Source organism: Carassius carassius, chromosome 18 (genome assembly GCF_963082965.1).
Source record: "Carassius carassius chromosome 18, fCarCar2.1, whole genome shotgun sequence".
NCBI classification, from domain to species: domain Eukaryota; kingdom Metazoa; phylum Chordata; class Actinopteri; order Cypriniformes; family Cyprinidae; genus Carassius; species Carassius carassius.
This window is the reverse complement of record NC_081772.1, coordinates 2,775,584-2,836,993: the sequence shown is the minus strand read 5'-3', so window position 1 is coordinate 2,836,993 and position 61,410 is coordinate 2,775,584. Positions and strand designations below refer to the sequence as shown.

The window sequence follows — 61,410 nt, the reverse complement described above, 5'->3', positions numbered from 1 at the left end:
TAAAGTCAACTAAACTACAATCATTAATGACTAAATTTGGTAAAGTTGGTAAGGGTCTTACTATTGTATATAACAATGTGTTTTGTATTAACTGTAATAATGGTACTGGTATTGCTTTACAGATCTTGCTGTATTCTCTATTAGTACAGTTTAAATTATATTTGTCTAAGAAAGCTTTATATTCATAGAAGTTACCATTATCATCTATAATATCATTCACAAACACAACGCCATTTTCATACCAGTCATACCTGAACAATGATTTCCTATTGATTAGAATGACCCTATTGTTCCATAAGGTGGATCCATGTGGAGAAAAGTTATGGGTGAATATCATTTTCCAATATTGGAGAATTTGTTTGTGGAAGTTTGATAATTTAACTGGAATTTTGGTCACCTCAAAATCACATTGCAGAAGAAAATCAAGCCCTCTTAATTTTTTAAGTAGATGTCTAGGAATGTGAAACCACATTGAATCTGGTTGTGATAGATATGTTTTCAACCACTTAATCTTAAAGGTCCCAAACATTGATTCAAAGTCCAAGGCTTTGATACCACCCATATCATACTCTTTAACAAGCTGAGATTTCCTTATATAATGGGTTTTATTTTTCCACAGGAATTGGAAAATAATTGAGTTGACTTTCTTAATATTACTGGAAGAAACATACAGGGAGTGACATGGATAAATTACTTTGGAAATACCTTCTGCTTTAGATAGAGTAACTCTACCAAAGATAGTGAGGTCTCTGGTAAGCCATCGACTCAAAGATTTCTTCATATCTATTAATCGGTTAGAAAAATTAACATCCATTGACGAGTGAATGGGAAGTAGCTCACATTTTTTAACATTGAGGGTTAATCCTGAGGCTTTGGAGAAAATTGATACTGAATCAAGGGCAACGTCAACCATGAATTTATTCCTTAAAAGGATTACTGTGTCATCTGCAAATTGACTAATTTTGAATTCCTTGTCAAATATTGAGATCCCATGCAAATCGGGGTTGTGATTAATGAGCATGATAAGTGATTGGGTGGCTAGAATAAACAGTTTGGGAGAAATCGGGCACCCTTGTCTAATACCGCGGAGCACCTCAAACCTAGGAGTCATACCAGGATTCAGGGACACAGAACTATATATGTCAGTATAAAACATCTTAATTATTTTACAAAAATTGTTCCCAAAACCTAAAAAATCTAGGACTTCAAATAAAAAGGCATGTTCAACAGTGTCAAATGCCTTGTAAAAATCGAGAAATAAAATAAAGGCATCAGTGTCAATGAGATCTCGATAATCAAGCATGTCTAGAAGCAATCTGGTATGATTATGTATATTTCTACCCCTCATGAAAGCTGATTGACACTCATCAATAATATGTGATAATCCCTCATTCAGACGATTAGCATAGACAAGTGCCAATAATTTATAATCATTACATAACAAGGTAATTGGTCTCCAATTATCCAATAACAGATTATCTTTGTTAGGTTTGGGAATTAGAGTGATGAGACCATGTTTCATAGTGGGAGAAAGATGACCTTTTGAGATACAATCTAAATAGGCATTATAGAGCATTTCTCTGATATCACTCCAAAAGAAAAAGAAAAACTCCACGGTTATCCCATCTATTCCAGGTGACTTCCCCTTAGACATCTGTCGAACTGCCAAGTCTAACTCCTCAATTCTTAGTTCATCTTCCATAGATTGTTTAAATTTATCATCAAATGTCTTTTTAAACCCCTGAATCCTATTTAGGAAAAAGCAGCAATCTTCTTTAGAAAAAAGGGATTTATACAAATTACTATAGAAAGCTTTGATTTTTTCATTTACTTGTTCTTGATTTTCAATAATAACATCATTAATATTTAACTTCCGAATTTTTTTCTTCGTCTGTCTTTGTTTTTCCAGACTAAAAAAATAGGAAGAGTTTTTTTCCCCCTCTTCGATCCAACGAGCCCTTGAACGAATAAATGCTCCCTTGGCCTTTTCCAAATATATATTATCAAGATGGGACTGTAAATTGTTTAAGTCAGTCTGCTCTTCCAGTGTTAAATCATCTTTACAGCACAACGTATTAATGCGACTAATGATGTCCCTTTGTCTTATCTTTTTACGTGTTGATAATTGCTTACTTTTCTTAATAGCTATCTGTTTAACTTTGAATTTGAACCATTCCCATTTACTCAGAAAACACATTTCCAATTCACCTACTTCTTTAACTAGTTGTTTAACTGCATTGCAAAACTCAGTATCTTCCAAGAGGGTATTATTAAATTTCCATATGGGGTTTGAGTTATTCTCTCTTCCACCCGGAGAAAGTGTCAAAAATATTACACAATGATCAGTTAGGGGTGATGCTGAAATTTCACATCTATTTACCTCATTAATTAGATTGTCTGAGATTAGCCAATAATCCAATCTTGAGCATTGGCCATTATTAGATGAGTTAAACCAGGTAAATTGTTTTCTGGTTGGGTTTTTCATTCTCCAATAATCTATTAGATTGGCCTTTGTGATTAATTCAACTATTGTTTCATCAAATGAGTGGCAGTGTCTTTTTGATGGTAGGCGGTCTAACCAAAGATCAGGGGCCAGGTTAAAATCTCCCCCAATTATTACTCTATCCGTTAAAAAAAGCAATTTCCATTCTTCTAAGTACTTAATTAAGGATGAGAAGAGAGTTTTGTTCTGTGCTCTTTTGTTATAACCATACACACATAATAAAATGTAGTTTATACCATTAATTTCAGTTGCAACCATTATCCAATAGCCGGTAGGGTCACTTTTATGGTCAATAATTTTCCCAGGAAATCTATTTAACAAAATCATAACTCCTGCCGAGCGTGACGTTCCATGACTGAAAAAGATAGAGTCTCCCCATTGCGATTTCCAAAAAATGTTGTCAGCCTCAACTGAGTGGGTTTCTTGCAAAAAAACACAATTAGCCCTTTGCTCCTTACAGAAAAGAAAAATAGCCTTACGTTTAACATTATCTTTCAACCCCCTAGTATTTAAAGAAATAAAGGAAAACATTTAGGTGATAAGTAGATAACCTATAAACGGTGCACAAAAGAGTGTTAATGATGCGCAGGAATGAGTCATTAGTCCTAAATCTACATGTTTAGTGTAACTAATCCTCTATACACTATAGAGGAAGTAAAGGAAAACTACAAACCGAACAGCTATTTTAACAACGGTCTATTTAAATATGGAATCAACTTCGTCTACTTTGTGTTTTTCTTAATTTTGACAGCCATAAAGCTATTGTTAGTAGACTACCATAGCAACAAAAAACAAACAAATTATGACCAGCTTTAAAAAAACATTTAACAGGTAACCAAAGTAAACAATCTGTATCTGCCATATGCTGGCGTGCAAAAAAAAAAAGTTTTGTAGTCCTCAACGTATTGACCATGCTCCAATCATAACATCGGCTTATTTAACCCCGAATGCTCAGTGATGCATTAACAAACAAAGTGCGGGTATTGTTGATACTTACATATCGGAACGTTTATGTCAATCAACAATAAAAAATAAATTTCTCAGTCAACCGTTAGTGCAGGCTGAATTTCTACCAGCCATTCAAATGATAGCAAAAACAAGTGATCAATTGGGGTCCACTCTCCGGTTGTCGATCAGAGCGTATCCTTCCTTTAAGAATGCCCTTTTACCCGTCTTTCTGGCTTCTTGGACCAGTGGCCACAGCTTTGCACGTGCCTCCCGGTCTTCTTTCGAGAAGTCTTCTTTGAAACGTATGTGCATGTCTCTACACACTCTCGCATCTTTCGACTTTTTCCAAACATCATCCCGCACCGTTCTCATCCCGAACTGAATGATGATCGCTCTCGGTGTATTATTCGAGGTAGCGGCGTCGCCTTTCCTTCCCAGCCGGTGAACGGTGTCTACGGTGTCTCGCAGCCGATCAACAGACATTGGAACAACTCTTGTCAGTATCCCGATGACAACTTCTCTCGTGTCCTCTCCATCCTTTTCAGGGAGACCAATCATTCTCAGATTCCACCTTCTTTTATATCGGGTTTGCTCTGCACATGCTTCTTTTAACAAGCTGTTTTCTCTCTGAAGGCCTCCTATTTTTTTTTGAAGCGCGCAAATTTCTTCTCTGTTTTCTTTAGTTGCGGTTGTGTTAGCTTCGATACGTCTGTCGAAACTTTTCAAAAGTTCCGTCTGCTCGTCCATTTTTCTGGTCAGAGCTTGTACTGCATGAAGAATTGCAGCACCAGTATTCACGTCCTCAATTTCACTTTGGTGTCTCTGTTTCTTTGGATTTGGCTGTTTAATCGGCGTATGTTCTTTGTTAATTTTGTCTTCTTTGGATGAATGTTGCTCTGCTTCCATTTCTCCCTCAATGTCAAAATCATCGCATGCCTCGTGGAGAGCAGACAAATCGTACTTGTGGTCGGACATGATTCCAAAAAACTTAAGAAAATGCTGACACTACGTTACATATCTATTTCACAGAGGGGATGTTACACTAGTTTATCACATTACAAGGACTAAAAATAAACTGTTTACCGGAGCCTGCAAAAGTGCTACCACTCACTCCGCCATCTTGAAACCCCCCTTCCAATAAAGCCAAGTATGGTGACCCATACTTAGAATTCGTGCTCTGCATTTACACCATCCAAAGTGCACACACACAGCAGTACACACACACACACACACACACACACATGAACAACCATTTATGCTTTGGCACTCAGGGAGCAGTTAGGGGTTCAGTGCCTTGCTCAAGAGCACCTAAGTCATCGTATTGTCAGCCCAAGACTCAAACCCACAACCTGGGAAAGTGGGGATTATGCAGATATGTTACCCTGTGACATATATAGGTAACAGGCAGAAGATTCGAAAAAATATGATGATGACATTGAGGCGGTTCAGATTCGACTCTTTCTTTTGAGAGATAATATATTTATTTATCATGCACTTTTTTGATTAACAACTGCAGACTGTTTACAGTGAAGGATAGCTACATTACAACTGCAAAAAATATATTTTTTCGAAAACCCATATGACCTTCTCTTTAAATAGTGAAGTTGCGACATCTGCTAGCCTGTAGACAAAACTTAATTTTCCTCCTTTGATATTAAAAATATATACTCCATCAGCCTCTAGTGATGATGTAAGAGCCTTTATTACAGAGTTAGCAAGCCAAATTGGCCAGTCTATTGCAGACCAGCTGCAACGTAATAGGGATGTAACAGCACACGACACCTCTGTAAAAAAGGGGGGTTCACAGCCTGAACAGCAACCGACGGAGTTTAATTTGTCCGGTGTTAGGCTAGTAATGCAATCTGATGCTAAGGAGCCTCCTATTTATAGGGGTGATAGCAGTGATAAGTGTTCTGTCCGGGAGTGGGTGGAAATGGTAGGGGCATATTTTCGTAAGAGTAATGTTCCAGTACAACAGCAGCTACAGGAGATACTAGCTAAGCTAAGGGGGAAGGCTAGAGATGTAGTACGGGTTACCCTACGACATAACTCCACTGATGCGACTCCCGACTTTGTCTTTGACATACTGAAACAACATTTTAGTGAGTTGACCTACTCATCCATGCCAATGGCTGACTTTTACAACACCAGGCCACTGCGAGACGAAGGGGTGATGGACTACTGGATCAGGTTGAATAATGCCATTGATATCGCTGACGAGTGCCTAAAGAGACAGAGACGAAGCGTTGAAGATCCGGGACGGGAGGTATGCATGATGTTCATCAAGTTTTGCCCAGACCCCATACTCTCTAACAGACTCAGCTTCAAGGCGGCCGAGGAATGGACCACGAGCGAGGTCCAGGAACGCATTGACGCCTACCAGAGGGAACTCAGGATGCGCACGCTGACCAGTTCTCATACTCCACAGAGACACATAGTCACTGACACCCAGTCAGCCATGTCACGAGAGCCAGAGCTGTCTCAACCAGCACCAGCAGAGCCCCAGTTTCAGCTGCCTTTTTCCCAGGGGCTCGTTCTGCCTCAAGCCATGCTTGCTAACGCATCAGTTCAGACGCCAACATCACAGCTTTCACCTTTAGCAGAACAGTTTGTGCCCAATTCCCCAGCTGTTCACTTGCCTCAACCATCACATGCACAGTCTGTTCCACAACATGCACAGTCACCAGCATTCTTTCAAGCTCCCCAGTCCAGTCACTCCACTACAGCAACTGCCGCAGCTGTTGGTGTGAATGGCATGAATGCACTGATCAGTCTTCTAGATCACTTGGTGGTGCGTCAGAACGTCCAAGCTCCTGCACAAGAGCCATCATATGCTCCAATGCCCTTTCAGAGAAGGAGTTGTAGAGTCTGTGACGATGTCAGACATTCCATGCTCGCACATTGCAGGAGAGAAAACCTGTGTCTCGCGTGTTTTGCTCCTGGTCACTGGGAGAAGGACTGTGATAAGTATGGACGGAACCGGGTGGGCCAGGCTGGGTGAGCCGAGGGCCGCCGGCGGGAAACTAGAGAGCCCATACTTGGAGAGGGGCAGTGTGGGGGATCAACACAAAACCCTCATTGGAGACGAGGACTTGGAGCTACTTTGCATTAATGCCTGTTCAGCCGTACCAGAAGGTCTTCAGGTGGTGGTTCAAGGGTCTGCAGAGGTGCCAGCTTTCAGTGAATTATTCTACGTCCAGGTTGTGGTTAATGACAAGGTGGAGCTGAAGGGCATGATTGACTCAGGATCCATGGCTTGTACGATGAGTGAGGGGGCTGAAGCATTACTCAAGGCTGCGGGAGTCCTTCTTAAAGAGCCTGAATCAGCAGAAAGAATTGTGCTTGTCGGTTGTGACGGAAAGCAGACACGTCCCAAAGGTGTTTATGACTTGACGCTGTCTGTGTATGGAGTGAAGTGCGCTGTTCCTGTTCTGCTTGTGCCGGGCCAGCATGAGGAGCTCATCATTGGTTCGAATGTCCTCAAGCACCTCGCACGTACCATGAAGAGCGATGAAAACTACTGGAGACTCATATCAGCTGGAGGCAAGAAAGTACTGTCAGACTGTGACCAGTTCCTTGATATGCTGTCCTGCACCACAAGATGGAAGAGTGAGGATGTCCCAGAAAAGATCGGCCCTTTGAAGCTGCCTCATGCTGTCACATTGGAACAGCAGCACGAACACCTGGTGTGGGGTAGGCTATCCAGCAAGGTGCCAATGTCTCCAGGCAGCACAGTCATTGTGGAGCCATGTGGTTCCAGGTCAAGTCCACGGGATGTCCTTGTGGGTCGTGTCATCACTGCGATGTGGGCTGACAGGTGGGTGCCCTTGAAGATGACGAACCTTTCGCCAAAGCCAATCACATACGTGACACAGACGTAATGCCATCATCGCTGATGTGTTCCCGTGTCTTGCTGTGGAGGACTTCAACGTTCAGCAAGGTCTGTGTGAGATGGAGGGCTTGGAGCCAGAGAGTGTTATAGTTTCAGCTGCCACGGATGCTGACCTCAAAGAACGCCTGTCCAACCTGGGGTTGAGCGATTTGGACATTGACTCATGCCAGGCTAGCTTTTGGGCGAAGAAACGTCTTGTCGAACTGGTTGGAGAGTATGAAGACATCTTCTCCAGACACTCACTTGATTGTGGCGAGGCGAGAGAGTTTGTGCACAGCATTCGCCTGACAGATGATCGCCCATTTCGCATGCCATATAGGAGAGTCCCTCCTGCACATTACCAACAGCTACGACGCGTGCTCTCAGACATGGAGGAGAGGGGGATCATCCGCAAGTCCATCAGCGATTATGCATCCCCTCTCGTCATGGTGTGGAAGAAAGATGGTGGGCTCAGAATCTGCACAGACTTCAGGTGGCTGAATGCACGGACTTTAAAAGATGCTCACCCACTGCCTCATCAGGCCGACTGTTTAGCAGCACTGGGAGGTAATGCTGTTTTCAGTACAATGGATCTGACCTCGGGCTTCTATAATGTTCCGATGTGTGAAGACCACAAGAAGTATACAGCCTTCACGACACCTGTTGGTTTATACGAGTACAATAGGATGCCGCAGGGGCTTTGTAACAGCCCAGAATCATTCATGCGTATGATGCTGAGCATCTTTGGCAGCCTTAACTTCACAAGCCTGCTCTGCTACTTAGACGACCTACTTGTCTTTGCGCCCACTGAAGAGGAAGCACTAAACAGGCTCCAAGTGGTCTTCAGTAAGCTCAGAGACAACAACCTCAAGCTGAGCCCCAAGAAATGCCACCTTCTGATGAGGTCAGTGAGGTTCCTTGGTCACGTCATCGACCAAAGTGGGGTTGCGGTGGATCCCACCAAGGTTGATGTCATCTGCAAGATGCCAAAGGAGGCTCTGATGGAGGAGGATGGTCATACTCCATCTGTAAAGAGGCTGAAGTCATTTCTTGGCATGGTGTTCTTCTACCAGTCTTTCATCCCTGGCTGCTCAGCCATTGCCAAGCCCCTGTTTGCCCTGACGGCAGGCCAGAAGAGGAGAGGCCGGACTGGTAGGAGTGGAGGAGGTGCGGGTATGTACAGGAAGCTGACTGCGGCAGATTGGACTCCTGAATGCGAGAAAGCTTTCCAGAAGCTCAAGACAGATCTGCTCAACTGTGCTGTATTGGCCCATCCTGATATCTCCAGACCATTCATCCTGTCCGTTGATGCATCCCTGGACGGGCTTGGGGCTGTGTTGTCACAATTGCCAGTAGGGGAGGACAAGGCTCGCCCCATTGCTTTTGCCAGTAAGACCCTCAGCAAGTCACAGCAAAGATATCCTGTTCATCGTCTTGAGTTTATGGCACTGAAATGGAGCGTCTCTGAGAAGTTCAGTCACTGGCTGAAGGGACATGACTTTACCGTGTGGACAGACAACAACCCGCTGACCCACATCATGACCAAGCCCAAGCTCGATGCATACGAACAGAGATGGGTAGCCAAACTGTCTTCATACAACTTCGACCTGAAATACATCCCAGGCCCAAAAAATGTTGTAGCAGACGCACTCAGTCGAGATCCCTTTACCACTTCAGTTAGCAGGCGTCTGATCCAAGAGCCATATGGTAGCCTAGTGCAGGAGGCTGGATGCGGAGGCTGAGGAGGTGCAACAGACATTCAGACTGGGCGTCCAACACCACCAAGCGGTTCAACAGCATGAGCCACCACATGACACCGCAGGCTCCTACAGTGCAGCTGAAGTTAAAGCTGCTCTAGCCTCTCACAGTTCCTGGAGGAGTGGTGTGGATAACAGGGCTCTTTGTCTTGGCCAACATGTCCAACAGCTGCAACCTGCAGGCCAGTGTACCCTGCCCTCACTCACTCTGCGCGAATTGGAAGATAAGCAGCTTCAGGATCCCACTATATCTTCGGTTCTCCCGTTTGTGGTCCGCAGACATCGGCCATCCAGACGAGAAAGGCACAGTATGGGCCCCAGTGCGTTACTGAAACACTGGGAGAAGCTAGTCATTCGGAATGGTGTCTTGTACCGAGAGACGAGGGACCCTGTGAGTAGGATGAAAAGATTCCAGTTGCTACTGCCAGCCAGTTTGAGGGGTGATGCCTTGAAGGGAGTTCATGACTTGGCAGGGCATCAAGGACAGGCGAGGACGCTCCATCTGGCGAGACAGCGCTTCTTCTGGCCCAGTATGGAGAGAGATACGAGAGAGCATGTGCGATGCTGTGAGAGGTGTGTACTTGCAAAATCCCCGGAGCCCTCAGCACGAGCCCCCTTGGAAAGTATTAAAACTTCCGCTGCCATGGAACTGATCTGCATTGATTTTTGGTCAGCAGAGGATAAGAACAAGAACTCTGTTGATGTGCTGGTGGCGACTGACCACTTTACGAAAATGGCTTTTGCCTTTCCTTGCAGGAACCAGACTGCCAAGCAAGTGGCCAGAAAGTTATGGGATAGTGTCTTTTGTGTCTACGGGTTCCCTGAGCACATCCACTCTGATCAGGGCCCTAGTTTTGAGAGTGAGCTGGTGTCTGAGTTGCTGCAGCTGTCGGGGGTGGCAAAGTCTCATACAACGGCATATCACCCAATGGGCAACGGGGGCACAGAGCGCTTTAACCGCACACTGGGCAACATGATACGGAGTCTTCCTCTGAGAGCCAAGCAAGAATGGCCACAGCAGATCCACACGCTGACATTTGCATACAATGCGACTGCTCACGAAACAACCGGCTATGCACCTTTCCACTTAATGTTTGGCCGCGTTCCGAGGCTCCCAGTTGATGTTGTCTTTCAGTCTGTTCTGCATGACCTCAATGTGACAGACTTTAGCAGCTACTCGAGGACCCTGCTATCTTACCTGTCTGAGGCAGCCAACATCGCCCAGCAGCATGCCACTAAAGAGCAGGAACAGCAGGCTCGTCAGTACAATAAAAAGGTCAGAGGGGTTTCCTTACATGTTGGAGCCCGAGTGCTGCTCGCGAACAAGGGAGAGAAAGGAAAAAAGAAGTTGGCTGATAAGTGGGAACCTGCAGTGTATACGGTAGTGGAGCGGAACCCCAAGACTCACATCTACAAGATCAGTGATGCCTCTGGCCAGAGCAAGGTTGTGCACAGGAACCTTTTGCTTGACGTAAGCTTCCTTCCTGTCCAAGACACCCTGGAGAATCAGTCTTTTGTCAGCTCATCAGAAGTTGAAGGCACAAGTGTCTGCAGAGATGTGGATAGCCTGAGCAATCTGGAGCGAGAGTCTTCCTTGGCACGGACGTCCTCATGGGTTCTGTCAGACCCAGATCGAGCTGCTGAGGCTTCAGCAGATGAAGAAGTTTCTATTCCTGAACTTGAGGATGAGTCTCACGCTCATGAAGACATGGCCAGTTCACCTAAAGCGACTCTGTCTGACCCAGACCTTGTTCAGTCAAATGCACCTACTGACGTTGATACGACTCCGACTGACTCAACCCCCACTCAAGCCTGCTCACCTGCTGACTCTACTGTGATTCGGACTGCTGTAGTTGATAACAGAATTCAAGGCAGGGTCGTAACTAGAACTGGGAGGGTGGTTAGGTCTGTCAATAGGCTTATTGAGAGTATGGTTCAGAGACCTGTTATATGGGGCCTCTCTTTGCCTCAGAAAGTTTGATTTAGAGTGCACACCGTTAAGTTTTTCTCTTTTCAAATGGGTTTTTTTTTTTTTTTTTCCCTTCCTTGAATGTGAAACCGTACTGTGGGGTTTTTCAAGCCAGGGGACCAGATGTTTAGGGGTGTAGGCTGCACCTTTATGTTCCTGAGAGGATGAGGGCCTGATCAACCTTCTTTTTTTCTCTTGATCTGTTTTACGGATAGTTACAGATTTCATTGTTATTTGGTCCAGGTACGAGTGTGTTTACATTAATGCATTTTTGGTGCTATTATAGAATTCAGGGGTGTCGTTATTTTGGTGGAATTCAGGGGGGGTGAATGTAGCAGGTTTATTTGTATACTTATGAATTCCACCAAAAATATTTCTTTTTGTATTACTGGAGTTTCGTTTTGGGTTCATTCTGCCTGCGCGTCGGGTTAGTGCAGTGCGTGCGTGTGACGTCATCAGACTGGAAACTTGCGCCGCGCAAGGTTGACCTCAGTCAAAGCAATGCTGGATTTGACTGAGGTGAGTTCACGTCAGGTCTCTCTGATAATAAAATAGATATATAAGTTGCTATTATCACTTATTTGTTGACTTATCACTGTGTAAGAGTGTCTATGATGATGAGTGAATCTTGCAGTAGTCTTAATGAACTACGAGCCGCGGAATTTGTGTCTTTTATATGTTAAATGCAGTTCGGTAGCTGCTGCAGCACATGGTGAGCTAGCTGTTCGGCAGGCCATTAACATTGTATTGACGTGATGCTATTTTTTTTTAGATGCTAATTTGATGTCACGCAACACTCATTGCCATATTGTTTATGACCGCAGGTATGTTTTTTTGTGTGTGTTTGTGCATATTTGTTCTAGATGAATGCATATATGTGTAGTTTATCTAATGGAATTAATGAATGACTAAGGGGAATTTACAATGTGTTTTTCTATTGGGAATATCTGTGATATTTTTTCTTTGTATTTGTTTTTGATTACAAATGTATGTAGTTTTTATTTATGAAAAGAGGTTAAATGTGATTAATGTGAATACAGTCAAAGCAATGCTGGATTTGACTGAGATGCTAATTTGATGTCACGCAACACTCATTGCCATATTGTTTATGACCGCAGATAATAAACTACATTGTGACAGCCAGTGCCCCTGTGTCTACTTGAGAACAACCCAGAACACAACGCAGACAGACAAGACGGGTTACATATATATATATATATATATATATATATATATATAATTATCTATCCATCCATCTCTCTCTCTCTCTCTCTCTCTCTCTCTCTCTCTCTATATATATATATATATATATATATATATAAAATACTGTAAACAACAGATATTAATATTTGATTGTGTAATAGTATATGTTTTTACTGGCAGCTCGATTAAAAGAATAAAACTGACTTGTATTCTTCATTTTCTACTATGACTTACACACCTCAGGATAGTCATACTGAATGGTTCGGGAGTGTGTGTGTGTGTGTGTGTGTGTGTGTGTGTCTTTTTAGTTACATCAGCCAGTGTCACAATGTCATTATCTGGAACTACAGAGTGATTAGTCACATGACATTTACAGTTTAGGTGACATTGAATATCTCTCTGGCTCAAGATGAATGTTGTGAGCCATGTTCCTCCTGACATGATAAATGTCAAAGACTCACAATCTAGTGATCTTTACTTAGTAACTTAATTAATTGCTAAAGCAAATGGAAACAGAAATACATTACATTCACTGTAGTACTATTATTCTGCTGACCTATCGTCTGTTTTTATCTCAGAGAGCTAAACCCATATGCATCAAAACATTCCTGTTTACATCCACAACCAGCCAAAAGTCACACACACACACGTGTATATATTGCACAAGACACCATTTGAAGAAAACTGAACAGAGCGGGACGATGATGTCACTGAATCAGCAATGAACTGACTTTATGACTTTAACTATATAAAAAAAATACTTTTTACTATTGTCTTCCTGCTGCTTTGACACAATCTTCTGTATTGTATAAAGCACTATAAATGTGATTTGACATCTTGATATATAAATATGTACATTGAGCATTTGAACCTTATGTAATAACTGCATACGAGTCCCTCAGCTGTCCTCATTGTGAAAAGATTTATCTCAAAATCAAATAGTCGTTGTTGGAAAGGGTTCTAATATGTAAAAGATGCTGGAAAACCGAAGAATTTGTGGGAGCTGAAGGATTTTACTGAAGAACAGCAGCCAGTTTAACTGTTCAGGACAACAAAAAGCCGCTGTGGATCATCCACATCACAACACAGGATTAGGAATCAAGTGTATGAAAACTTTTGAACAGGGTTATGTTATCTATCTATCTGTCTGTCCGTCCGTCCGTCCGTCCGTCCGTCCGTCCGTCCGTCTATCTATCTATCTATCTATCTATCTATCTATCTATCTATCTATCTATCTATCTATCTATCTATCTATCTATCTATCTATCTATCTATTTATAATTTTGTCTTATATAGTGAATAATTCAGGAAGTACTATTAAGGATTTCCCCTCATTTACCGAGTGAATTCATCATTGCTACTTCCCATTCTGCTTGTAGGACTAAATGTTAACTGATTTCACATTACATACAATTTTTATTTTTGCTCATAGGTTTCCAGAGTTTAGGAAGCATTACTCCACAGAGTCAGAGTGTGGGAGCGATGAAAGAGCAGTGGACACTTCCTCCCTGGCTGCACACAGGAAATGATTCAATAGCCTGCATGTCCTTTTAATTTAGACAATGCTAACACACATAGTCAGCCTGTCCAGAGTTAATGCGATTGGATTTAAACTTCCACCAGGAGGCAGGCATGGATAAGCAATGTTTGACAGGGTTAACTTGGTGCGTCTTGAAGAAGCCTCCTCCTAAATCATGTGCTAATAAGAGAAGGGTGAGTGCTTTCCAAAGTGCTCATAAAGCTGTTAGCATCACAATGGCACAAAAAACAACAACAACAAAAAAACATGCATGAATGAAAATCACAGTTGAAGCCGAATCAATCCTCAAGACCCGTTCACACACAGAACGTAAGTGTTCTCACCAATGCATGATAGCATTCTGTTTATCAAAAGCACGCTGCAGTTTGCAGCTTTAAATTCTCGAGCTCTTTAAAATCAAATGGATTCTGTTTGGCTGTCAATGTTTTTAATCGTTCATACCTAAAAAAAAAAAAAAAAAAAAAGTTCTGAAAGTGATTTCAATGATATTGTTTGTCTGTGTCTTTAATGCTAGCCTAGTTGCGGTGTGAATCTCCCTTACGAAAATTAGCCATGGTTTTACTACAAAAACAACAACAAAAACATGTTTGCTATAATGTGTGTGTGTGTGTGTGTGTTTTACATTTTATATGTAATTGTGTGTTATTGGTTTCATTTTTCATTTTGTAATAAGAATAGATAAGCTGAAGGTAATCAAAATATGTACGCTTTGCCTGAACCACATTTTTGAGGATATTAATGTTTAAATGAAAACAAAAAGATGCAGTGGCATTTGATATCATATTTTATTTAATTGTAATTATACAAACAGTGAGGATAACTGGAGTAGCCAAGGCTAGCTGTGTGATGTTATCAGGTATGCTGCTGTTGCAATTGCAGAATTTCTGGATTTGTGTCCTCCTGTCCTCGGGAATTCACACTCCCGAGAGGAACTTGCCAAGTCCAAGCTACCAAGGATGCATGTCTGAATGTTGCATCCTTGGCATTGAGAAACAGCTTTTGTTTCCTTCCAAAAGTAACCTGCTCTTTTTGTCTGTCAATGTGTTGCTTCGCTATGTATTTTTCACTGTGTGAGGATGGCGTGAGAATCCAATCGCCTCAGTTCAAGCAACACGTGAACTTCTCTTACTCTTTACTACTAGTTATAGCATGGAAAAAAACACGAATGATCATCACAGTTATGTCGTCTCAGAAGGTTGTCAATACACTATAGTCCACTGACATTAAACTAACTTTATTGTTTGATTCGTTTGTCGGACAAAATGGTGGATTCAGTATTAAAAACGCCCGTCAATCAAACTCACGGCAACAGGTGAATTCCAGATCCATCCTATATATTTTTTCTCATTCCAGAAGCCATTGCACTCAACTATGTCAAAATAGGGAAAAAAGGAATATCACAATTTCTGTTAAATTCGACTTATATGCATGAGCTAGTTAAAGCAAGAGGAATTCGGATTGGCTGTCAGTGTTATTATCGATCTTGAGCTGGAAAAAAAAGTTCTGAAAGTGATTCCAGCAATTACGTTCCCATGTGTCGTTATCATTAGAGATGTGGTGTTGAGTTCGTTATTTTCATAGAATAAAAATGTTTATTTAAACTTAAATCATTGTTATCATTATAGTTATTGTCTTTGTTGTGAACGGGCCTTAATTGTTTTTTCAGAGTTAAAATTTCTTCATCCTGTTGCTTCCATCATGCAGATTTCTTTTTACACTTCTCAATAAAAAGTAAAATAATATAATTAAACTAGATTTTTCTAAGTGTTTTAGAACATTGTTATGTGGTTGCTAGGGCATTGTGGGTGTGATATTCGAGTCTCTATTACCTGCTGTTCTCTAAATATGTCTTGGATTCATAGTCATTGCAAGTCTATGAGATTTTTCAAACTTTATGGACCAGTATTTATCTTTCTTCAACAAGCCACATCATTTATAACAGTGGTTTGTTCAAAGCTCTCTTAAGTGTAAGTTTTAAATATAAGCTACAAAACATATGAGATGTAGACATGACCTGTATGGGCAAAATAGCCACTGTAGAATTCATTTTTGCTGAGTAACGTCATATAAAATTAACATGCGTACACACACACTTTTTGAAAGTGTGTGTTAAAGTTGTAGACTTTGTGCCTGAAACGGACACAGTAAGCAGATCTGTAATGACATCAGCAGCACACAGCATGTTTAGTTCATTATTGTTCTAGGGTTCTCTCTGAATGTCATGGTCGATTCCCACTGCCAACTTGTGAGTAAAACCTGATGATTCCCGAATGGAATAGATATGATGTCTAACATTAACAGATATTTGAATGACTCTATCGCCCCCTGGGTACTAAGATTTTTAATGGCGCACAAACTTAAAAATGTCAACAGTCAACCAATCCTTTTTTAATTTATAGTGTAACTTTCTCCACCACTTAACGACAAAAATTGTAGTTAATAACGCAAACTATTACTTTACAAATTTTAGGAAATATAATCAGACTACTTTTAGATTACTTTTTACTCATTTGTTTATTACATTAATATAAATAACAATTGTGTACCATATTTAAATAAAAATGTGTGCTGTCAAACGATTAATCGTGATTAATCGCATCCAAAATAAAAGTTTTGTTTATATAATATATGTGTCTGAACTGTGTATATTTATTATGTATATACTGTATAAATACACACACATCCATGAATATATTTAGGAAAAATAAGTTCAGTTTATACATGTAAACTTTTTTAAAACTGGAAGACTTTCTATACGCATATTAGCAGTTGGCAGTTTTAGAAAGGAACATTTAAAGATGAAAAAGAATAAGGGAGAATCAGTAAATTGTGAATACTTTATTGCTGTTTTGTGAATCATGTAATCAATAAAAATGTAACTAGTCTAGGAGTATTTTAAAATATAATATAATCTAATAACAAGTACTTAATTTTTGGAATATGATTATGTAATCCAGATTACATGTAATATGTCACATTTCGTAAGTAAAAATAATTACAAATTCCGTTCATGTTGATGCATGTTCAACGAAACCATGTGCATGCAATGTGTTGGCCAAACATTCGCATCTGTGTTTGGGTTTTGTTTTGACTAAACTATAGGCAGGATGTGGTTTGTGCAGTTTTGTGTAGTTGCTCAGAGCTGCTGGCTTTTGTTTTCCTACTGTTTATTCTGCAAGAGTGGATTTATGGATGTCGATTTCCGGACTCGATGGATCATTATAGATGGGAATTATTAAGTGCTTTAATGGGCCATAACTATTGCTACTAATGCTTCGTTGTTTTCCCATTTCAGTAATTTGTTATGAAATCTTAAATAAAGCCGACGAGACCACAAATCTACGAAAGGTCGCAGGTTCGGTGTTACATTTCATCTGGAAAATATTGTGAGCTATCACATCAACACAGCATCTCTCATATGAACACTTTCATAGCTTATATTCAATATCTCATACAAATTAGATTAATCATTATGGCTTGGGTGATTTTGAGATTTGGCGGCGTCGCAGAGGAGATGTCATAGATTGAAGTAGCCAGGAGGAAAGTTCTCATTTGTTTCAGACAAACAAGCAAACATAACCTTGCGCTGGCCCATGATGATGATGATTTTTCTGGCAAGGACAGCTCACCCTCTCATAGGGAGTCATGGAAAAACCGTCTGGTGTTTTCATCCCACCCAGAGATTTGATTTAAAGAAGAACGCCCGCGCATACTTCCGTCTGGGGGTCCGCAAACTGAGAGTGTCGTGAATGACCTACATCGCTGTTCTCTCTCACAGCTGCTGCTGCTGCACTGAAAACTGTGAACAAAGTCTGGTAACATGTCATTTTTTGTTTCAAAGCTGCTTCTATGATAATGTTCATTTTAATTTGATGATAAAATATTTTTATAGTGGTATAAATACCACTGATGTCAAAATAACTCCGCATGCATGCCAGTTCTAAACTCTGGGCTTTTAAATGCCTCATCGGTACCATGTCCTCTAGTTCATTTCAACAAACTTAAAAACTAATGCTAATACAGCCAGAAACATTCTAACCATCCACCATAACATCCTGACATAAGCCAAAACATCTAGAAATGTTTTAACAACCTGCCAGAACACCTATAGCAATCCTCTAGCAATCAGCTACAAGACCACTGTGTTAACAGCCAGCCAGATATTCTAGCAATCAGTGTAGGGTGTAAAGCATCAATAATGAATTAATACTGCAATTTAATGATATTTCCCTTGAAAAAGTAAAGTAAGGGATTGCTCTTAATTTTTCTGTAATTTTATTACAATTACTTTTGATGTAATAGCATCAATACTGTATAGATTATGGAAAGATTCTATATAAAACAGTAATGGATTTAACATTAAAATTTCACATTTTCAGAACAAACTAGCAACACTCCGATATAACGCCCCTCTGTATTTACAGGCAAACAGCACTCACATTGTCTTTAAAACATTAACAGAAATTAGGGATGTGCGATATTTACAAAAAATGGCATCTCAATATTTTGGGGGCTTTTGTATTCTCGACAGGTTTTTGTTTGTTTTTTGCATATACTCATACAAACTCTGATGTCAGCTCACACATTGTTAAAGCAACGGTTACGATATTATTTGAGATATTATTTGAGATATTATTGTAATATTATTGTAAATCAAATTTAGCATACATTTTGTTTGTTTCTCTATAAGGGCATCATTCAGGACAAGGTCAAAGTTCAAAGTTGAGACTTGTTATAGCATTTATATATCATTGCTTTTTTGTTGTTTTTGATTGCTTCCATTGTCCTCATTTGTAAGTCGCTTTGGATAAAAGCATCTGCTAAATAACTAAATGTAAATGTAATGATGCAACCATGACTTGATTTATAGTGATACCCAAAACAAGGGGAAAAATCAGCAATATTTAACTGCTCTTGGACGTGCCTCTGCTGGAAAAAAATGTGGCTCTCCTCAGAGGGGCAAGAGAGGGCAAATGCCTCCGGGGTTTGTTTCCTGCTCCTAAAGAGAGCATGCATTAGGATCCACGTTGAGTGCTCCACTTACTGATCCTGTACATGCTAGACACGAGGAGTTTATGAGTTCTGAGACAGACAGTCAGTTTCTCCATGGATTTCCTGCGGCCTTCGTTTGACTGGAAATATGCGGCGTCATACACAAACAGCCGAGATGGGAACAAAAGAATGTTTGTGATGAATGAACAATGATTTCTCTAGTGACTTTCTCTTGACCAGGCCAGTGTCTGAGCCTTTTGAGATAGTCGCTGATATTGTGTAAGACTTCTGTTTGAGGTTCAGTTTTGGCTGCTTTCAGATGCACATCTGTCATGGGTGAGTAATATTGTGCAACAGACGTGTCGCTGAGGAAAAGGTGTAGCTCATCCAAAAAGCTTTTACTCACTCTGTGTTGATCCAAATCTATGAGCTTTTGATTTCCAGGAAACACAAAAGGAAAATTTGGTGAGAACCTTTACAGCCCTTGGACATTCAACTGGTAGAAGTGGCCACTTCTGTCACACTCTAAAAAGGACAAAAAACATTGTGAAAGAAACATGAAAGCCATACAACACATGCTCTATATAAGAGATACTAAAGTTGGCCCATGATGATCTTTTATTTGGCATGCAATGTCATATCACAAGAGGAGAGAAAAAATGCTTTGGGTTGTTGGAGATGAGTCTCAAGCAGAAATTCAACATATTTACCATGTTTTTGCAATATTGCAGTAGCTTTACCAGTGTGCCTATTGATTGTTTCTGGTTATATTTGGAGTTTGGAGATGCAACTGGATGTAGTTCAGTGTACAATGAAGCATGTATCAGAGCTAATGGCTCTTCACTGGCTCATGTAGAGTTCAGTCCTGACTCTAGACAGTTGGAAACTACAAGGACATAATCAAAAACAGAAAACTATGGTTCCCCGGAAGCGCAAATATGTCTCACTAAGAGACATTTGAAAATGACAACGAATGCTGAAGAAGCTTCAGGAGATGGAGAATCGTAAGGTTGTTAGCTGTATTCTGCTTTATTTTATGCATTTGGTTGATGCTTGTTAGTAACTGATGACATGTAATCTGAATCCAAAAATTAAGAACTTGTAATTATATTACATTTTAAAATGCTCATAATCAGATTTCAGTTTATGGATTAAATGATTACAGATTATTCACATAATGGCAGTATATTATTAATAATTTACTGATTCTTCCCGATTCTTTTTCTTTTTACATTTTTTGTCAAACCACCTTGACCTTAAAATATTTACTTGAAATCCCTCTGAGATTTAAAGTTAATATTTCAATACAATATATTTGCTTGTTCTTTGATATTGTCTTATGACCATACATTTTATTATTATTCTTTAAAATATAAAAATAATGCCATTTAAATCTATAAACAAGGTAAAAATGAATCTAAAAAGTAGTTCGAAAGTAGTCAGAAAACATAGCCTAAAATGAGTAATCTTGAAAATCGTAGTCCGTAATGTAATCAGTAAAAGATTATAATTTAAGTAATCAACCCAGCACTCTATGTCTGTTATGCTGCTGACCATGTCAATGACCAGTTAAACAAATACATGTGCACATGGTTGTGTAAAGTCCAGCCACTCAAAAACAAACACCATTGTTAACCAGGATGTTTGCTGTAGAGAACATCTTAAAATAGTGGAAAAACACACCTCAAATTAGTCAGATATATATACACTTATATACACTTAATTCATCTTTTTATTTATCCTAAAGAATTGTACGATGAACGTCTGAGACCTTTAAGTTGATACATATTTACCATTTAAGTATAACGCAACATGACTCCATCAAGCTGTGCAAGAGAAACCTCTGAGCAATAAACTTTTCTTCTCGGCTGGTCCATTAGACTTTGGTCAGGGGTGTCAAACTCAATTCCTGGAGGGCCAGAGCCCTGCAGAGTTTTGTTCCGACCCTGCTCCAGCACACATACCATGTAGTTATCATCTAAGCCTGAAGGACTTGATTAGTTGATCAGGTGTGTTTAATTAGGGTTGAAGCTAAACTCTGCAGGGTTCCAGCCCTACAGGAACTGAATTTGACACCCCTACCTGAAGAGGAAGGTGAAAAAAGAAAGGTTAAGAGCTTGAGGTAAGCAGTGTTATGTTTTAGCGCCGAGTCATGCTGATTTAATGTAGCATTTTTATTGGCTAGTCAGTAAACGTGAGTTGTGGCAGCAGACCCACACTGCGATGATCATGCTGAATTCCTGACACTGTTAGAAAATGATCATAGGCTATCTTTGGTCGCAAGACCATGTCAACGGCCATCTTTGAACTGCTCTCACTGAATTTACATTTACATTTATGCATTTAGCAGACGCTTTTATCCAAAGCGACTTACAGTGCATTCAGGCTATGCATTTTTTTTTCCTTATTAGTATGTAGTATGAATGACATAGGACCACAGATTAAAATCCACGATCACAGAAATCGACACAATTGTTTTCACGATGCCAATCTTTCATCAGGAACAGACGAAAATTGTGCAGTGTGTAGAAGGCTTTAAGTGAAGAACACAGACCAAAGTTTCTTTGAAAAATTCAGAAAAATGTCTCTGCATTTGTTTGTGATCAGCACTAACTCTGAAAACTGCTTTGGTATCATGGATGACTGATATGTTTGGCATGGAATGACTTTGGAAGTGAAGCTGGGTTTCAAAAATCTTAAGAAAAGCAATAAGCAAATATAAAACTATATTATTATTTTAAGAGGATTTAAAGGGGTCATAGGATACCCATTTTCCACAAGTTGATATTCTTTAGGGTCTTAATGGAAAGTCTGTAACATAGTTTGGTTAAAATTTCTCAATGGTAGTATAAAAACCATTTTTTACCCTGTCAAAAACAGCTCTGTTCAGAGCACGCAGTTTTGTAGCATTTTCCTTTAAATGTTAATGAACTCTGCCGACCCCGCCCCTCTCTTCGAGCCACTCTCAGAGAGACCGTTTACTTTAGCTGCATTAATCGTGAAACTTGTTAATTAGCACATTATCGGGAAAGGCGATTTGCAAAGATTCTTTAAAAAACTTTAAATAACTTCTTCTGTTGGTAAAACTGGATCACGAATGATTCACACAAACATAGACACATTTAGGTAGATCGGGGGTGCATTCCCTTCAGAAACCAAGGTAATCCACTGCATATTCAGTGGCTCAGATGTTGGGAGTAAATGATTACTGCTAATGTTCATTATTACATCCAACCACCGAAAACCTCTCATTCTTGTCTACATCTGCTCCGGTGGTGAAACAATGGCGGAATGATGCCAGTCACTTATGGCTTGTCTAAGGTAAGACGCCAGTCCAGTCTTTACTGAAATTACACTGTCAATCAAACTATTGTGGGTGGGGCCTGTCAGTGTGACGTCACAAAGACAGGCATCAGAGATTGGCTTGATTTGAGAAAGGGGTAAAAATTTGAGTAGATAAAAAAAAAAGCACTGGGTGGATTTTTATCAACACATTTAATTTCAGACAACTTGTAAAAGTGGATGTAGCATCCTATGACCCCTTTAATAAATCTCCCTGGGTCAAAAGAGAGTTTTGTCACCTCAACATGCAGGCTTGGACAAGAAATGGCTGAATGAAAAACAGCCTTTAATGTGTTTCGTACTCAACAAAGATTTTGAAGATGGTTTATTCTGAGAGCACTAAATAAAAAGATTTACTTCCCCAGCAAGTGGCCCTTTCATTTTATATGTCCTGATGGTTCAAACTGAGGCTTCGTTTACACAACAACGATGTAGTTAAAAAAGGAAAGGGTTTTTCCTTGCATTTTTAAAAAGTTTCACAAATACACAACAATGTTTTCAAAACTATATGCGTTTACACGTATCCGCGGAAGCAGGCAAAAGTGCTGTATTACATATGCCAGGCCAGTAGTTGGCACTGTCACCTTGTTGGTAAACAGTACCTGAAGGGAAGTGACGATTATATGTTGTATATGATGCATCTCCACTGTTGGTTGTAATATTGGTGAAGTAAATCCACATTTTGCTGAAGAAGGGTTCAAAAACTCTTGAGCAGCAACAACACTACCATGTACTCCGCCATTGTTGAGTGTGTTTGTTCGCACTTGCCTTTAAAATTGACACGTACTGTGCATGTCTACATACCAAACTCATCACCGAATTGGGTAATGGTAGCGTTTTCAAGAACTTGCACTTTGCAACCTGTTTCAAAATATCAGTCCCCAAAACACCATTGTTGTTTAAACGAACAAGCAAAACACATAAAAAGTTTTCAGTTTTTGGCTCGTGAAAATGACCCCTGAAATGGTCTGAGCTCCAAATGCTCAGAGCTGCCAGTGATTGATTGGGTGAGCACTCTACCAATCTGACCTCTTGCTTATTTAAACAAGGAGAGGTAACCCAATATGTTAAGAGCCGAGATCACCAGGGAGCTACTGATTGGTGGTAGATAAAGATCAGGGCTGGAAGCCCAAAGGTTGTGGGTTCAAAACCCAGAAGGGGTTTCAGTTCAGAACAGGAGGGTTGCTGTTTTCAGCTTACATTTGAGCCTTTGAGCAAGAAATTTGAAGCCTGAAAGATACTCTTGCATGCAAAAAAGTGAACGCAAACACTTCTAGCAATATAATGCAATGATGTGTTAAAATGTTTAATGGCACAGACAACTGAAGGACACTATCATCCCATTGAGTAATGAGATTTGTTACTGCCACAGTAGAGTAAGAAAAACGTTTTTAATGCACCAAGGCTTGATTTTTTTTTTATCATAAATACAGTAAAAACAGTAATATTTTAAAATATTAGTTTAAAATAGCTGTAATATATACTATATACTTTAAAATGTATTTTATTCCCTTGAAGCTGAGTTTTCAGCATCATTACTCCAGTCTTCAATGTCACATGATCCTTCAGAAATCATTCTAATATGCTGATTTACTGCTAAAGAAACATTTATAAAAGATTTATTTTTCAGGATTATTTGATGAAAAGAAAGTTAAAAACAAAACATTAGAAATTAAAAAATATAAATTTTGTGACATTACAATTATCCTTACTGTCACTTTTGATCAATCTAATGGCCCCTTGCTGAATAAAATCGAACTGACCTCAAATGTTTCAATTGTAGTGTACATGCAGCAGGCTTGCACACTTCAGCTGTTTAATGCAACGTATATTTCTCAACTAACACTGTCCTAAGTTTATGCTTTGGATAAGCAGCATCAGCTAAATAACTAAAAACCACATAAAGAAAAATACACACACACACGCACACACACTGGCTTGTGGCTATGAACAAAATGTCTGACTCAACATGGAATCAATTTCTTTACTGTAAATTTTCCAGTGGCTGGGGCAAACATTTGGCATGAAATTGCCAGACGGGGAAAGTAAAGACAAAAGGACAAAAACGCTGTAAGAATTTCACCACAGGTCAGTGGTAAACCTGTTTGCAGCTCACCGTGATCCTTTAACTCCCAAAACATGTCTTTTATTACAATGATGAAAGGTTTTCATTTCAATGATAAAAAGCACACACTGATTCAAAGTATAATTTGCCAGTTTATGGAAAGTTAGTCATATAGTTGCTCTACAAAGTAGGAAAGTTCAAGTTAACAACTTTAGCATCACTTTTCCCCATAAATCACGATCTAAAGTCAGCCGTATATATATAAGCCACAGTGTTAATGTCTTCTGGAAACTTTATAAGGCTTTGTGTAACTGTTACACATGTTGTAGAATTATTAAAATTGGCTGGTTATTTTAACAGCATCTTATTCTGATGTTTGTCAAAGGTTCCAGTTTGCAGGCATATCAGTTATTTTGTTGCACTGCTGATTACCCAGCATGCTTTGCATTGGGGATTTGATTACTAAGACTACTATAAAAATCTGTCAGATGAATTTAGAGGGAATTCATAGTTGGCTGTACCTTTACACTTTACTGTAATGTTATTATTGTATATGCGTATTACAGTTAAGATATAGTAAAAAGTGTTGGACTTGTTCATTATTTTTATACTTGTTGAGTTAGTGATGGGAGAAACAAAGCTTTTCCAAACTTTGTATTATCTAACCAGTTGTTTGCAGAACATAGTACATCCTGATGATGTAAATCACCAAAATGGGTGATCAAGGATGTTCATTTACTTCCTCTAATTTTATTTTACTACACAGTTGTACAGGACTGGTTTAAAGTTTTTTCTTCAAAAACGAGTAAAAAAAAAAACAAACAAAAAAAACAAAAAACCTTGGCATGTTCTAGAAATGTTTCAATTGTGAAACAAACATAATATTCTGGACAAAGCAGCATGTGCATGAGGTTTGGTTCGTGTCTGTTGAGGTACACCCTCCCCAAAGGAAGGTTCTCAGAATTATTTGAAGCTCCACCCTGAGTTTTAAAGATTTACATCTGATTTCCACCTATGGGATGCCACATTTGCAGACTGATTTTACAGAATTATGCACTCTGTGGAATTTCCTTTCGATGGCTCAATTCAAACATCTGAGCTGCATATGAGGCCAACAGCATGGGAAGGCTGACCTGTCAGAACCTTCACACAATATGAAAGGACTGTGGAGGATTTACAAACACCTCATTAGAAGTCAATCTCTAAACAGGGACCAAGTACTAGTTCTACAACAATTGTTAACGTGGGATGAAGGTCTAAGTGCTAATAGCCCAAATGAGAATCACACACTGATCCTAAAGTCCACAAGACGGTTTCTGGAGGAGTGATGGTTAATGATGTTCTTATTCAGTATTTTTTTCTTGTTTCCCAGTACAAATGACCCATTTAAAATGTCTACATTTACTTGAGAATGGTGTAAGATATAAAAAGTGCAGTGAGCATTTTCTGAGACACAATGTTTATATTTGAACTCACCAAAACCAACACACACCCATTTTGACAGCCCCGCCCCCAAAATTCAAGAACATGCGATGCAACACAGGCACCTCCCCCATCACAAGAAGTGGACACGCCCCTTACTTGTGTGCACTTGTGTGACTTATCAGTCAAGCGTCCCCAACTAAGCAAGTCAAAAGCTAGTAAAAACAGCAAAAGTTTCTACATTCATCCATTATTATTTTTCAGTGAATGGGTTCAGAAAAATGTTTGATACAAAAATATATTTGGCAGATCTTTGGCAATTTTTCTTGTTTTAAGCAACAACTCAATTTTGAGTTTTTTTTTTTTTTTTTTTTCAGAAAATAAAATAAGAAAAAATAAGACTCTTTCTAAAGTAATTTTGCTTCTCAAATAAATATATCTTAAGTTGAATGTTTAGTAGTAAGGAAGTTTAGATATTGGTACTGGAAAACCAGATTATGATACTGAGTAAGAAACATTTTCTTTTGCAGTGTTGTAATTCTGGCTGGTTTTGTGGTCATGCGTAAATCTGTTGACTTTCTGACCTCCAGTATGGGGCATTGAGCCGTGTTTGAGGTGTCAACTCACAAAACACACAACAGTAAATCAGCAGAGGTCATGGTGAGAAGCAGGACATGAAACAAGACTCACATCAATACTACATCCAAGGAATGAAAATCAGAGGTCGGCATGCACTTAATTTGAGTGCCTCTGAGATGCTTTTCATATCGTCTGTCTGAACAGATATGACATACTGGGCTGTAACAGCATCTAATTGGTATGTGCGGACGGGAGCACGAGAGGGGTACGGCTGGAACGTGCCTTAGAGAGGCCTGCAGGTTATGAAGAGCCTGCTCTGAGGTTTGGCGAGGCTGATTAAGGGTTATGACATCCAGACGCAGTCTAAGCCTGCAGGTTTGGATGAGTGATAGCAGACCAAACAGGCCTGACTCATGCTAATCTGGGATCTAAAGAAACATTCTGTCTTCTTTTACAGCAGAATATGTTTTGCTGCCACAGAGCTTGAGTTGGTGCACAGATATGTGCCATTCTGAACTGATTTGTCAATGAATTTAAAATAACAATTCAAATCAAATGTATTTGTAGTGCTTTTTATAATGCAAATTGTTTTAAAACAGCTTTACATTTTGGTCGGTTTTGGTCTATTAATAGTTTTAAACATTGGTCGATTTGTTCCATTGAGAGATTTAAATATTAAACAAAATGTTCCATTAAGAGACTTAAATGTTGCTCATTTTGGTCTATTAATAGATTTAAATATTGGTTGGTTTTCTTCTATTAAGAGCTTTAAATATTTTTTGGTTTGAATAAGAGATTTAATGTTTTGGTCTATTAATATATTTCAACAGAGGTCAGTTTTGATATATAAATAGATTTAAATATTGGTTGGTTTTGTTCTAATACAAGCTCTAAATGTTGGTCGTTTGGTTTGAATAAGGGATTTAACTGTTGGTCTTTTTTGGTCTATTAGTAGATAGAGATATTGTTCAGTTTTGGTCTATTTAATAGATTTAAATATTGGTTGGTTTCGTTCCATAAAGAGTTTTAAATGTAAGTCAGTTTTGGTTCGATTAAAGGGGTCATCGGATACTCATTTTCCACAAGTTGATATGATTCTTTAGGGTCTTAATGAAAAGTCTATAGCATACTTTGATTAAAATTTCTCAATGGTAGTGAAAAAAACACCATTTTTACCCTGTCAAAATCAGCTCTGTTTTTAGCACTCTGTTCTAGTCCATGTTGCTTTAAATGCTAATGAGCTCTGCTCACCCTGGCCCTCTCTTCGTGGGGTGACGAGCAGACTATAAACTTCAGCCACTGTACTTGCTAACTAGCATATTAGGAAAGATTCACAAAAAACCCTTATACTCACTTCTACTGATGAAGCTGGATCACGATTGATTCGCACAAACTTAAACACATTTAGGCAGATTAGGGATCGGCGCATTTCCTTCAAAAATGAAAGTAATGTTAATCCTCAGATGTCAGGAGTAAATGACGGCTGCTATGTTTATTATTACATCCAACAACAGAACACCTCAATCGTGTAATTCCCCTGCACCAGAGTCGACGCAATGGAGGACAGCTTACAGCTCACTCAGGGCGGGTCTAAGGTAAGACGGCCTTGTCAATCAACTATCGTGGGAGGGGCCTGTGCAGAACTACGTCATTCTGACAGGAATCTCAGAACAGTCTGATTTGAGAAAGGTGATTTGAAAATAGGGATTAAAAAAAAAAACACTGGGTGAATTTTTATCATTATAGGGTGGATGTGTACACACTTCCAATAAATTAAGGGTAGGGTTATGTTTAGGGGTAGGGATTGGGTTAAGTCTATATTTTTGGACAGTAATGTTGATCCAGGATCATCAGAAGATATTGATCCAGGAACATGACTTACTTGGCAAAATCACGGCGACCCACTTCCAACACACATTTATGTTCAAACAGCAACAAAAGTGAATTTTGTATCCGATGACACCTTTTAGAGATTTAAATATTTTACAAAATATTGTTCTATTAAGATATTTAAATGTTGTCAGTTTTGGTCTATTAATAGATTTAAATATTTTTTGGTTTTGTTCAAAGCAAGACGCAAAACGTTTCTTAAAGTATTAATGAAGATATGATTGGATGTTACAGGTGAAAACTGATTCCCTGGCGAACGTCATAAATTAATCAAGAGATTTCAGTAATGGATGGTTTTGTTTTAAACGAGTAAACAATTCTTAGAAAGCATAAGTAAGGTATGATCAGTTGCAGGAGTCTTATAAAAGAGTCTTCAGTTCTTAAGTTGAATTGTGTGAGTGGTGAATTATACTTAAGTAGGTTCCTCCTCTTGTTTTTTTTTATTTTTTTTTTCATCCTGAATTTTATGCAACACTGAAACAGACTCAAAAACACCTAAACCAACCACATTTTTTAAACCTAAAAGTATGCACATGATAAGTCCATTTTGGTGCACTGTGGGTGTGATTGCTCATGTGCATGTGTGTGAAAATGATTTGACTTAATAAGCTAAGCTAGCAAACAGTGTCATGTTATGCTCACTAAAAGAAAGACTTTCCAGTGGCTTTTATTAGAGGTTAAATGATGATATAGTGGAGATGAACTCACGGCTCTGGCATGTTTCTGTGGTAGTCGATTTTTGTGCATACTTGAACGTACCCTCTAAAAGCCACCCTACAAGTAAACCCAATATGACAATGTTAACCTAGAATACACTTCTGTTTTGACACCATTGGCGGAACAGATCAACAGTGTTTCATGTTCTGACGCAATGTTATGGCTTGCAAACCATTTAAACCTATTACAACAGGCTTTGGTAAACTGGTCCATGAGCTCAAATCTTTAAAACAGAAAGTTGAACGCAGGTTCAGTAATATTTTTCATGCTGGATGGGTTTCAGTTTGATTGCAACAGTGGTGCCTGCCACAGTAATGAATTTAATGACCAGAAAAGGAGCACACATTACAGAATGAGTGTCCTTATACTGTTGTCAGTGATTTGTCAGTCTTACCTCATTCCTTATACGAGGGCACTTCTGATGTCAGCACGGAGAAGTGTGAAAATTGGGCAACAATGAATGTTTTAGCCCTCCAAGACAAGAGCGTATTGTGCTTGAATTTGTAGCAGGGGCTTTTGAAAGTGGTCCGTTATCACCAAAAAAACAAACAAAAACAAAAAAATAAATAATAATATTATAATATAGTATGTATTGTATAAAATTTGGATTTGGTCTCATGTAATTGCAATTTCTGATGTATCATGAGTCCAAATAAAATAAATGCATGTGTCATTCACAATCATGGTTTTAACAGTCAGTGCAAATTAGTATCATTAACAATCATGGAGCACCATTTCAATACCGTGGTACAGAAATCATTTGTACCCTGCTATATACGTATCAAAAGTACCATGGTATAGTGATCTAATATGATCATTGTGACACATTATAGTATACATGATAGTACTTTGGCCTATATACCACCATGGTACATTTAATATTTGAAACTACCACAGTACGGTTACATGATCTGCAATATGTGTAACAGTATAAACAATACAAACAATATAAACAATATTAAATGCAATGGCTTTTTATAACTGTCTTTTGTCTCATTCATTCTTACATGTGGACTATTACACTGCTGGTGTACACAGCATTGCTATTTGTCTTTTTATCATATCATCTTTATTGCTTTTCGAATGGGACATGTCCAACAGCTGGAAGGCTCTGGAATACTTTCCGAGCCAGATATGTAAAACTTGGTTTTTGTCTTCCCCTCATTAAATAACAAGAGCTCACTCATCAAAAAAACAAGTGTCATCTCAGCGGTTTGCGCCTGGAGGTCCAGGAACCGTGCCATCGGCGTAGAGTACAGGTTACCCGGGTCTGTCTCGAGCATGTCCCTACGGACCACCATCACTTAATGAGTATTTTTCAGCTTTCTCGTAAATCGCCATCATCTCCTCTTGAGGTACAATGAAATGATGGACATTGGGCCACATAAAGATATGTGTGTAAGTGCAATGTGTATAAGCACATCAATGCTTAACATTTTTATACCCATTTATGGCTATGCAAATCTGAACTGTTTCTCACTTTTGATGTAGGTTAAAATCAGTATAAAATTTTATCATAAGTAAATTTAAAAAATGAGACCCTAAGTGTTGAGAGTTCTGATTAGGTCATTTCTGAGCTTTTCTCAAAGCTGTGATGTGCAGCAAAGATATGTTAATGTCTGATGGTGAGTTTGAATTGTTTATGTTCTGTTAATGGACCCTTTAACCAATAGCAGATGACAAAACAAGCTCATATTTAGGTTAGTATGGAAGCCTATTTTCTGCACCCCGCCACCTCCCCCAGATCATGCTTTGGTAAACAAACGTTATGATGATTAAAAAAAAAAAACAATCATGACATAAAAAGTTATAATTATGACAAAAATAATGAATAATAATTATTAGATCTTTGCTTATAGATAGTCATAAAAAGTATAAATAATGAAATAATGTCATAATTATGGCATTGATAGTTGAAATTGAGATACTAAGTCATAAATGAGATAAAGACAGAATGAAGATATGGAAAAATTAAAATAATTATGACATAAAAGTAGAAAATATTATATACCAAGTAAATTATGAAATTTTGAAAAGTCTAAATTTTGAGATACTGCCATAATATTGATATTTATGAGAAACTAAGTCTCATCTGAGAAAGTCACAATTATGACTTGAAAAATTATAATTATGACAAATAAAAGTTGAGATTTTACTTCATAATTGACATCACAAATTGAAATTAAGTCATAATCTACAGTCGTGGCCAAAAATTTGAGAATTACATAAATATTAGTTTTCAAAAAGTTTGCTGCTAAACTGCTTTTAGATCTTTGTTTCAGTTGTTTCTGTGATGTACTGAAATATAATTACAAGCACTTCATACGTTTCAAAGGCTTTTGTCGACAATTACATGACATTTATGTAAAGAGTCAGTATTTGCAGTGTTGGCCCTTCTTTTTCAGGACCTCTGCAATTCGACTGGGCATGCTTTCAATCAACTTCTGGGCCAAATCCTGACTGATAGCAACCCATTCTTTCATAATCACTTCTTGGAGTTTGTCAGAATTAGTGGGGTTTTGTTTGTCCACCCGCCTCTTGAGGATTGACCACAAGTTCTCAATGGGATTAAGATCTGGGGAGTTTCCAGGCCATGGACCCAAAATTTCAACATTCTGGTCCCCGAGCTACTTAGTTATCACTTTTGCCTTATGGCACGGTGCTCCATCGTGCTGGAAAATGCATTGTTCTTCACCAAACTGTTGTTGGATTGTTGGAAGAAGTTGCTGTCGGAGTGTGTTTTGGTACCATTCTTTATTCATGGCTGTGTTTTTGGGCAGAATTGTGAGTGAGCCCACTCCCTTGGATGAGAAGCCACCCCACACATGAATGGTGTCAGGATGCTTTACTGTAGGCATGACACAGGACTGATGGTAGCGCTCACCTTTTCTTCTCTGGACAAGCCTTTTTCCAGATGCCCCAAACATTCGGAAAGGGGCTTCATCGGAGAATATGACTTTGCCCCAGTCCTCAGCAGTCCATTCACTATACTTTCTACAGAAGATCAATCTGTCCCTGATGTTTTTTTTTGGAGAGAAGTGGCTTCTTTGCTGCCCTTCTTGACACCAGGCTATCTTCCAAAAGTCTTGGCCTCACTGTGCGTGCAGATGCGCTCACACCTGCCTGCTGCCATTCATGAACAAGCTCTCCACTGGTGGCACTCCGATCCCACAGCTGAATCCTCTTTAGGAGATGATCCTGGCGCTTGCTGGACTTTCTTGGACGCCCTGAAGCCTTCTTTACAAGAATTGAACCTCTTTCCTTGAAGTTCTTGATGATCCTATAATTGTTGATTAAGGTGCAATCTTAGTAGCCACAATATCCTTGCCTGTGAAGCCATTTTTATGCAACGCAATGATGGCTGCATGCGTTTCTTTGCAGGTCACGATGGTTAACAATGGAAGAACAATGATTTCAAGCATCACCCTCCTTTTAACATGTCAAGTCTGCCATTCTAACCCAATCAGCCTGACATGATCTCCAGCCTTGTGCTCGTCAACATTCTCACCTGAGTTAACAAGACGATTACTGAAATGATCTCAGCAGGTCCTTTAATGACAGCAATGAAATGCAGTGGAAAGGTTTTTTGTGATTAAGTTAATTTTCATGGCAAAGAAGGACTATGCAATTCTATGCTGATGCTGATCACTCTTCATAACATTCTGGAGTATATGCAAATTGCTATTATAAAAACTTAAGCAGCAACTTTTCCAATTTCCAATATTTATGTAATTCTCAAAACTTTAGGCCACGACTGTACATCAAAATCTGTCATAATTTTGACATGAAGTTAAAAATGTTTAGATACTAAGTCATAATTACAGTATGAGATAAGCGGGAATTGTAACATACTTAGTTGTGATCATCAGTCATGACTTTTTATTACATAATTATGATTTACCAAAACATTTTATTATTTGGCAAAAATTGGCTTCCTAAAATTAGGGATTAGAGCACACACATAACTGGTTACAATCTTCTGATTCATAAACGTGTCCTTATCTCATTTCTGTTGCTAATTACTTATCTCCTCACTGTTGCAGACAGTGATTACAGACAAAATCTAATCTGGAAGCTGAGTCTGTGAAGCAGCATGATGTTTGGTGTGATGGCGAAGCCATGGCATTCCAGTCTGCTGATTGCACAGATGGGAATAGATTTCACCCCCAGAATAACCATTTTCATATGATTCATCCATACCCACTGACGAGTTTCCAGGCACAACAGTGGAACTTTGGTTGCAGTTAAACAGGTGGATGAACTGGTAGGAAATGTGGAATCATGATGAATAAATACAGAGAGGAGGAGGAATGCCAACCCAAAAATAAAAACAGAAATCATAATTAAAACAATGATGCAGAGAACATTTGTCATCCCACTGAAGAAAGGTTATCCTACTCTAATTTAGAGTTTCCTTAATGGAAAAAAGTGAGAGGAAAGGAGCAAGAAGAATTAAACAAATTTGTGAAATGGCGCCACTATTCATATTTTTTAATCACAAAAATATAATATGTCATAAAGGCCCACATACTTTTCTCCCTGGATGTTTTGTGGCATGGAAGATGGTCACCTGTGTATGTTGTCATTTTGTGGAGATGGATATGCCCATTCTGAGGATGGGCCCATGTCAGCAGTTCAGGTTTGGGCATGAAAAATTCTTGCCCTGCAGTCATAGAGCTTATGTAAGAGTGAGAATAAACACCGATGAGATGCTTTAGTTTCTTATATTACACACCACTGCTTTTGGGAAACAGTTGCATTCACATCATGATGGAATTACTGTAATTACATATTTCAACTCTGAGCTGGTTATTTCCTTGGACATAGAAATGTTCATAATGCCAATATAGATCCATGTGCGGATTTGATGTTGTCAATGCCAAAATAACCCCCTTTTTTGTTTATTATTTGCAAAATCTTGAAGAACAAAATTGCATCAGGTTGCATTAGCTGTAATAAGATGATATATCAAACAGATATATGTGCAAGTAGCTACATAACTAACCTTATGCTTTCACTTAGGAGTAGTCAAATAAATAATTATTTGGCTTAACTTAAATTGAATTGTGCAAAGTGGTTCCATATGTAAAATGTGAATTGAGTAACCCCCAATAAAATTAGACAAACACTTTTGCATACTATTTTCATATTTAATGTAATGCATGGGACAAAAAAAGTATCGATGTTGTGACTTTTGTACAGTATTCGTTTATTACATGGTGAATAGTAAAACAATTGGTCAGAATGAACTTGGAAAATTGCATGTTACATGCAGGATAGCTGTGCTTTAGTGAATTTCAAGATTTGGAATCGCTATGGTTACCGGTCAACATCATATCAAAGCAGATCTAGACGGTAAGAAAACATTTCCAATACCAGATTAAAAATGGCATACGAGCAATTAAGAAACAAATCTGTTGTTATGGTTCAGATGTTGTTTTGGCACAGGTGTCATCACATTCCCGCCTGACTCACTTTTTTATTTTTTATTTCTTTGTTTCGAAAGGGTGATTCCCCAAGATATCAACGAAAGTTTGTGTTCATGTTAAATGCTAGCAGGCCAACTAGTTTAAATGACACTATTTATTTTAGCAACAAGCTGCATGCAAAACCTGCCATATACTGTAGAAGCAGGACCGTTCCCATTTGAAAGGGAACTCACGCTGCGTCCCCTAAAGGGGCTATGGGGAATGCCTCCAGCATGACTGGTGTCTGAAGCATGAGTCTAAACACAACAATGGACTTGACATTGGTAGGCGGCAGCCTATGATGATAAAAGTGCACCTGTGGAATACGTCATCCTCTTTCTTGTCTTCAGAAAATGTTTGTTTGTACATGAGTTAAGAGCACATGCGTTTAGCTGCTGAGGGAGCAGAATGCGCTCGTTGAAAGGAATTCTCAATGAAAGCTCCACTTGTGTCATCCCTATTTTCAATTGATGTGGGATGCTATTTTGGGTGGAATGCTGTCTTCTCTTCGAGCAAGCTGGATGCCTTAGGTATGATCATAGACTGTATGAAAACATGGACGTAGTGTCTGTGACGTCACTCATAGGTTTCTGAAGAGTGTTTTTAAAGCCTAAAGTGGGCGGAGCCAGTCGTTGGCATCTTGGTAGCGCGTCACTCCCAGATAATCGAAAATGGGTGAAGAGGCGGGAGCTGGTTGCTGAAACCACGCCCACCTAGCTCGATGGTGGTTACAGAAGCAGCAATCCACCTGTCACTCAAGTGGCCGCACCCTTAATTATGCAGAACTTTAAGGCTTAATATAATTTAAATGGATGAGTTATAACCCCCCCCCCCCCCCCCCCACAGTTGTCATAAAGGGCACAATTAGCTATATAGACCAAAACCACTTTTTGTACCAGGCTGTAAACATTTTTTTTTTTTTCTGCTGTAAATTTGGGCACTTGAACATGGGGAGTCTATGGGACTGACTCCCTTTTGGGGCCAGCCTTTAGCAGCCAGTTGATGAATTGCAGTTTTAGTCAGTTCTGTTTTGGTTTCATGAGTGAGAGAGGAATGTTGCTGCTTTGGTATGATGCATTCATGAGACTGACTACAAGAGACAGGTAAGGAACTCTTTCTTTATACAGAGAGCTCTCTTTATTGAGGCATCTGCTTGCCAGAGCTCCGCTAGGACATAATTTTGCAGGTTGTAGGATCTCTGTAACCACTTTTCCACCAAAGCAGTTTGAGTGCTGGTTCGGAGCCAGAGTCTAGTTTCAAATTGGTTCTTTGTATTTCAACACCCAAAGCACCAGCTCCGAACCAGGAAAAGGGGTTCGTAAGTAGCACCAAACCATTGCTGGTCTAGAAGCAAGAACTGTTGTGTCAGGGGCTGAGGGCGGGGTTACCATGACCATCAAGATGAACAGAAATTTTGACCACCATTTTTGAAATCGCAGCTAAAAGCGAACACATTGAATTTGCCGTGTTTTGATGCCGATGTAGATTCGCAAAGCCATAAACATCAATAGCAATGCAGTGTCCACCACTGTTGATTGTGTGTTTAGGCTTGTTCGGGCTACATCGGCATGTGTGTGGGGCATAGTTAGGTCTCATCTCGTTTTAGAGAGTCATCAGGCCTCCACTCCTAGAGCTCGGCTATCTACTGCGAGTGTCATCAGGTGTCCTTTCACTGCAGATAGTTATCTTCATTAAGGCCTTCACTAGGACAGCATCTGTGAGTTGAGGGGTCTCTGTGAGCCTCCTTACAAGATATTTTGTGCGTGTGGTGTTGTTAGCTGTTTTCTCGATTTAGAGAGTCATTCATTCTGAGGCTAACACTCCTAGAGCTCGGCTAGGCAGTAGTGTAGTATGTTAATTTGTTAGGCTCTCTGGGAGACTCCTTGGCAACTGATATTAGTGCGGAGTGTCTCTAGACCAGCTCTCATTTAAGAGGTGATATATTTTGGCCTCCACTCTGCAGAGCTTCACAGGCCAGTAAGCTCTGAGTGTTAGGCTCTCTGTGAACCTCCTTGGACACTGGACTGAATAAGAGGGTAGTTAGGCTTCTTCTCTCCAGTTGAGTCCTCTGTTCTTGAGAAGCTCTCTCTCTCTCTCTCTCTCTCTCTCTCTCTCTCTCTCTCTCGCTCTCTACATATAGTGGATTAATTCCACTTATTTGTGTTTCACTTGTGATTTTTAAAACATAGTAGGCACACAGTGTCAACTGAACAGTAGGATGCTAATATTCCATTCTGAACATAATTCCATTTATAATCTTCACTCACTTCCCGTTATGCTAGGAATCTACTTCTAGTGCGTAACCATTCCAAAATGAGTACCAATAATGTGAGCTCATTTTTCATATGATGAGAACCGTACGCTAAAGCAGACACTGGGGTGCATGTCGCCACTAGATGTCAGGCTGGTTGTGTAAAGAAAACCTTTTCTTTTGGAAAGGTGACACAGAACAGGGCCGCATATTGTTTCTCTCATATCATCATTTCTTTCTTGTCTCTCTGTCGGTCTGTCTCTCACTAGAACATTCTAACAGGCTCGTCAGGGAAAGGAGGATATGTTTCCACTGCCACAATTCATCCCAGATCAACCGCGTCTGGAAACTCAATAACTCCCATAAAGAGTTTGTGAGTCAGAGAACCAGAATCATGCCTCCCTACAGCTACCTATGATGCTAAAACAGTCCTGCATTTACAGCCCTTATTAGTGGTGTTTGCAAAAGCAAGCATTGCTATTATTATTCAGAGTTTGGGATAGTGATCTAAACTAACCTCTAACCGAAATTAATAAAGGGTAATAAAGACATCAGCTATATATAGCTAAACTCATGTAAATTATTAAGGATAGGAGTTTGCTACTCTTTTATATGATTACACTGGCAATTCTGGCCTGGTGGATGATAAAAAAAGAGCAGAAATTATCTCCGACTTAGCCTGCTTTTGAAGGTGGGACACAAGCCATATCTAGAGACAAGACTATCACAGATACTTTGAGATATTTTGATTTGGTCCAGTAGCAACCACGAATTTCAGTGCATTAAGAACTACATAGAACACCTTAGAAACATCATAACTAAAGCTTAAACCGACACTTGTAGGTATTTAATGTTGCTGTATTCCACACAATTCAGTATCTCAGATGAAGTACTGAAATCCTTCACAGAGAATAATAACGGTCTTCCAGGGACGATTATACATGTCATCCTTTTGCATGACTTCATTTGTCAAAACACGAGCTAAAATTAATATAAAGCATGTTTTATACATTAGATGCTATAAATATAACCCAGCACCATTGTAATTTTTAGGTCTTCAGAATATCTCCTCGTGATTTCTAAAAGGGAGTTACTGGAAAAAATAGCAGCCAGCAGAGAACTTTGAGGAATTGCATCTCAGAAACGTCTTGTTGCACATGGAAAAACTATTTTGGATGGATGCATGTTGGTTCATCAGCATGCTTTGTGGGTTATGCAAATGCCTGGAGTTTCCCGTAATGGGAAGAAAGGGAAATCGTGCAACAAAAGTAAGTTAGGTTCAAGATTTTTTTTTTCAAGGAGCACGTTATGGACTAGAAAACAGGAAATCTGCGTCTTCATGTTATGTTTTTTATTTGTAAAGATTACATAATTTAAGATGAGGATCTAATGCATCTCATGACATGCCAAGGTGCTTGGTGTAGTTTGTCTACAAAAGGTGTTTTCTGTCATCCAAAAAATTTAAATTTTGTAATGATCAACATTTCAAACCATTGTATACTGAAGTGTTGCATATTTACATTTATGCATTTTGCAGACACTTATCCAGTACTGTACATTGCATTCAAGGTACGAAACGCATGCATTTCCTGGGAATCGAACCCATGACCTTGCCGTTGCTAGGTTTGTCTTCTTCTGGAAAGCTGCAGGTTTGGACATGATTAGTCGTGGTACACTTTTAAAAATTAAGGTTCTTTTTTGGCATTGATGGTTCCATTTGTAAAGATTCATAGAACCTTTCCCTTCCACACAAGATTCTTTATAATGAAAATTAAGAATGTAAGAATTGAAGATTTCTAATTGTAGGTTCTTTAGGGATGGCCTCACTGAAAAAATTTATAAATATAAATAAATAAAAGGATGTACCATTATGACATTCTTGTGGAAAATATCAATATGTAATTTTAATGGTGTTACTGTGAATGACTTTTCCAAACACATATAACCATTATTGCATTATTACTTGAGTATGATTGACCAATCATGGCATTTTGTAGTCAATTTTCATTTATAAATCCTGATCATCCTGTTAAAGTAGGTTGTACAGCATTGCCCCCCCTGGTTTACATGGAGATAGAATAGTATATTATCAGCTTTTTATATTCTTTCATATCAATAATATACGCATAGGCTAGTCTTCACCTCCAGTTGACTTTTTTCATAGAAACCTGTTGAATCATCAAAACCAGTGGAAGAAAAACAGGGGAAGTGTTTGAAAAACCTTGTTTGAAAACCATCATTAATTTCACAAATCCCTTTGGCACAGCAGAAATGACACAATATTTATCTCTAGCCCTCCTTGTGGGAATGATATCTGAGCACGCTAGTTTCTGCTTCATTGTATATGATTGTACAACTCACATTTGAACATCACTTGAAATATATTCCATGCCGTTTGCTTGGATTCCCTTGTGCATATCTGTTTGTTCAATATTTTATTTTCGGTATATGGAGTGATATTTTCCGTAACTTTCTAGTAGTAGCTCAGAAGTCTTCCATCATTGGCTGTCTGCCGAACACATTACTCTATGACAGGAAGAGAATATCTGTGGCTCAACTGTCTTCTTCTAGACATAACATACGCTTGCTTAGATATGTCTGATTGGCTGACCTTGAAAAAACGAAGGCCATGGTGACTCCATAGCAGTACAGGGTTCCTCTTCCGCCCCTCGGAAATGCCTGCCGCACATGACATGCTTGAAGAGCTGAAATCACAAGCCTCCCCTTTTATAAACACTCATAACAGAAATCTAGCCACTGGCTTTTTCTCTGTGTGTTTCTAATGTTGAGTGGGTGTGGATAATATGTATTGTTCTGTGCAACCCACTGCCACATTTTTGTTATTGGGCTGGGGTCATCCGGAGCTGAGCCACGGCACATGGCTTAGGCTGGTAACTCCTTAGTGAACATTATTTGTATATTTTCAACGATGTTCAGCTTGAAGGACACTAGGGACAGTTGAAGAATTGTACCTGCACATGTTTTTAAGTCTTGCCAATTTAATTCATAGTTTTTAAACCATTGAAGCGCAATAAGCAGTAAAAGAGTACTCTTTTCAGCAGACATGGGGACTTGTGACTTGGTGACTTGGACTCGAGTCGACTCTAGTCGCTATTTTTATGACTTGTGACTTGACTTGACAAAAAATAAAATACTTGAGACTTGACTCGGACTTGGAAGTTAAAGACTCGGGACTTGACTTGACTTGAGACAGGATGACTTGAATGACTTGAGTGTTAATCACATTATGTTTTCAGTTTGAATATAAAATATATAAATTATTTTTTAAAAATAAAATAGATTACTCAGCTGGAGCGCAGGCTGAGAATCGCGTTGTCATGTCATGACATCTTCAGTCATGCCCTCTCTACCTTACGCAGACCACGCCCACTTAGATCAGATATCACATCAAAGTCTCAGCTTGAGGGGTACTGAGGGTCATCGCTTTTGTCGTCAATAATTCGCGCCTAAAAACGCGTGGAAATCGCTAGTCGCGCCGCTTTCTCATTGTTTCCAAAGCGCTCGGACAGTTGCGCCCCTGAGGCGTCGAGCGTGTCGCACCGCGTGCGCGTCGCGACCGCGTTGCTTCCATTATGAGCGCGCATACCGGTGGCGCATACATGGTGGGATAGGCCACATCGTGCTCGGCTTGCAGACAAGACTCTCGAATCTTATATTTTGCAAGTGCAATACCTTGTAATAGAGGTAATGACTTTAATGACTCTGAGAGAGAGAGATTGTGTGTGTGTGTGTGTGTGAGAGAGAGAGAGAGAGAGAGAGAGAGAGTGAGTGAGTGAGAGAGAAACACACTCGTGCTTCACCTGATGAAGGAAAGCCAAACTGAGTCTGACTCCAATCACAACCCCAACATTCAGAAACTAATTGACAAAAATCTGAAGTATATAATTATGATGAAAAATTAAAAAAATGAATTTGAGCTCCAAACCAAACTCCAGTGTTATTCGGCCCTAAACAGAACCACAAAACTGGCAAAGTACTTATCACTCAAGCAATCAAAAGAAAGACAAATCCTTTCAAAATATCGACTCAGTGATCATGATTTGGAAATAGAGATTGGTAGACATAAAAGATCCTGGCTACCGAGAGAAGAGAGGCAAACACTGTGAGCTGAATCAAACAGAGGATGAGAAACACTTCCCAAATACAGCACTACAAGAGAAACATTCTTCCCACAGTTTGAAGCTTTTAATCCTTCATTCTTGTCTCTAAATGACTCGGAGAAACTACTCTATATACTTGGAGAGAATGAGACGGCAGTCACAATAGCTGCTAAATATTTATACACCATACACACCATACGAAAGGGATAATTTATTGTATTCAACTGTTTTATTTTATATTCTTAATTCTATATAATTACTATTATTAATATTAGAAATATTATCTGCTGCTGCTATTTTTATTGTATTTTATTGTAATCATATTTTATTCTGTATCTTAATGCTAAATTGGGCAATACTGTAACTCAAATGTCATGCTAATAAAGCAACTTGAACTTGAGAGAGAGAGAGAGAGAGAGAGAGAGAGAGAGGAGAAATGTAAGAAAGTTTAATGTTGTATGTAAACTGTGTTTGAGGGGAAGTTGTGGCCTAATGGTTAGAGAGTCGGACTTGCAATCGAAGGGTTGTGAGTTCGAGTCTCGGGCCGGCAGGAATTGTGGGTGGGGGGAGTGCATGTACAGTTCTCTCTCCACCTTCAATACCATGACTTAGGTGCCCTTGAGCAAGGCATCGAACCCCCAACTGCTCCCTGGGTGCCGCAGCATAAATGGCTGCCCACTGCTCCGGGTGTGTGTTCACAGTGTGTGTGTGTGTGCACTGCTCTGTGTGTGTGCACTTTGGATGGGTTAAATGCAGAGCATGAATTCTGAGTATGGGTCACCATACTTGGCTGAATGTCATGTCATGTCACGTCCTTTGTGTGTGAGAGAGAGAGAGAGAGGAGGAGGAGGAGGAGGAGGAGGAGGGGGGGGGGTGTTCAGAGATGAGTCTGTTGGATGTTTAGCTGTTATTTGTTTTCAGAGGTGGGTAGTAACGAATTACATTTACTTCGTTACATTTACTTGAGTAAGTTTTTGGGGTAACTAATACTTTTCGGAGTATATTTAAAGATGGGTACTTTATACTCTTACTTGAGTAAATTTTGGGGGAAAAATCTGTACTTTTACTTCGTTACTGTGGGCGACGCTGCTCTCGTTACTTTATCTTAATGCAATAAATCTTATAACTGCTTCAGTTTATTCCAAACGCGCCGTCTACTTTTCTCTGGGCAATGAGCGATGTCCAGTCGCGAATGATTCATTCTTTTGAGTCAATTCTGTTCAAAGGCTTGATCAAACCAATTGGCAAACGAGTAAATTGGTTCATGAATCAGTTTGAAGGATTCGTTCAGTTCCCTGCCGCACGCGCTGAGTGTTTGAAGTGGTTCACTCGGAGTTGTAAGTAACGTTTAACATCAGCAGCGTTGAAAACGGGGCTATGGAACTGCACTGAATTGAAAGCAAATCTGCAAAGGCTATTATTTGCTAGCGATGGAGATCCTTATTAGATGAACACCGCGTGTGCTGTCTACTGTTTAACAGGTAATAACTTGGGCTACATTCGATTACAGTACACGATACCACTGTGACATTAGTTTACTTAATAGCCGATTAAGATTTTATTAATTTAAATACAATCACACCGTTGCAAGTACGTTCAGCAAGTCATAGCCTATCATCAGCTGCTTCAGATCTGTGATCGCTTGCTGGCGCTGAGCCAGAGACAGATGTGTTTTTACAGCACTGCGCATTATAACCAATCACACATGATTATTTTGATCTTATTAAAGCATTGGCCAATCAGAGGCGTTCAGATGAGTCATCGCTAAAATGCCGGTGCTTCCTTCACTCGCTCACTGACTGGAGACCTCTTTCTGGCGAATTCTCTCGCAGGAACAACAAAGTGCAGATGTGTGTACGAATCTTTAATTAAGATATTGATTTCACAGTGTTAACAGTTTCAGTGATTTTAATGGGAGTTTCTGAGAGTGATTGAAATCTAGACTGTCAGTGAAAATTATCTTTAATAATGTAAATGTTATTTGCTCTCTTTCTGAACAATGAAAGATTAGTAGCAATATTTATATCACATTAACTTTCAATGTTAAATTCACATTTAATATAAAGTCAGTCGTATTAAAAATATGTTATGGCATGACACCTATATCTGTTACTTAAGTAAACAGACAGGGTTTTATAATAAATTACATAAATTGGAGTAAAGGCTGATGAAATATATACGTTTATACACGCACACATACATTACATACATTTTATCTATATATCTAAATAAAAATAGGCTCAGTATATATGACCCAAAGTAACTAGTAACTAACTACTTGAGTAGATTTTTTTATCCGATACTCTTTTACTCTTACTCAAGTAACTATTCAAGACTAGTACTTTTACTTTTACTTGAGTAAATATTTCTAGAAGTACTTTTACTTTTACTTGAGTGCAGTTTTTGGGTACTCTACCCACCTCTGTTTGTTTTATGGACTCAATGTTGAAAATGTAAAACATTTCTGTTGGCAGAAGTGAAAAATAAATAATTTTATGAAGTTACAATTTTGTTTGATTCCATGATGTATTTTACGGAACATGAGTATTTACAATGCAAATCCAAATTATTTTAATTTACTGTTACTTATATCTTGTCTTTTAACTTTATTAAGATCAAATTCTGCATGTAAAATTACAATAATAAGGTGACTTGACTTGGACTTGACTTGACTTACTACAGGACTTGACTTGACTTGACTTGACTTGACATAACTTGTGACTTGACTTGACTTGACTTGCCCAAGAAAAAAATACTTGAGACTTGAAGGTTAAGAATTGAGACTTACTGGAGACTTGCACATGTGTGACTTGGTCCCATCTCTGCCTTTCAGTACTCACACACTTTCTGAGAGATGGTTTACTTTAAGCATGCACCCAAAACATGCACACATAGTAAAGCAGCCTCTCAGACAGCGAGACTCGACATTGCGAGTATTCACTTAAACACAATCAGTTATATCTTTAGTGAATGTAAACAATTAACAGTCCCCATGTCCAAATACCCACACTAGCGGTCTTTGAACTTGACCACTTGACTACTTATATGATGTATTTCCTGTATTTGGTCCAAGTGTTCAAGTGAGCATGAAGACCACAAGTGTATGTAGAATTTTTCATTACATGATGGGACACACTTATAGTGTTGTAAAAATGCAAGGTTTTACAGAGCTTTATTTTTATTTTCAATACTTTGTATTTTAAAATTAACTTCTAAAAAAAGTTATAGTCTCTATAACAGATAACAGAATTTAATTTTGTGTTGCTTTTAATTAAGTGATAAAAAAGCAGTTGCAAATGTTGTACAGATTATCACCAATACACATTTGCACCAGTAAAATGTGCAACTCCAAATTATATGCAATATCGAACTATTATTAATATTTTAACATGCATTCAAAAGCTTTCCATGACCTCTCACGAGATCTCGGCAAAAAGTCTAAAGATTTATTTCTACAACATGATGCATGATGGGTTACACTAAGCCTCAAATACTGCTCCGGAGTATTTAGTGTGCGTTAAGGGCACTGCACTTTGGCGTTTTTAAGACCTGGGACAATCTTGTGCATGCACTTCCTGTCGGGAGCACGCACTCTCAAGTGGCCAAAAGACAGAGATATCACTCACCCCTCTTTAATTGTAAGTTTTCATCTGTATTTGTTTATACAGTGAGGACTATCCAGTGTTATTTTACATTTGATTACTTAATTCAAATTCTGTCTTTCATCAAAGAATTCTGAAAAAAGTAACCTAATTTCCACAAAAATATGAAGCAGGACAACAGTTTTCGACGTTGAGCAAATCAGTATATTAGAAGGATTTCTAAAGGATCATGTGACACTGAAGACTGGAGTAATGATGCCTGAAAATTCAGCTTAGAATCACAGAAATAAATTACATTTTAAATCTATTCACATAGAAAACAGTTATTTTAAATTGTAAGAATATTTTTGATCAAATAAATGCAGCATTACTTAGCATAAGCGACTTCTCACAAAAACCAAACAAAAAATCTTACCAACCCCAGACTTTTGAATGGTAATGAATACTGCAAGCCATTATTTATTTTAGAAATAGATTGATTGTTAGATGTTTTTGGACTTGTTAAAACTTGCCCATTGTATATAACAACAAAATGAATGTCAGAATTCTGAAGTGGAACTTTGATCCCAAATCAAATTCTAAAAAAGAAACACCCACTTTAACGAGTCTGTCTTTTTCAATGCCTTGCAGTTGTTAATGGATACATAAGAGCAACACAAAATCACACTGATGCAGTAAAATTGCATTTTCCAAGAAGCAGAACAGAACAAGGTGGGAATGAATGCAAACATAATGGAAGGAGCTATAAAATAACAATTCACATGAATGCAGAGAATTTCTGCTGTGTATCGCCGGACCTCCCACATTTACAGTGTACTTTTGCAGATCTACTGTGGTAGTGCTTCTTTTTGAAGTGCATTAAAGATTTTACTACTGTACATCTGTAGTTAAATTAATCGGCCACTAAATCAGCCGTACAATCTCATATTAACCAGAAATTTAACGAGTCACATGAATGTGAACCGAAAATGATGTCATATTATCTTTTATGGCTAAATGCAAAAGTCACGGGTAAATTTATTACACCATAGAGACAATAGGGCGTGTATATTGATCTTAAAGAATTTTACAATCTCTGTTTATTTGAGTATTATTGTAGTTTGCAGAATTGATTATACGTCATCTGTGGTGTTCTAAACAAACTTTATGCAACCGTTAACATACGTAATGTAATTTTATGCCCAAAACTTTCAAGAAAGAATACAAGTGCCCCATGAGCTTTATTGGTTTCCTAAAACTATTATTTTTCATTGTAATAGAGCTGCATGAAGCATTGCATAAGTGCAAAAAAAAAAAAACATGCAACATAAACAGGACAACTGAAAACATATGTAGCACTAAAACCTGAAGTTAGCTTGGGATATGTCACATAATGAAAGCTTGTGTAATTTTTGACTGGAGAAACTATATCACCTTTTGCCAAAACGTTGGTAACTAATAACGATGCGTAAGTGACTGTGAAGTATTTTTTTTTTCTTTATTTAATTTGCCTCTTTTATTTGCACCACTAAAAGTTGTACGTTTGTTTTATTAATTTATTGTAGAAACTGTCAATAGCTTTAGTGTTCCTGTGGCTCAAGTGGTAGAGCATTGCATTAGCAGCGCAAGGTTGTGGGTTTGATTCCCAGGGAGCACATGTTAGGAAAAAGATGTTAGCCTGAATGCACTGTAAGTTGCTTTGGATAAAAGCGTCTGCTAAATGCATAAATGTAAATGTAATGTAAAAACAGAGGTTTATCCTCAGATTTTGTTACTGGCAAACAAGGTCAGAATAGATATTTCAATTGCAGTGATTTTGCATTTCAATAATAGAACTGCTATTTCAACAGAATAGGTCTACACTGATGGTTTGAATAACCAAAACAGCGTGCAAAAGAAAATTTACTTTAGAAACCGATTTATATTTAAATAGTCAGCTTCAGACAAACTGTATAAAACAGAAATGACAGTGTTTTCAAAGTAACTTCTATATCTTCTACAGTTTTCTACTGTCATGACAGAACATTTTGAAGTTATGAGACACTATGTTAAAGGAATAGTTCCCCCTCAAAAATGAAAATTCACTCACAGGCAGATTTTGATGTGAGATGACAACAGGCGATGGATTTTTTTTAACCGAAGGAAGTGTTATTATGGATTATAGACCCATATTTTAGCCAGAAGTGACAGTTTAAAGTTAAAACATCTTGATGGATTTGTTTCTTATAAACATGCAGCTTTTCACTTCAAAAGACATTAACTGATGGACTGTAGTGGTGTGGATTATTGTGATGTTTTTATCAGCTGTTTGGACTCTCATTCTAATGGCACCCATTCACTGCAGAGGATCCATTGGTAAGCAAGTGATGAAATGCTAATTTTCTAAAAATCTTTTCAGATGAAGAACAGACATGGATGCGTTCGGCCCATAACGCATTTTGCCAACTGCAAGGCAGTGAGAGCTCAGTACAGTTATGGGCAGATACCTTATAGCTCTCATTATGTCGAATGATTGCTGTGTACGGTTGTGTAATGGCCTCAAATGAATATGAGGTCATTTTATAAGACCAGCTGCATCCTACATTATGAACACTATTCCCATATGATGCTGAAGAGTTGTTACAGAAACGCCTTCAATCACTCACCACATCTAAACGTCACCGAACCTTCTTGAAGAGTCCTTCATCACAATCTAGAGTGATTGCCATGCAAACTTTAGTTTGGCATACAGTACAGTAGGTTATATATCACTTTTCATTATTTTTATTTTGCTTTTACTAAAAATCCATGAGTAGGCTTTGAAATGTAAAGGTGCAGCACTTTGCACTTTGTTTCAGCAGTCTGCATCTGCCAGTGGTGTAATAAATGAATCGGTCCAGGTCAGAAATGATGCATCTTGCCCACCAGATTCAAATTCAATCACTGCTATTAAATAAAATCTCTTGAAGGGATCTTTGTAGGGAGGGTAGAAAGATTTACATTTACTTAAGAGAGTGTAAACTCCCTGTAATTCATCAAACGAAGCCTCACAGCTGGCCGTGTTCTGACGTTGAGTACTTTTACATGCTTTGAGGTGGATTATCTGAGCACTTTAATCAGACCAGCACTCAAATCCTGTCTGTCTGTCTCCTTAACCTCCTACTTCCCTTACAGGGGCCATTTGTCTTGCTGTTTTATATAGAAAGGGGCATTCCTAGTGGCTGTGCTGTTGGGCTCACTCCTCGACTGCTGAATACGGCAATATCAGGCGGCAGATCCCTTGAGCTTCAGTTTTGCAAAAAGATAAACTTGATATAAAATGTTTTAATTTGAAGCACTTGCAAATTGTAACATGGGTTATTAAGAATTATAACAATCTTTGTTGTAGTGAAACCAACCTTTCAAAATGGGTACCAAAATAAAAACTGTGTTTGCATTGTGAAACAGGCCCTAAAGTCTTCTATATTTCCTCATCAGTACTAAAAGTCTTTGAGTTCATGAATGGCCCAAGTGGGCATTTTAGGTGTACAACATAATGGTTTCCTTCTAACATGAATGAATTTATGATTTAGGGAATCTACCTAAATCCTTTTCAATTGTTGCAAAGGTGTGCCAATAGCTGAAAGGCAAAGCTGTGCATTCTCCACAAATATCCCTTAGCCAGGAAATAAAACATGGTAATCATCGTATTTCAAGCCATGTACTCATTTAAATTTATGCAGCAGATGTATGGTTTTTATGAGTTTTGGAGCATGAAAGATGAAGACACACACACACACACACACACTTGAATACTGCAAATGCAACTCTTAACTAGTTCACATAGGCTTGTATTAAATGGCTAAATTACTGATTTATTCTCTTGCGTCAAACAAATCGTTTTTATGAGAAGCAAATTCTCAGACGTGAAAATGATGAGGATTATAGCCTGCAGTCTTGTGTTACTGTAAGAGCTCAAAATTCTAATTTGCCCAAACGTTCACACATTAAGGAGGAAAGGCATTAAAACAGCATACTGTAATCCTGCTTTTTCACAGATTACACACACCGTTTGTAAGTAAAAAATCCATTTAACTTCATCAAATGGATCTATCATGTCACTGTTCTTGTTTAGAGAATATGTTTTAAATTAGTGCATGCAACATTAAATGCATCATTTAAATTGGATGTTAGTTTACACACGTCTACTTTGGCGCCATTGCAGCTTCACTGATTACAATGGAAGTGTTCTATTTTGTGCCATGTCGTGCCTATTGATGAGTAGATCGCATGGATCAGACTTGTGTGTGTGTGTGTGTGTGTGTTTATATAGCCTCAAGTAAGCTATCCAAGTGTTTGCATGGAAGCCCATTTCCACTGCTTGATTAAAACAAAATAAAAAGAAATTCACCCTTCTGACTATTTTCCTCACAATTGTGAGTTTATATCTTGCAATTCAGACTTGTTTTTCATTATTTTTTATTTCTTTTTTCTTTTTTTCTTAACGCAATTGCAACATTATATTGCACAATTCTGACTATATAACTCACAAGTCCGGGTTTATATTTTACGACGGCGTTTTAGTGCCACGCTGAAAAAAACAACAACAAAAAAATAAGATTACATGAAAAAAAACGTAAAAAAAAAACAATCAAAAAAACTAAGATTACGAGAATAAAGTTGAAATACTTTGAGAATAAAGGCAAAATACATCGAGAATAAAGTCAAAATATTACGAGAATAAAGTCGAAATATTACGAGATTAAAGTCTAAATGTTTCGAGAATAAGGTAATAGGCTTAATACGAGAAAAAAATTGAAATATTTCGAGAATAATGTCAAAATATTACGAGAATAAAGTTGAAATATTTTGTGAATAAAGTCGAAATATTACGAGAATACATTTTCACATAGCCTATTTGGAATTTTCACAAAGAAACAGATTAATTTAATTATTTCACATAAATACAGCGATCTGATCATTAAAGAGCTTGAAAAACACATTATTGTAAGACACATAATTTGTGTTTCGGTATAAAACTGATTTTGAAAGCTGAGACATTAGGTCTATCAGAAGCACAAATCTTATTGCTATTGGGTGGCTGGCACACTACAAATAATGAATGCAATGGAATATATTAAATATTATTTTCAAGCATACTGTCCCTGCAAGTATGACACATGGTATGATTCCTGCTAATAATCCCACATATATTTATAGTGTATTTAAAAAAAAAGCATTAAATAAAAGAGCTACAGCGCTCCCCGAAGGAATGTCGACTGGGTGTGTGAGCTGATGTTAAGATAAAAAGTTGTTCCTGTTCAGTCTGTTAATAAATATCATATTCTTGATATGAACCCTTAAAAGTTGAGTCTTATTTTGGCCACAACTTTCTCTGTGTTTCAGCAAATGGAATGATTTTTGGTGACAAATCTTATTTTGACACATATTTTGGGAAAATGCTTTGACAATTTTCAAAAACTTAACAATACACTGTGGGGAAATTCACTACGCTTTCCTTACGTAAATTAAACTGCTGTAAAAATGTATCGGATAAATTTTTTTTTTTCCTAATTTTTTTGCATAAATCTATTAATCAACCTCAGTCCTGATCAAAACAACCAAATGTTTTTTTTTTTTTTTAAATCCAAGATTTTAACTCTTTAATTACCAAGTTTATCAATTATGTCACTGATTTGGGGGAAAAAACACACAAAATTACATATTTTCAATATAAAAAGTGATTGTGGACTGGATATTTTTTTACCTTTTTATCACAGTCTTGGGCATGTCAAAGATTAGTAACAACATTGGCTTTGATGCATTGTTAGTTTTTGTGCAGCATTAGATTTAAAAATGTTCTCCCTCATTTAAGGTTTGTGGCTGTTTTTGCCCCATTGACTTCCATTTATAACAACATTTTTTGATTGCAAAGCCATGACACCATAAAATCATGCATTCTTGATTGCTTGTGGTTTTCCCTTTTGGGAAGAGGTAAAATTTGTTATTTTAACAGTTGATCACTAGGTGGGACCATTAACCCTTTAGATAGGCCTGTGCAAAAAAAGGCTTAGCTCTATATTCTTACTATATCATAAAAATGAGCCATAAAAACCTGATGTATTGGATTTGATTGTCAGCAACAACACCGACGACAACTAGTTTTGAAGGTTTCTTTTTTTTTCATCATTTCATATTCCATAGGTTTTACAGGTTTAATGTTTGCCAGTCAAAAAGTGCAGTTGTGAAATGCTTTTCTGAACTTACAAAATAAGCTTATGATGTTGCATTGAGGCGTTTGTGCTAATTTTAACTTTTGTTGTTTTCAGATGTTATTGGGAGTCAACTTCACAAAAGATATAGTTTTATAGTTCCCTTTACTTCCCTTTACCTCCACATCCAAAGTCTTCCTGTATTTTAAGCAACTCTATGTACATTAAGTCCTTTCTTAAAACAGCTAAAAATTGCCTTATGCATTGCATGCAAAGGTTAAAGTGAACACTTCTGTGGAGAAATTTGGCAGGAGATGAAAGATGCTGGTCAAGACAAGGAAGCGAAATCTAAAACGGATTCTGCTTAAGGATGTGTTGTTACCATGTTTATTAAATATGTGATTGATAACAGCCCTGAAAATATGAATGCACTTAATCATCAATTACAAGTACATGTACAGATCTGTCCACATGTTCATCTGCAGCAGCGCTGTGTGATTCATATCTGCATCAGATCTCAGTTGAGGCATGTATACATTTGGACTTTTTATGTGAAAGATCACAAACCATTTAAACCATATACTCTATGGGCTTTGGCTTAAACATTGCAACATTTTCCCTCAACTGATTAGACATATTTGTATGCCTCCACACAATATCCACCACATGTTTTCACATAGCTTTATAAAAATAAATATTGACATTAAAAAAAGAATAGAAAAAAAAGTTTGTCATGCAGAACCACAGAATGTCCACCCATGTTTTTAGATAGCTTTATAAAAATAAATATTTATTTTTTTATAAAAATAACTACGAAATAAAAGATGTTCCAGCCTTATATTTTTTCATTCTGTAAGTGCTTTGAGTTTTAGTTGGCTTGTAAACCTCTGACTGTCAGTTAATGTAAAAACCCTGCTCATTTCCCAGAATATGCATGAGTGCATTCACTGGAGCAGGACGCACCATTTCAACAGAAGCACAAACATGCCATGATGATGCATTCAGAGCACTTTTAAAGTCAAACTGCAGGAGATCATCGACTGTGATCTTTTGTTATCTTCTGACAGAAACACTTTGCACTTGCGTCAGATTCTGACTGGAGCAGAAGAAATGATTAGGTGTGTCGTCTGGCAACTGCAGGACGTTAGCACAGAGAAGACAGCTCGCCTTGTTTCACAGTCAGATCTCTGGTTACAAGATAAATATTACCACCGTTTATAGCAATAACTTTTGTTTCTAGTGCTCAATCTCTCTTTATACTCTAGACACTGGATGGCCAGCCAAGTTTCCATCTCTTATCACAGCACAGGCTGAGTATGACTGATGGAACAAAATATTTTATACAATGATCAAAATGCTTGATGATCCACTTACAAACTTGCATTACTTGAGAATTACATCTTTGTGTTTGCACTGAATGGCTGTCTATGGAGAAAGATGCTGTTCCAACATCTATCAGCAGGTGAACTTTGTCATTGTCAAAATGTAGACTTCTTAGTTTAACCATTAAAAATGGTGTCATGGGCTGAAATTGCAACAGAATATGACAGAAAACATAGTTAGAAACAAATTGATTGTTATTCTGAATTCAGCTTATGTTGAGTTACATGACATTACATGACTTAGAAGATAATTTAACAAGTGATATTGAGGACACAAGAAAACGTCTCAAGGTTACGTATGTAACCCTAGTTCCTTGAATGAACGAGACGCTGCGTCGAAACGCTTTTGTCGAAACGCTTTTGGGGAACGTCCCTGACGAGACCGACTCTTAATATCGTGTGCAATCAGTCCATCGGAAAGGCGTGACGTCACGGGCGGGGTGACGTAGCGACCAGGAAGCTATAAAAGCACGTGCCGTGCAGCTGGCTTCAGCTTCGAGTAGGGAAGCAAGCGCCGGCAGGGGTGCCGGGAGTATGGCTCTGCGACGCAGCGTCTCGTTCCTTCAAGGAACTAGGGTTACATACGTAACCTTGAGACGTTCCTTTTCAGGAACTCGAGCTGCGTCGAAACTCTTTTGGGGAACGATGTGCCCACGCTGCCAGACTTCCAAATCCCTGCCTAGTGTGTAGTCAAAAGAGCACAGCTAAGACGAGAGAACAGAAGAGCCCGGCGTGGCTCTCATGTCAAGATCGTAAAATCGGACAAATGTGGAGGGCGTGGACCACCCCGCAGCGTTGCAGATGTCCAAGAGGGACACACCTGCTGAGAAGGCCTTGGAGACCGCCATACCCCGAGTAGAGTGAGCCTTGGCCCCCAAAGGAGGGGGAAGACCAGAGGACTCATAGGAGACGTTGATAGCCTCGACTATCCAACGACTAAGGGTCTGCTTGGTGGCAAGAGAACCCTTGTTAGAAGGACCGTAGCAAACAAGCAATTGGTCTGATTTTCTCCACAGGGCAGCTCTGTGGACGTATGCGTCCAGTGCTCGCACTGGACACATACAGTTTAGCTTCTCTTGGTCTGGCTCCCGAAAGGGAGGAGGACAGAAGGCCTGCAGTACGATAGGTTGTGGTGTAACAGAGGGAACCTTCGGAACATAACCCGCTCGAGGGTATAAGAATGCTTTGGCCATACCAGGGGCAAAGTCTAAGTAAGTAGGGGCCACCGAAAGGGCCTGAAGATCTCCAACTCTCTTTAGTGAGGTGATTGCCAGTAACAGGGCATTTTTAATTGTCAGATGTCTATCTGAGATATCTTGTATTGGCTCGAATGGAGCTTTACAAAGAGCCTCTAGAACCACAACCAAATCCCAGGGGGGAACACGGGATCGTACTGCAGGTCTCAGCCTCAGCGCACCGCGGAGGAAACGTGTAACTAGGGGGTGTCTACCCACTGACTGACCATTGAAAGGGACATGGAAAGCAGCTATGGCAGCCACGTAAACCTTTAAGGTGGAGTGGGATAACCCCGCAGAGAGCCTGGCTTGTAAAAACTCCAGAACTGTACCAACTGGGCAGTCTGCTGGGTCAAGCTGGCGGTCTCTGCACCATGAAGTGAAGAGCTTCCACTTCAGGGCGTACAGTTTCCTCGTAGAGGGAGCTCTGGATTGGAGTAGGGTCTCAACAACCTCGGTTGAAAGACCAGCTGCTAACAGCTGTGCCCCCTCAGGGGCCACACCCACAGCTTCCACAACTCCGGGCGAGGGTGAATTATCGTGCCCTGCGCCTGTGAGAGTAGGTCTGTCCTGATCGGTATCTCCCACGGAGAGCCGTCGAGGAGCGAGACTAGATCTGAGAACCATACTCGGCCCGGCCAGAACGGGGCTACTAGTAGTAGGCGGGCCCCGTCCCGGCGTACTCTCGCCAGAACTCCCGGGAGCAGAGCGATAGGGGGAAAAGCGTACAGATGAAGCCTCGGCCAGGTCTGTACCATAGCGTCCAGTCCCAGAGGAGCTGGATGAACTAGAGAGAACCAGAGGGGACATTGCGATGTCTCCTGAGTCGCAAAGAGGTCCACCTGGGCTGTGCCAAATACTCTCCATATCTGCTTCACCACCTCGGGGTGAAGCATCCATTCCCCGGGCCTCGGCCCCTGTCTCGACAGTATGTCTGCTCCCACATTCAATCTCCCAGGAATATACACTGCTTTGATCGAGAGGAGTTTGCCCTGGGACCACAGAAGGATCTGGTGTGCCAGCTTGTACAAGGGGCGTGAACGCAGACCCCCCTGGTGATTGATATAAGAGACCACTGATGTGTTGTTGGTGCGCACCAACACATGGTGACCTCTCAGGTCTGGGAGGAAATATTTCAATGCTCGATAGACCGCTAGTATCTCTAGGCAATTGATGTGCCATGTTAGATGGCGACCACTCCACAGACCGCGGGCAGGGTGGCCACTCATGACCGCACCCCAACCGGTGAGGGACGCATCTGTCGCTAGCGTTACATGGCGACAAGGAACTCCCAGCACCGGGCCCTGATTCAAGAACCAAGGTTTCCTCCACATGTCTAAGGCACGAAGGCACCGCCGCGTGACCTTGATAACTCGAAGTGGATTTCCCCTCGGGGAAAAGCCCTTGGACTTGAGCCACCACTGTAGGGGTCTCATGTGCAGCAGGCCAAAAGGTATCAGGGATACCAGAGCCGCATCCATACATTTCGTGAACGTGCGGGGTGAGAGTGCGAGGCCAAAGGGAAGTACTCGATATTGATAAGCTTTGCTCCCGAAAGCGAACCTCAGAAACCTCGTGTTTTGTGGAAGGATAGACTTTGTGGAAGTATGCGTCTTTGAGATCTATTGTGACAAACCAGTCCTCGGATCTGATTTGAGCTACAACCTGGTTGACAGTGAGCATTTTGAACTTCAGTGACATAACTGAGCGGTTCAGGAGACGTAAGTCTAAGATCGGATGCAACCCCCCATCCTTCTTTGGAACTATGAAATACCGGCTGTAAAATCCGGATTCCCTGTCTAGAGGAGGGACCACCTCGATGGCCTCCTTCCTTAATAGGGTATTCACTTCTTGTTCCATAACCAGAGCCTGCTGGGGGCCGACCACAGTCGGTGTAACCCCGTTGAACTTCGGTGGTGGATGACCGAACTGAATGCAATAGCCTCTTTCTATTGTACGCAGGACCCATTGAGATACATTTAGCAGTAGCTTCCACGCTGCTAAATAATCTACTAAGGGAATCAGTCTCTCGAGACTGACCTCTGGTGTAAGAGGCCCCCGAAGGGGCGGCGAGCATCCCAGCTCCGCTACGCTCACGGGCGGAAGTAACTGGGGGTGGCGCTCGCTGGAGGCCGCTGCGCCCTGAAGCTCTGGCAGGGTTGGCAGACCGACCTCCTGAGGGTACTGAGGTGAGACGGGCACCGTATAATGAGGTGAACCGCGCTCTACCCCAGCAGGGGCTACCCTCTGGATCCTGGCGTCAGGATCTTTTCGTCGAGGACTTCCGGGCTTCGATGACAGATCTTAAATCGTTTTTTGCCCTAGAAGCCCCCGACTCAGAGCGTCGTTGCCCTCGGTCCCGACGTGGGGGAGCACGAGTGGCGACGCTCTGCTTTTGCGCTTCCCGGTGTGAGGAGCCGGTATGTGGCGTGGTCATCTCCCGCCCAGATGCACCACGAGAGCGACGAGGGAGGAAACTCTGGAACGCCGCCGCCTGCTTGTGTGCCTCCTGGAACCTGTCGACGACAGTATTAACTGTGTCGCCGAACAGGCCCGAGGCTAGAAGCTGGGCGTCCAGGAGGCAGACCCTGTCTCGTTCTTTAATTTCTGACAGGGTCAGCCACAAATGCCTCTCCGCGGCCACTAAGGCTGCCATAGACCGCCCAATTGCGCGAACGGTCTCCTTAGTAGCACGGAGGGAGAGATCAGCGGTCTTTCTGAGTTCTTCAATATCTTCAGACTTAATCCCCTCCCCCTCATCGACATCTCTCAGCAGGTCAGCCTGAAAAGCTTGCAGGACTGCCATAGTATGAAGGCACGCCCCAGCCTGACCTGCTGCCACATAACCTTTGCCCACTAGCGATGATGTAACTCGAAGCGGCTTAGTGGGCAATGTCGGAGCCTTTAGAGACGAGGCCGAACCGGGTGACAGATAGCCCGCGAGCGTCTGTTCGACCCGTGGCATCGCTCTATAACCACGCTCTCCCAGCCCCATCACGTTGCCATAATATAGTGAATCAGGGCCAAAGAGGCGGGTCGAATACGGGTGATTCCACGATCTCGATAACACATCATGGAGATCGGGAAAATACGGAAGGCTCCGACGTGAAGGTGGTTGCTTCGGCCGCAGAAAGCGTTCGTCTAATTTGCTTCTCTGCGGCTCAGTCTGTTTCTCAGCAGGCCAGTCGAAATCTTAATTTATCTACTGCACGCGTGACCACCTCCAAAAGCTCCTAATACTGGGGCGACAGGGGTGGCGAATCCCCAGCAACAGTCTCCACATCGACCTCCTCGGAGGACGAGAGGTGAAGAGCTGATCCCTCACCCTGGGGGGAAGAAACCGACGAGCGTGCTTCCGAACCCAGGGTTTGGGCGCCGGATCTGGCAGATGAGGAAGGAGATAAGGACTGGCCCGTCTCCATTCCTTCTGACAGATCCACCTGCGAACCCCACGAGTGCAGCAGCCGCTCTGCCTCGGCAGAAGCGGGGCCAGCACCGCGAGGAACGCTGGTGAAGGCTCCCTCCTCGAAGAGAGCCCTCCGGGATCGAAGCGTCCGCATTGGCAAACGTTCGCAATGCGGGCAGTCGGCCCCCTCGAGAGCCGACTCAGCGTGCTTCGATCCCAGGCAAGCCACGCACAGCCTGTGTGTATCCCCGCTCGTAATGTAGCGAGGGCAGGGAGGAACACACAATCTGTAACGTGGCTTGGAATCGCCCTTCAAATGTTTGGTCTTTTGCTTTTGCTTAGGCATATTGAGCTGTTTTAGCGATCTTTTTTAAGCTAAGGGACAGACAACAATAAATAGGACCAACAGGACAGACTTTTGACATGCACACACAGATCGCTTGCTGACAGATTCGAAGCTGAAGCCAGCTGCACGGCACGTGCTTTTATAGCTTCCTGGTCGCTACGTCACCCCGCCCGTGACGTCACGCCTTTCCGATGGACTGATTGCACACGATATTCAGAGTCGGTCTCGTCAGGGACGTTCCCCAAAAGCGTTTCGACAAAAGCGTTTCGACGCAGCTCGAGTTCCTGAAAAGGAACCTATAAATTTTTAAAAAAGGAGAAAAAATTTGTTTCTGAATAAATGGTCAGTTTTCTAATGATGAAATAATAGCATACTATTTTAGCTAATAGTTACATATACAACATATACATGACTTCTTTAATAACCATGCAATGTTGAAAACAGCAGTTCAAAAGAACAATATTTAAAATCTTTTGTAACATTATAAATGTCTCTACTTTGATATTTGATCAGTTTAATGGGTCCTTGCTAAATAAAAGTATTTATTTCATAAAAAAAATATATCTTACTGACCCAAAAATGTTGAACTTTTGTACCTGGGAATGACCCATATGACATAGCAGAAGGATTTTGATGTAACCTTGTTCTTTTTGACTGATTGTTTTTGTGTGTCTGGGTGGCTCAAACAATGGAGTGTGTTGCACATACACACACACAGTCTTGTTGTTTTTGCACAGCATGCAATGAAATGCTTCCTCTGGCATATGAACGTGCCTCTCTCCTTCGCCTTTCATCTCCACAGATGTGAACGATCGAGCAGGGTGAGGCATGGCCAATCAACCCAGCATGTGCACAAACACAGCATCCTAAATAAGAACAGAAACTCTATTCCAATGCAAGCATGCAGGGATGCAGAGGTCAGGCAGGAACATTTGTAATTCCCTTTAAAAGTTCTCTGTGGAACATATGGAACTGTTTGTTTTTACTGGATACAATCGAAATAGGGTGAAATTTGTCGAAAGTAGAAAAAAAAATCTTTTTGAATTTTTTTAAAAAAAGTTTAAAAAAAAATTACATAGAAATAGCAAGTAATATTAAAAGAAACATTAAGTAGAAAGAATGACATTTTCTTGTAAAACGTACTCTTTGTTTTTCATTTACAACTATTATATATATATATATATATATATATATATAGATATAGATATAGATATATATATATATATATATATATATATATATATATATATATATATATATATATATATATATATATATATATAGATATATATATATATAGATATATATATAGATATATAGATATATAGATATATATATATATTAAATGCTGATAAAACAATAAATTCATTAATATTAACCTGATTATTTCCGTAAATAAATCAGAAATTTCAAGGTTTAGTTATTATTTTGGAAAACTGCTGAAATGGTTTGTCATGTACAATATAGTGAAAAATTGCTTAAAATTAGCTCACCATCTGGTCATCCAAGATGTACATGAGATGAGTTTGTTTCTTGTTTCCGTCAGAATGAGAGCCTGATAAAAACATCACAATAATCCACAAGTAATCCACACCACTCCAGTCCATCAGTTAATGTCTTGTGTAATGGAAAGCTGCATGTTTGTAAGAAGCAATCCATCTTATGATATTTTATATTCAAATGTTTGCTTCTGGCTAAAATACAAGTCCTCCATCCATAGTGAAAAAGTAATCTTGTCTGAATCAGGAGAGAAATAAGCATAGATTATAAACTGTTTACAAACCAAAACAGTTCTAAACAAATATGTTAGTAAATTTAGAGATGCGAGACAACAGATGTACTTTTTCACTGGATTGTTATTATGGATTATGGACACTGGATTTTGGCCAGTAGAGATTTAATGGGTAAAATTTTAGTTTGAAGTTATTAGTTTGAATTTTAGTTTGTTTATTAGTTTTTGCATTTTAGTTTAAAGTTAAAATGCCTTGATGGATTTGTTTCTTACAAACACACAGCTTTTCACTTCTCAAGATGTTAACTGATGGACTGGAGTGGTGTGGATTACTTGTGGAATATTGTGATGTTTTTATCAGCTGTTTGGACTCTCCTTTTGACGGCACCCATTCACTGCAGAGCATCCATTTCTGAGCAAGTCATGGAATGCTATATTTCCCCAAATCTGTCCCGATGAAGAAACAAACTCATCTACATCTTGGATGGTTTGAGGATGAGTACATTTTCAGCTAATTAAAATTTTTCGGTGAACAATGCTTTTAATCTAATCCAATTAATGTCATAGTCTTCCTTATTTTTCCACAGAAAGGTATAACAAGCTGCATATGACACAATATTGATCGCTTAACAACTAATGCCACATTTGAGTTGTGTAACAGCCGTTCACATCTGGTCAAGGCATCAATCCCAGTGTGTGCTGGTTGGAACGACGGGTCATGAAACACGGCTTATATCAGCAGGGATGTCGGCTCACACAGCAGTCATGATAACATTTACCTGGGAAGCATTAAACTTTATGTGTTTGTTTCTAAGACTGAATCGTGGGTACAAACCGAAGAATTTTAAGCATGTATTAGAGTCCGCTTGTAAACAAATGTTGTTCCTGTTCTTTCTCCCTTTGCTGTTTTCAAAGGTTTAGTGCATTTACTGATGCACAGTGGCTGTAATGACACGATTTACAGGGTACGGCACTACCACAAACCATCACTGACTTCATTCCCACTGTTTACTGCTGCTTTGTGTTCTTGCACAGAAATCTGAACATTGCAGCCATGTTCAAAATTTAGTTGACAAATTAAGAGTTATTTAGTTATTAAAAGTGTTTTTATGATTCCATAAAGTAGAAAATACTGTTAACAGCCAGGATTTTTTTTTTTTTTTATATAATTTTTTAAATATAAAGTTAGTTATATAAACACATTTTTGAGAAAACTGCATTTAGGAATATGTATTGTAATTGAAATCTTTAGATCAGTGTAATAAAATGGTCATTTAAATGTGCATTTTTGATATTTTCTTTTTATTGGTTTAAAAAACGTTAAGTTACGAAAGCAAAATAGCCCAAAATCTCAAAATTGACCAGTGCCTGAAAAACAAAAAACATGATTTAATGTCTTAAATATATGAATAATAAAAATGAGTGTCACATCACCAACCAATATGTTACTGTAACGATGGGCCACTCTTGCCAAGCAAACATTGCAGTTTCATTTCACAAATGGAATATAAAGCAGTGACCTGTATTCCCGTGTGTTGCCTAATATCGCCTGTGAACCCTTAATCTCTCAGCCGTCTGTTTCTAGTCCGTCTCAGTGAATGCATTTAAAAGGAGAATGCATTTCCTTTTGTAACAGCTTGTAAACTTGAAGATCTGTCTTTGAGTTTCTGCTGAATTCAAAACCTAAGTTCGTGTTTGCTTTTTACCTTTCTGCTCTCCTCTAGAGAGTTCTTTTGCCTAACAGTAGTGCTGCAACTACTTTGCCAATTTATTAATCAATGTCCAAAAATCTAACTTTATTTACACCATCTTTTTGAAAAAGCATGTGTGCATCTCCTCAGGCAACCTGAGCTTAAGTGTTTCGATCAAAGCTCAATCCTTCTAAAAATCAAGTCAGTTAACAGCCACACGCTTTAATCACACTACCTCACGAAATCAAAAAGCAGCATGGAAGATGAAAAAAAATCACTTCATTGATCTGTTGCTTTGTTTTGGAAAGTGAAATGAATCTATGGAGGTTGTTTATAACGTTTGTGCTGTCTGACTTTCCTAGTTGCTAGTAAATTGAATATCTGGTTGCTATGACTGTGGTGGAATGAACATTTTAAGAAATTAATTCACTTGAAGGTTGCACCACTTCTGTGCACATCATCCTCACTTTAGCCACACATTGAATGGACTGAAATAGCAATTTAAATGAAATAATTCTCATGCATTTCTGCATGACTAAATTAAAAACTTTCTAATTCACAAAACTCTGACAAACTTGTTTCACTGCTACTGTTAATGTCATGCAATCATCACCCGCAGAAAGGAACAATTAATTACATGTATTCTATTGGTCAAAAGTATTTTTTTTTTTTTTTTTGCTGTTTTTTTTTTTTTTTTTAGCAAGGACAACAATTGATCAAAAGTGTCCATAAAGACATTTATATTATTAGAAAATATTTCTGTTTTACATAAATGCTGTTCATTTAAACTTTCTATTCATCAAAATCCACAAAAATTTGAAGCAACACAACATACTGTTTTCAACATCGCTAATAAAAAGAAATGTTTTTCATCATATTAGAATGATTTGTGAAAGATCATGTGACACTGAAGACTGGGGTAGTGATGATGAAAATTCAATGTTATGATGATGAAATTTTAATGTTAATTAGTGTACTGTATATTCATGTACAGTATGTTCTAGTAATAAATGGCAGCAGTAATTTATATATATAAAAAAATAATATAGCAGGGCATTATAACCCGGCATATATCCAGACTTGATAATCAATAAATCAGTCAGGACTCATGATTCAAAATATGAAATGAGTCCCAGTCATTATTTTTGCAATTCCAAAACACTGAAATGACATACTTCTCCATTAATCTCATGAGGAGACTTCACACGTTCAAGAATTTTAAGTAATTT

At 39.2% G+C, this 61,410-nt stretch overlaps 1 long non-coding RNA gene across 1 annotated transcript; it reads left to right on the top strand.

Moving 5' to 3' along the window:
• The first annotated feature begins 20,811 nt into the window (after nucleotides 1-20,811).
• On the top strand, nucleotides 20,812-58,945 carry LOC132091769 (uncharacterized). Its single transcript, XR_009422124.1, has 3 exons — nucleotides 20,812-20,905; nucleotides 57,561-57,675; nucleotides 58,852-58,945. It is a non-coding gene; the product is annotated as an uncharacterized LOC132091769 (long non-coding RNA).
• The last annotated feature ends 2,465 nt before the right edge of the window (nucleotides 58,946-61,410 follow it).